Here is a 72,089-nt window from a genome sequence, read left to right as displayed (position 1 = left end):
GCCTGTACGGTTGATAGGTAACACTGTCTGGCCACTCACACATTAAATCACAGCCTGTACGGTTGATAGGTAACACTGTCTGGCCACTCACACATTAAATCACAGCCTGTACGGTTGATAGGTAACACTGTCTGGCCACTCACACATTAAATCACAGCATGCACGGTGGCTAGGTAATATTGTCTGGCCACTCACACATTAAATCACAGCCTGCACGGTTGCTAGGTAACATTGTTTGGCCATCCATCCATACCTTACGTCACAACCTGCACGTTTGCTAGGTAATATTGTTTGGCCATCCATCCATACCTTACGTCACATCCTGCACGGTTCCTAGGTAATATTGTTTGGCCATCCATCCATACCTTACGTCACAGCACGCACGGTTGCTAAGTAGCATTGTCTGGCCGTCCGTCCGTCCGTCCGTCCGTCCGTCCGTCCGTCCGTCCGTCCGTCCATCCATCCATCCATCCATCCATCCATCCATCCATCCATCCATCCATCACAGCCTGCACGGTTGCTAGGGTTACACATCAAGATAACTTCCATAACGTATATTTTCATAAATGATCCCCAGCCATAAAACATTTAAGTCGAAATGAATTGCGGATTTATTTGCTAAAGGTAAACAGCTCTATCTTGAGAAAGAATACATATTACAGTACAATGAATATTATTATTATTATTATTATTATTATTATTATTATTATTATTATTATTATTATTTGGACTTAAGCATTATTGAAATAACCATTAAATAGAATACTATCAAGAAGTAGTTCAAGTCATTGCTGCCCATAACCTTCAAACACGCATCTGAAAGAAATGCCTTAGCTGGATGATGTAGCAAGAACGCTACATGCATATTTTATGACTTTTAGTAACAAAAATTGTATATTTATTATTAGACATTTGGACAAGGCACTATGTTTTGTTAAAGTGCAATCATCACCCAGAATTATATTTCAATAGTACTCGTGGACGTACAGCCGCCACGACACATGTCCAACTGCCTCAGGCAAATATAACGTAGCACAGAGATGGAGAAATGTATTGCTCCTAGCCCCCTGTAGCATCATTGCTGGAAGTACGGGTGTGAGTTAGAAGAAGAACATTATGTAGCGAAAATGCTACACTATGCGGTGTACTTGGTTACACTGCCCCCTGCAATGGAATAACAAGCTTATTGCGGACCATCTGTAGTGTTTACTGAGGTACGGTATGCGCGGTTTGTAGATGTTATTCTCTGCGTAACATAAAGAATTTCATCTTATTTTCTTGACACTGTATTAGCCCTAAGTACGTCCCGTGAAAGCATCAATGGCATCAGATGTTATTCTTTTCAGAATCGACCTCGCTGGCTTGTTTAACGTACACTTGTCTCCTTCCGTAACAAACCGTGATAGTATTTCGTAGATGTTCACTTCCTTCCTACTCTTCACCACCTTCTTCTGATTGACACACTGTAATTTCGAGCGATGAAGGAAATAATCTTTCTTCCTTGGTTTCTCTGGAGGCACAGCGTTCTTGCGTTACAAATCGGGCGATTAAATGTTCAAGTTGTTTGTATTCTACCTCAACGCGTAAAACCTCAGTGAACCCATTCATTTTATTTGGATAATGACTATCGTGAGGGGATACTGGAGCGCCCCTAATTTGGAGTGACAGTTCGTTTTAGAGATGGGGGATCTGATTCATATAGAAGAACCTGTTCATTTGAAACGATTCACCAAAGTGATTCTTTCCCGTGATTCGTTCATTCCATTACCACGTGACTGAGAGCCGAAAGCGAAACCATGTACTCAGATGAACTATTCTGTTATGTTGTTTACAACTGCTACTGCTTTACAAGTTACAAGAAGTGAAATGTTGAAGGTAATCGCTAGCATTTTGACAAGAGCAATATCTTTTTAGAGGTTACAATCGAACAATTCTACATCACTGTCCGAGTAATCGTTTCCAAACTTAAGTTGGTTAGGAACTGCCGATGCTTAACTGTGATTTTAAGAAAGTAACGTTCATTATTCAAAGCTTCCATTGGAAAATATACGACAATCGACTGTGGAATTTGTAGTAGATATGAACATTTTTGTGGCAGTTCGAAAGTGTATACTGACAGCAGCTCACCACCAGTTCTTTACTTTTAATTGAACTATCAAATCGTTGCCAAAAGACCTATCTGTATCGGTGCGACGTAAAGCAAAATTAATACACACATCAGAGTCCCCTTATAAATCTGAAATTCTAACGCTTACATTTAAAATCTGAATACTCAGCTCTGAAAGTTTTACTGAAATTGATTTAGCCTAATAGAGAGCAATATTAACAGCTATTGAGGCACTGTTGAATGAAGAGAATGATGGTCAGATCGTCCCTAGATTTTCATTGGCAATGCAAATAGAAAATCATATATTCCTACTTTTGTACTCTGACCTTATCCATACCGGGTGAGCAGAATAAAGCGGAACCGCTCCATTCTGTGCGCGGGAATTCCTGAGTCAGTGAGTCGGGCGGTGGCGAAATACAGTGCCGGATGTACTCAAGGCCACGTTACCGAACCAGGTTTAACTTTTTGTTGAATGTTTGCAAACGTGGCACGTGTATCGGTGGTGACTTTAATACAGTGTGTGAATTCAGTGAAATGGCTCAGGTGGCTCAAGTCGGGTATCGGTATTCTGCTCCCCAAAGAGTATTCATTTACCATCCGTACGTCTGTATAGAAAGTGCGAGGGCCGCAAGGAGATTATTTCAAGAGAAGTTTCCTCATGTTCAAGTTCGTATACATACATTAGTAAATAAATTACGCAAGACGGGAAGTCATCTTGATAAGAAACGTAATAAACCACGTACAATACTCACACAAGAAACTGTAGGTAACATTGGTAACGTTCTGGGAAGGTCGCCTTCAAAATAACTTTGGTGAATTGCTCAGGAAATGGAAATTTCCTATGGCTCGGTTCGAACGGTTACAAAGTTTCTGAAGTTAAAATTACTGCAGTGCAAGGGCTTAAACCGGGTGACCCTGCACTACGAATGCGTTTTTGTGAATGGGTTTTGAATGCTGTTCATGACTTTTATTTTTCGTGTTTTGTTTTGTTTGTTTGTACGTTAGAAGTAGCTTACGCGACAATGTAATTACCGCGGACTTCCTGCCTCGCACGCACCTCCCGTATGCAGGCTGCGCTGCCGGACTGCGGGACTTCCGCTTTATGTTGCTCAAATTAATACGGAAAATGACACCTCCCCACACTGTTTCATTAGAAATCGTCTCTGATTAGTTGAACTTCGCTTAACGGTAATGTTAACATGAACATAAGTCAAGGAACACCAGAATTAACCTTGTTGACTTGTCTCTCCGCCTGATTGCAGCACTGTCCTTCCGCACTCACCTACACAATAATAGGGTCTCTGCATTCCCAGTTCAAGTAATTTGCCGCCATCACAGTACTGACTGACGTATAGCTTAACTCATTTCCCACCGATAAATATCGCATATATCATAAATACTTCATTAATCTCAAGTTAACAGTCACTTGCTTAGCCTTCGCGGATGACCTCACACTCTTAGCTTCAAGTACCAGCTATCCTCCCTCGAACGCATAGCAGCTAAAGTAGGGCTGAAGATCGCTGTCAATAAGACGGAATTTCTAACCAATATCAGTGAAGCACCAAACTTCATTTCTTTGGGGGACAAAATAATACGAAAGGCCAACTCATTCAGATATGTTGCAGAATGGATAACCCTAAATATCAATGAGGACCTTGCAATGAAGTATAGATGCACTAAATTAGAAAGAGCTTATCATATTTGTAAGAACATATACAAGTCTTAAACCCTATCCTTGAATCTTAGACACTACAACACCGCAGTAAGACTATCCGTACTGTACGCCTCAGAATGCCTAAACATGACCTGGAAAGGACAACTCAGAAAACTGAAACTGAAAGGGTGAAAGATCCTCAGAAGAATTATGGCTCCCATTAAAGAAACAGAATCAGGCACAACAAGGAATTGTACAGTAAAATAGAGAGCATTACAACAGCTATGAGGAGGAGAAAACTAATCTTCTATGGTCACATAGTCAGGATGGACAGCCAGAGATTCACTTCAAGGATCTTCAACACTGTATCTAGAGGGAAAGCAACAAATGCCAAATGAACGAATTTAGTTCGGAAAGACCTACATACATAAAGATTGATCATATTGACATTTACAACCGCAATAAGTTCAGAAAGTTAATCAAGTCATCTGACTCTCCACTCACTAACAGCTAAATCACTGCATCCAGGAGAACGAGGGAAGTGGACTCAAGGGAAAAAAAAGACATCCTAACGCTGGAATGAAGGAATACTGGGCTAAGAAGAAGAAGAAGAAGAAAAACAAGAAGAACAAGAAGAAGGAAAAGCTCACCAGAGTTAAGAACCACGCGGTCCATTGTAGGTCTAAATGAAGGAAAAGAAGAAGAATAAGAAGAAGAAGAAAAGAAGAAGACTTCATCAATGTAAGAGCAGTGGACCTTGTTGACGACTCTGGTAGCTAAGTGGACTGCTCACAACATTAATATGTGTGTTTTGTTACTACGGACCTCTTATATCTTTTATAGTAAGAAACGAACAACAAAACAAGAAAACGGCAAGGAGTGAGTCAAACATGGATGGTTTGCGTTCCTTCGAGTCAAAATTTTGTATAATTAAATTAATTAAAGGTAAATTCACGATGGTATGAAATAAAATACTATACGTAACAGGCACAAAAGTGGTAAGTTTACGTTACTCCTTCTGAAAGTCGCCCTCGTCGCAAACACCTCGTTCGTGACGTTGTGTAGATAACTATTGTGTGTATGTAGAGAAATGCACACCATTCAAGGAAATAAACTGTTATTACTAGTATTATTATAAACATCATATCATTCATAGTTACTGTTAGAGCAGGACTAGTATTCAGCTGTGGTCCCCTGTGTAGTAACCATTACCCCCATTCCTATTTTTTCACCCACACTCATAACATGAAAAGGGGCGGAAATAAATGCACTGAAGCCACTAACTCACTTCTTGCCTGATTATACTGCAGCCTCCCCACGTATCCTGGCATGTCACACATTTCTCATGTCAGAATGTCAGGTGGGTGTCATAACTGGAAGGCTACTGCTCAGGAGTACAGCGAGTTGTATGACGAGTTGTGGTGTGTCTGACACTTAACGCATCTCATCTGATCTCACCACATCATGAGTCCGTCAAACCACGAGAGATTTCAAACTATCGTCAGTGTGAATATTCTAGACTGTTTCAAGTTTATAAACAGTGCGCACATTCCTGAGTAACGCATTCTCTGTTGCACTCGAACACACAAAATATCCAAAATCAACCAGGAGATTGAAATTGTAACTGAATTTCGTGTAGAATTGGAATATTTTGCTAATGTTACATGTTCCAAATAATCCAGGATGAGCACATACAGCAGGTCGTCTGTTCGACTCCTATATCATTCTTATTTCTTTGTGTTTTATAATTATGCTACAGGATATGATCATTTGTATACTTCATGTGTCAATAATAAAATATTACAATAAACAGTACTCTCCCTCCGATCTGTGCTTTCCGAGGTTATGGGAGATGGTTGTTATCTTATCACAAAAACTCATAGGTATACGATTATTTCCCTTACTTTTTTCAACACGGGAAGCTCATAGTGAACTGAGGAAAATGTGTCCAGTTTGCGTGGAAAGCTGTGGGTTCGTTCCCGTCAGGAAGTGAATTACTAGATTTCAACTTCTGGCTAATCCTGGGGACGTGGGTGGCTGAGCATGAGACTAACCATTATACAACACTTTGTATCGACGGTACCTTCCAATTTCTATCAGCCTTCAAGGTCTATAACTTGGTTTGCTTGTTTAACACTGGCATTTTAAAATGATTTCGGTATTCCGAATAATTTTGTAATACGCACTTTAAAATCATTATTAATGCCACACAATGGTGCAAGCGGGCAAACTAATGGCCTTATGATCATCATAATACTGCCCAGTATTATACCTAGTGGCTTGTTACAGTCCCTTGTCACTTCTTCCAACGTCTCTCAATGGTTCTTATGGTTCGTGGTACATGGTGAAAGATTTGCTCTGGTGATCGTGATCTTTACATTCGATGCACATGCTGAAACCAGTCCTTTCTCTAGAGATGTAGTCTAATATCGGAACCATTTTATTGGCTATTATTTAGTTATCCGTTCATTCCTATTGTAAACATGTAAATTGTAGCCTGCAGTTTCCTCAGAAATTTCGTTCCAGGAAGTCTTCTTTCATCCTGTTTCCGAACGGCTCAACCCTCGCTATAACAGGTCAGAATTGGTCTCGTCACGTATATAAATAAAAGAGTAACGACCGTGTGTCTGTATATTGACTATTTGGGCGAAATTTTAATTCAGTTATCCGTTTCAGGTGTAATAATGATCATCTGCATAGTTTTTAGCTTTGGTGTCTGCCTGTTTGTTTGTCTGTTTGTGTGAGTTCTTATAACTTAAAAACTAGTGGATATATTTCTACCAAACTTCATATTAAGAATCCACCTGTCCCTGGGTTGTTTTAGGGCCAATATTATTCCTAAGTCTCTGAAATGACTGGGGGTTTATACGAAACCGCAACCATAATTTTTCACTCCCACAAAATATGCACAACCAAATTTAATGGGAATCTACCTGCCTTAATGGAGACCAATTTCTAAAACATTTTTCTCATGTGGATCATTTCGTTGCAAGGATTAGTACGGGAGATATCATTAACGGACCGTTTTTCAGTCTAACTTCGAGCGGACATTTTTAAAGCTTTTTTGTCGATTTGTCTGTTGGTCCGTTTGTTGAGTTCTTATAACTGGGAAACTATTCTATATTTTTATCTGTCCTTGGTTAGGTATTAGGGTGCATACAATTTCAAAATCCCTGATTGGTACGGGGGTTTATAGGAAGTCGAAACAGTGATTTTACTCTCCCACAAAATATACATGACCAACCATAATGGAGAACTACCAGTCTGAATGGAAATCAATTTCTAAAAATGTTTTTCCCATGCGTACCTTTTCGATAGGAGGAGCATTTTCTTGCGGGCTGTTATGTCATTTCAGTTTGGGTTAAATGGTTTAATTAATGGGCCTCTTTACTCTGTTCAATAGAACAGATATTAAGAGGGGTCATCGTGAGTCTTGAGCCGCAGTGTCGCTCACGGTTGAGAAGTGGGGAGAATTACTCACAGCTTGGGACCGTCCAATAAACTGTGTGATCTACTCCACGTTGTTCATCTTTATCGCACTTCACGTTACAGCCACGTGCTTTCAGTTTAACATGCCGCATTAAACGTTTGAACACAGGCGTGTAACATCGCACAAATTCATGAAGGAATCGTGAAATCGATCACCAATTCCCGTGCGAAGAACGGGCACATATGCTAGTAACGATATAAAAATTAAGTCTTGTGTTCTTTCGTAACTTTGTATCTTAATATGCATATACCATCCTTCTTGGTGGGTCATTCTGTATCCTAAATTTTTAAAAGACTGACTCCTTCCAATGTTATATTCTCAATGCCGAGCCAAAATTTTTGTTTTTTAATTGAAGTATCCATGTTACCATTGTTTTGTTATTAAGTGTAGAAAGTGGTGGTTATTGTTTTAAGAGGAAGTACAACTGGGCAACCATCCTCTATTAACACTAATTAGAGGGAAAAAGTGGAAGGCTACCGATACTTTGAAATATGAAGTTATCGGCCAAACAAAGACAAGGGGCACGAAATGCGAGGGAATTAAGTACTTCCTAGGCCTCGGAAACCTAATACCGTCGGGGTCGCCAAAAGAACACAAGTTGACCACGGGAGTTTGGTTAGGATAGATGAAAGTGGGGAGTTCGGCACAAGTAACTGGAAGTAATTCCAGGACTCAGCCAATGGCCCCGTGGTCGCCAAACCCCGCTCCCAATTTAAGATACCCCGGTTCCCCATTTAGTCACTTCTTAAGGCAGACAGGAGATACCGTGGGTGTAAATGTAGAAAGTGTATTGAATATTGTAATTGACCTTCACGATTATTATTATTATTATTATTATTATTATTATTATTATTATTATTATTATTAATTCAATCTTGAAGGTAGTAGAATACGACGTCCTCGCGTGGGTTGATTTTCCCTGTATCGTAATGAACTCCTCCTAGACAAAGTTCTGACACCTCCGGCGTCTCCGAAAACTCTAAAAGTAGTTGGTGAAATGAAAAAACAATAATATTAATTATTAATCATTTATTCCTACTGATCACCTCTGAAATCAATATAATTACTTTCATATGTGCTATATCTTTAATTAGTAACAATCAAATGTGTAAGACTCTCCGTAAATATTGGCAAGACTTCCAATCAATTAAGCCTAACACGTTTTTATTTTGGTGGTGGTTTGAAATTGCACCAGCACATACAGTGTAGGTCTTGAGGGGTGCTGAGTTACTAAAGGGCCAGGACTTGGAAGGTAACGGCTGTACCCTCTGACTATTTTGTAGGTGTCAAAGTGAAACAAATGTACGAAAACTACCTTAGGGACTGCCACTGGAGGTTTCAACCCCACCATCTGTCGAATTACAGTTTACAGCTGCGTTGCGTAGCCAAATCGCTCGGCAACAATTCCTTGGATGGCTGCGGAATCAATGTACAACCTTACATGGAAGTATGATGGAAGAGAATTGTGAGTGTGCCATAAAGAAGACTTGCGTGGAAGTCGTCCTTGCGTACAATGAAGGGTGGACACTTTGGAGGCAATATTTCAATTCCGCCTCAGAATTTAATTAAAACGTAATGTTAAATTATTGCTTGTTCAGTCCAAATATGCTGCTCTTATCTCTCAGATCTTTTTTCTCTCGTACTATTATGAGTTTGGTGCGGTAAACAAAGAATGATTTACGTGCCACACTTCACAACTTATTACCCACCCTGTATTGTATCAGAATTAGATTCTAATCCCGCACAACGTTATTCTTATTTGTTAGTACACGAAGCCTGTCCGTCCATTTCCTTTGAACACTTCACCAGATGCTATCCTGTTCCTGACCACTTCCAAATATGGCTTTAGAGCAGCTTCAACAGCGCTATAATATCTCGCGTGGTGCGGTCAGGGAATTCATATAATACGTACAGCTCACTGTATGTCACCACCGCCTGGGCCACTTTACGAGCGAACACTTCCCCTATCTCAAGCCAGCAATTTAAAAAGAATATATTAAGAAAGTTATACATATTGCGGGCCTAGCTTAAGGAATGTTGACAGTAAAAATTGAAATTTATGTTGGCTCTTCAGATGTGAGCGCAATATAATTAGGAATTTAGATTCAGTGCGAAGGTGAAGGTCCGGTCTAGATGTTAAATCTGGCACGATGTGATTTATTTTCAGGCGTGTTAATTGGAGGGATGAGTGGCAGAGTGAAAGATCGCTTGCTCAGATCCGGACAGGCGGCAGAAATTCTCAACGGCGCAAAACGTCCATTCGGCACTCCGTACATCGGAATGTACAATAACTCTGATGACTGGAGACCGGACGTTAGGCACGTACAGGGTGTCTGAACGCACAGTGTTTGTACTGTGCACTACGGCAGCTGCCTCAGCGACCGCCCTGCTTTAAGCGTGTATACAATCTTATTTGAAATCTTACCTTGTAGAAGATTCTGGTAGTGTCGCCCTTCCCTGGCTGTATAGTCATCGTATTTGCTAACCACGTTCCTGATTTAATTTATTATGTTATTTTTCAGTTCCTCCAATGTGTGAGGATTTGTTCAATACACTTTTTTCTTTCAGTTTACCGTACAAATAATAATAATAATAATTTCGTGTGGCTATTTTTAGCCGAGTGCAGCCCTTGTAAGGCAGACCTTCCGACGAGGGTGGGCGGCGTCTACCATGTGTGGTGGAGGATAGTGTTGTGTGTGGTGTGTGAGTTGCAGGGATGTTGGGACAGCATAAACACCCAGCCCCCGAGCTATTGGAATTAACCAATGAAGGTTAAAATCCACGACCCGGCCGGGAATCGAACCCGTGACCCTCTGAAACGGAGGCCAGGACGCTGACCATTCAGCCAACGAGTCGGACACCGCACACATTGTTAGATCTGGAGAACGAGGCGGAAATACACCGGCACTGATCTCTCTGTGTGCAAACACTTCCGAGATTGGAAGAAGCTGCATGAGCAGGGGCTGATCTTGTTGAAACCATCCACGCGATTTTTCTTCTTCTATTAACTGCTCTGCATTTACTATCGTCTTGATAAAAATAGGCTCAATTATTCGTTTTGCATTAACAGCACATCAGATACCAATCTTCCTATCATAATGAGGGTCTTCATAAAAACCATTAGGATTTCCTGCACACCAATAACGAAAGTTATGATAGTTCACACTACTATTAAGATGAAACCAGAACTTTAACATACGAAAATACGGCATTGCAATGATAACTATCTGACCATGTTAACAGCTGAGATTCAGACTGGCGACTCATGCTTGCCAGGTCGAACACGTGCAGGCTGCTATGCGCGCGCCTCCCATTCTGCAACTTACGGATGGGAGAGTAAAAGCGCCGCGTGGACGGTCTTAGTGTAAATGCAAGAGTTTGCCTAATTGCATTCCACATACATTCACAAACCCACCTTAAATCTTTGATAGCTGTTCACCAATCGTCTAACTGCGTTTCTGTCATTAACTTATCTGTTCAGGAAACCGAATTGCCTCTCCTTTCCGCATTTCTGGAACCACACAACAGCCTTGTTGTCTTAGGTTTAATTGATTTTGTTAACTGGCCCTCTGCCATCCTGAAAATGTTTCCGTAGAATAGCAGACTTCCCTTCTTAATTAAATTCCATATTTGATACGTTTTAGGGGGCCTTGGTTTGCCATGGCGACTGCTGCCCAGCCATATAGCCTCTACAGATTTTAAGTCCGACTTGGTCAGCGGAAAAAATCCTAAGTTATTTTGCTCGACCTTTGTGACTGGTCTGCTACAGCACTTCATCACTTGGTCTCACATGACTGAATGAACTCCGTTCCAGCATTAGCAAAAGTGACATGAAGGCAGTCCAAATGACCTCAAATCAAACTGCCTACACACGTTAGTTGAGGAAATTCATTAATAATAACTGGGATATTAGGGAGGATTCCACGTAACAGGCGTATAGATGGACAAGTGCGATTGACGTCAAATGAAAACTTGTACCTTAAGGTGGAGCTAATCACAGCATCACATATTCAGGATGGCCGATGGCTGGTTAACAAACAAATACTGAATTCCAATAAAGTCTAAAATAACAAGGCCGAAGTAGTTCCAGGAATGCGAAACGGATAAGAGGCAAATCCGGATCCTGGGCAGAGACTGTGACAAATTTTCACGATTGATGAGCAGCTAACAAGGTTTGAAGATGGCATCAAACTCTAGAAGACGGAAGGCACCTCTGGGCGAAGAAGAGAAAAAAAGCGCTTGTTGATGAGCTCAGAAAACACTGACAGGTAATCAAAGCAGAAATAAGAACAAGACCTCCTTACCAAAGTGAAATTGCTGAGGCTCAACTCTTTAAATAATAATAATAATAATAATAATAATAATAATAATAATAATAATAATAATAATAATAATAACGCCTGTCTGAGTGGCTCATACGGTTGAGACGCTGGGCTTCTGAGTTCAAATTGCAGGGTTCGAATCCGGCACATTTCCGTGGTATTTGAAGGTCCTCAAATAAGTCATCCTCGAGTCGATAGATTTATTGGCACATAAGAAACTCCTTCGGGACAAAATTCCGGCATTTCGGTGCCATCAAAATTGTCAAAAGTAGTTACTGGGACGTAAAATCCGTAACATTATTAATAATGACAATAAGTGTTACACCGAGCTCGATAGGTGCGGCCAGTATTCAGTATTCGGGAGATAGTGGGTTCGAACTCCACTGTCGGAAGTTCTGAACATGGTTTTCCGTGGTTTCCCATTTTCAAGGCAAGGAAATGCTGGGCTGTACCTTTAAGGACACGGCCGCTTTCTTTCCACTTCTAGTGCCTTCCCGTCCCATTGTCACCATAAGACCTAAGTATGTCGGTGGGACGTAAAGCAAATAAAAAAAATAAACAATCATTATTCGGGGAGAAATAGCTCGTATTTTACAACACAAGACATGCTATTCTTAAAATATCTTTGTTATGTTTCGGATGCTTGTGTCTCCAATATCGATGTTACCCTACAGAGGGAAATAGAATCTTTAACTTTGATATAAATAAGTTTCCAAAACCAAGTTACATATCAGAGGTATTTTGACCCTGAACTTCGTTTCTAAGCTTTCATTGGTCGAACGGACCAAGGTTCCACATCAGAATGCCTCTTATTACACTTAAAATTTAACATCTTTACATCACACGAAACTCGCTGCCCTTAATACAGGGGGTAGCAACAACACCAAACATATGATCGGAAGGGTCCAGAAAAGCAGGAGCATAAGCTCATACTACACGGCTGAAAAATGTCTAATGGTCAAAGTTCAATAGTAAAGGACGAGGACAAATGGTGCAGGGATGCTGAACCCACTGAAGCAATCCCGTGGCATGACTATTCATAAAACCTAATGGGTCAGAAGGCCCGGTGACGCAAAGGATAAGCCGTACTACGTTGGTGACTGAGACAAGAAAGGAAATGTTAATGACCGGAACGCAAGATAGAAATTTAGGAAAGTAACCAGAATGCAAAGTGAACAAGGGAAACGAGTTTCTACACTCCTACATCCTCGACAAACTACGTGATACCCAGGAGGAGGGTTACACTCCGTCCGTCCACAACCCGGCACATCCTAATTGTTACATGCCAGGGGAGAACGCTTTACCTTCCCGTCGACATACGCAGTTAAGATCACATATTAGGTCAAATATAGTCGCCTACCTTACATGCTTCCCCAGCCAGTCCGACGTCTCCTGGGAGGACTACCTCAGTTATAGTCGCACAGTTCAAAATACATAACATTCACGTTTACAGTATTTTATAGGGATGGGCTGGGCGATGATTGGTTCGTTTGAATTGAAAAGGCAGTAGTAAAAACTTAGAAACAGATCACATAAGTTCGCTATTGCCAGCCCACAGATAGATATAGTAATCTACTAGTGCTTACACATTCCAAGTCCATAGGTGGCACTCAAAATCAAGAGTAGTGACATCTCTTAACCAAGTAGAAAATTAAGGCATTTCATAAAGTTCTACCTAGAGACTTCACCACCTTCAGGCGTTTCAAGTGTTGCGTACCACTAGGAAAAGGCCGTACTACTGTAATAATAATAATAGTAATAATAATAATAATAATTGGAGGGGCGTGGCTTAGCTGATGAATTGATTTCTGGAAGACTATGTTTAGAATCCCAGTAAATCCTTGGTTGAGATTTCCATCTGAAATTCACGTCGTGTGAGGAAGGGCATACGTGCGCCGTGCGCTTAGGGGCGCACAGCTGTGAGCTCGCATCCAGGAGATAGTGGGTACGAACCCCACTGTCGGCAGCCCTGAAAATGGTTTTCCGTGGTTTCCTCTTTTCACACCAGGCAAATGCTAGGGCCGTAACTTACTTAAGGCACGGCTGCTTCCTTTCTATTCCTAGGCCTTTCCTCTCCCATCGCCGCCATAAGACCTATCTGTGTCGGTGCGATGTAAAGCAAATAGTAGAGAAAAACCAATGTGTGATAAGTTGAGAAAAGAATGTTTAATAATAAGCATTGGTTTCGTTTGTTAAATTAAATCCATTCTCTGCATATTCTTTACAACTTTCTTTTCACCTTGGGAACCTGTGACCCCCGTTGTTATAGTCAATAGCAGCTTAACATTGTGTGATGTGCATGATTTGATTGCTCATTCCGAATACACGCTAGTTAAATGTAATTTTCATGGCAGCATATCGAGTACTCGTTGTGTGAATATAATTATGAAGTTCATGGTTTGAAATGTGTGTAATTCAAGAAAAGTACGTGACATGTATTGCTATAAAATCTGTATGATTTTAGCACATTATAAAAAATTAATTAAATAAATATTAAAATTTGTTCTGTTCTTTATTTTCAAGGTGAGTGTTTGTGCTTCACTGCTAGTGACTGGGGAAAGGTATCACCTGACTGTAAGTATTCCTATACAGGTACATATAATAACAAATACCTGATTTTGAAGGACATACGACTGTAGCATAATATTTGTAACACATTTGGCTGTAGTACTTTTAGCATGGAATAGTTTACAGAAATATTATGTTGAAACGTGTTTGCCTTCATACTTGTCGACTAATACAACTTCCTCATGCATCGACTCTCGTCTCCCGGACGTTGGTGATCACTCTGACATATACTTCCCGTTCGACTGCCTTACGGAATAGCTCTTTAGATCTCTGAATTCCAGTCTATTTATTTATGTTTGGAAGCCGTTTTCTCTTCCTCCACCCGACGCATTCCCGTCCTACACCTTCTTTTGCTGGAAGAGTTACCTCGCATGACACTTCAGTATTTTTAGTCTTTACGGTCCAGGAAATTTGGAGCATTCTTCTGCGAACTTACTATCGAATGTTCTTAAGACGCTTCACGGTCCTTGTGCGATACAACTAGTCCACACAACTTTCGTTTATTATCTGTTTTAACTACAGGTTCAGTTGTCATTGCAGAATCAAGGTCGATTGACATATCTCCGGGACGTGACGGCGCTTTCAGTAACGTGACGGCATCTTCCGTGAAAATAAAATATCGTCACCATGTAAACGAAGGGATGAGTTCCTACACTTCCGTTGACGTCATTCGCCGTGACCTTCAGTGCTTCTCCGTGATCCGTGCCGGCAGAACGTATTCGCTGGCCAACGATATTTTCTTGTTTTCACGGACGTGATTTCTCTCTTCCCGCCTTCCTGCATCTCTGCTTTCTTCGAGTACTGAGGTTATCTGTATATGTTTGAACTGTTCTTTACCTCCGAAAATGAAGGACGAACTGCTGATTGAATTAGTGATGATTATGATGTTGATTCTTTAAATTGGAAGGCACACTCTTTTCTATATAATTTAGCTGATTCGAAATACATGGTGTGCCCTATAATGTTTTCTTATTCCAGTCAGGCAAATGCCGAATTCGAACCAAGAACATCATAGTGACCCATACATCCAAGAAAAGATGTATGTACGGCACATGTCTTACCTTACAGGCGTATCCACAATCCGCAGCTCAGTAGAACATGATTCAGGGTATCTGGGTATAAAAATATGAGGGCATAAAAGATAACTTAGGTGGATACGATATGATGCAATGTAAGAGAAAAATCCTACAAAAAATATCTAACATTCAAAGTTTTACAATCAGGGATTTATTACATAAAATACTATTTACAAATATAAGAGCTTTCAAATGTGACTGGGGTAAAGATAAGGTTGAGCTGATGACTACCAGTTCACTGCCTTCACGAAACAGCTTTGCTGTAACAAGCATGATACAATTGTGTAAGTAATGAAATAAAGAGAAAATGGATATCTGCTAAAAAATACACATCTAACAGTAATTTCCATAAAATTTTACTATACCTCGTACCATCGAACCCCGGTGCAAACAAATATAAACACATAATGTACAGTGCCCTGACCCGGTCTCGAACCCTGGTCCCATGAAGAGCAAGGCGTTGAATATTCATATACAAACAATATAAAAAGGAACACAACCAACTTGTCCAAGGGGTCAATGTCAAACGGGCAAGTGTTAAAATAAAGCAGAACAAACAGAACTAAAATCTCTCCCTGCGTCAAAACATCAAGGTCGTCTTCTCCCCTCTACACACTCGTCCGGCTGCAGTCCACACAATTTATGAGCTCAGCTGACTGACTTGTAGCTAAGTGCTAAGAAAACCTCGCCTTTCAAAGTACCTCGCATAATCTGGCTGCTAAAAGCGCTCTATTAAATACACATGGGCTACACGCCCTCATCTCAATATCACCAGCAATACAACAAATCTTATTTCCGCCTCCCATGGGCTCAACCTTGATAATACAAAGGCACAATTCAGTACGCTATAATCACATAGCCATAATAAGGCACCTCAAATGCATCCAATACACTCTCAATCTGTGCTGGGACTCTCTCATATCAATTCATACAGTCAGCTACATGCATAATGCCCACATCTCAAACATACGGACTCGCTCACCCTGTCAGTAAAGCTAGGTGAGTTACGGGATAAATCCTGATCTCAAATATACAACCTACGTCTGCAGAGACAAATGCCTAAACGCTACACTATAAACAGTGCATGTCTGTCAGACTTACCTACCATGACCAAGGGAGTTCGACCTGACCCAAGAAGATTACACGCACACTAATCTAATACTATCGAAATGAAATATAATCACACCAACAAGGAGTATACAAACTATCATCTACCCTAATGTACGGGGTTCCAGCTTGAGGCCTAGCTCTTTATTCCCAAGAATTTTCCTACCATAAACTAACCTGTTGGCTGACGGCCCCCCTGTTCCTATCTAAATTTAAATGGCATGCTTGAAACAGAATTGGAAAGCTCTGACCTTATATGATTGATGACATGACGGAGCGGCCCTTCCTGTGGGCCACTGAATTTACCACATGATGACAAACTGCGACGCTTGCAGCAGATACTGGTGAACAATTGGAGACATTCTATCTTGCGTGAATCCTTCGTACAGCTCCCTAGATGGTTGGAAGATGTCAACTTCGACGTCGCGCTGATCAGGTACGCCCCACGTTCCTGGATCGATTCCCGATGTCGTGCCGGCTTCAGCTTCCGTTGTGGCTTCCTCGCAATGATGATGTAGAAGCTCGTTCTGGCTTGATGCAGGGGTAACTGAAAACAAATTTACTTATTACAGACTGTCCAGACTCGATGCCTGTTTCCACCAATATCGTGCCTCACACGTTACATTGACCAAGTCTTGTTCTGAATTGTAAAACCTGGTACACTACAGTTTCTTCATCACTCTTAGTAACACTGTTATTATTCTTTCACTCGGACAACATGTCGTGGTATCAGAACTACCCTGAGCCTACATTTATTCTAGCATTACGTCAGTTACAACTTGATCTCACAGAAATATGAAGCTACTAGTTCATCAGTCTATAATATGCAGTACCTCATCTCACCATAGCATATCAACACAGGTAATATCAAGAATTTAGCTGAATATGCAAGTTAATTACTTACTTCCTCGCAGGTTCAGTAGTACTAGTTGTATGTGCAGCTCGAAGATAAAACGTTGTTCGCGGTGCCGACTCGCAGCATGACGACTTCGTTCAAGCAGCCTTACGGTCAAAGAATGAGACTGATGTGCCAGGCGGTCTTGCATTTATAATCAGGTTGGCGTAGCCACGCCGCTTGATCGCGTGCAGGATACGCGCGCCCGCGACTCGAAGTTTTCCCGCACAAAGCACGTCAAGTACCCTACTTAACGAATGCATTTATGATTACAGCCATATTGCATATCAAAATTAGCATAAATTATGCAGGTTGCAATTCTTGTATCAGATCCAATGCATCTCTTTCGTAACCAAAGATATTAATTTAATTCTTTCTTCCCTCCGAAGGTTAGTTTTGCCGGGATCCGGGAAGCGTCCCCAATCTTCATTAAGAGGCTTGGCTTGGGACATAACTCCCTTTAATGAGGTTCTGGAGATTTTCATAATGACGCTCTAGCTCTCTTCCCACGAGAACGCTTCTTCTGGAATCTTTTATGAAATAAACTATAAGACAATGACTTCCTGGGTGGTCTTATGTAATCCCAATATCTAATACTAAAATCTATACTATTGGTCCATGAACTGAATGGTTCATAGAAGCGTGTATGGGACGAAATTGGCGAGAAAATGGAAGCTGAAGGTATTTAACTAACATTTTCTCCTTTTAAGATTAAGGAAATCAGTCTGTCTGTACATAGGCACCGACTTTGGCGCGGCAAGGCACTTTCTGCCCCCAACCTACAAAGTCAGGGGTATTAAAATTAATCAACGATTTCATTTATTTAATTTTTCAAGTAATTAAAAGCAAATGTAGTGTATCCGTGAAATTTTACTTCGTCGTCCTTCAAGCACTTATATAGAGCAGAAAACTCTCCTTCCTAACCCCTGCGTTTCCATATAGGATGAACCCGCTGTTTCTCCCTCTCGTTCTCCTCTTCATCCAAAATTATAGCTATCATTAACAGTTAATCATCACTAAAAAACTCATCATCTAACACTTGATTGCCGACTTATAACTGCGCGGAACTGCGCGGAACTGAAGTGTGAAAACAGACCTGAAATATTCATGTCAGAAAGGACGGATACGGTCACGGAGAGCGCCGTCACGTCCCGGAGATGTGTGAATCGACCTTAATGATTTCATTCTGTTCAACACTCCTCGTGGCCATGATGGTTAAGGCGTCAAGTGTCTATGGTCTGACACCGTGGTTTGCCGGTTCGAGTCCCGCTGGTGGAGATAAAGATCACCATCATAATGTTCGCCGGCAGGGAAGGAGAGGTGGTATACAAATCAACTAGATTCCGTGCCAAAAGCCTGGATTATGTAGTGTTCATGTGGAGTGAGGGCATAAAGCCTTGGTGTTATTCGACAGGAGTAGGCTATGTGCCGGCACCGGGTTTCACCCTCTACCTCTCTCATCGTTGAAGACCAGATGTTCAGGCATCTATACGTTAGGTCGCAAACTTACTGAAACGATTAACAAATATAGTCTAGTCCAGACAACAATTCTCCTCTGAGATTTGCGTAAAGATTAGGGGCTGGCCTATTGGAACTAGCCCAGATAACAGTTCTGCCATGAGATTTGCATAAACGTTATGGGCTGGCCTATAGGAGATAGCCCGGACAACAGTCCTGCTCTCAGATTTGCATAAAGATTAGCGGCTGGCCTATTGGAGCTAGCCCGGACAACAGTTCTGCTCTCAGATTTGCATAGAGATTAGGGGCTGGCCTATTGGAACTAGCCAAACAACAGTTCAGCTATGATATCTGGATATCTGCAGAAGTTTTTCCTTTAATACAAAAGCAAACCATTTAGTTGATGCCAAGAAAGCCCTTGGAGGAGTGGGAGATAAAGGTTTCCACTATTTGTAGCCTCGGCAACAAGCGTTCTAAGCCTGGTACTGATTTTTGGTATAGGTTTCCTTGATCTCAGGTTCACGTGCCTCTTCAGAAATGGAAATATTGTCCTGACGGACAAACGATCCATGTCTTTCCACATGAACCAAGCAAGCCTTTACAGCCTTAAAGTCGGGCTGCGTGGCTCAGACGGTTCAGGCGCTGGCCTTCTGACCCCAACTTGGCAGGTTCGAGCCAGGTTCAGTACGGTGGTATTTGAGGGTAGTCAAATACGACAGCCTCGTGTCAGTAGATTTGTTAGCACGTAAAAACTCCTGCGGGACTAAATTCCGCCACTTCGGCGTCTCCGAAAACCGTAGAAGTAGTAAGTGGGACGTAAAGTAAATAACAGTATTATTACAGCCTCAAGTAGGCAGTGAAGAAAACCAAACCCCATGGCGGTACAGTTCTCTTGGGCCTTGACTGCTCTGCTAGAAGGCCTGCAGACTGTGAGGTGAATTTGCTATTGTTCATTTCTAGACCGCGTCCGGTATCTCACAGTCAGATAGCTCCTCAATTATTTGTTTTCATGTAGGCTGAGTGGACATCAGGACCAGTGGTCAGAGCCTGGTAAAGGTCACTGACCAGGCTGAAAATTCAACCAGATACCTCAGGGTAAGAGTTTGGCTCGCTGTCCTTCGACTGCGGGGCCTGCTCAACTAGGCAACCCTTCCTTTCAGTAGAGAGAGAATGAAAATCATATTTTATTCGAAACATAACAGTTAACATGTGCTCGTACTCGATCCTTCGAACAAGGACATTCAACAGTCCGGTCAGGACGCGACACACACAGAGAATCTCGCTTGCTGGTGAGCTTCCTCCGGACTCTCTTCTTGGGCGGCTGTCTTACGACAAGGTACTCCATAAAGTTATCTAAAAAAAATCTAAGTGCCGGGCTGAGTGGCTCAGGCGGTTAAGGCGCTGGCCTTCTAACTCCAACTTGGCAGGTTCGATCCTGGCTCAGTCCGGTGGTATTTGAAGGTGCTCAAATACGACAGCCTCGTGTCAGTAGATTTATTGGCACGTAAAAGAACTCCTGCGGGACTAAATTCCGGCACCTCGGCGTCCCCGAAGACCGTAAAAGTAGTTAGTGGGACGTAAAGCAAATCACATTATTTATTATTTAAAATTATAAGAATTAACAAGAGCCCTAACATCGCCGCTTTGCAAATAAATTTAAATAAATAAATAAATAAATAAATAAATAAATAAATAAATAAATAAATAAATAAATAAATAAATAAATAAATAAATAAATAAATAATATGCCGAAAATAAACCAGTGGTGAAGATTTTTCACCTTATGCCCCACTAGTAATAAGAAACCAACACCTAAATCCACACCTAAACAGAATCGAATCCCTTATGCTGTAAAGACGCCAATGGAGAAAAGTTACCATCATCTCGCGACCTGTGTACACATTCCCTTAGTTGGCAGCAGTTCCTTCGAACTGAGTACAGAATGCCCCTAATAACAGACGAGCATTGTGCCCCGGTACGTGAAAGTTGTGGGACTAGGATGTGCTTCTGTTAATTTTACCCGCTAGACTAATACTCTATTCTTAAGCAACATTGGGCGTGGTCACGTCTTGGGTAGGTAGTCCACGTACTATTGGCTGACTAGAGGAGGAAAAGCAAAGCACTGTTGAAACTTTTCTCGTAATGTACGTTGTTTCTTTTTATTTTTTACAGTCTGCTTTACGTTGCACCGACACAGATCGGTTTTATGGCGACGATGGGATATGAAAGGGTTTTGAGTGGGAAGGAAGCGGCTATGCCATTAATTAAAGTACAGCCCCAGCATTTTTCCAGGTGTGACAATGGGAAGCAGCGGAAAATCATCTTCAGTGCGGCTGACAGTGGGATTCAAACCCCCTATCTCTCGAATGCAAGGTGATAGCTGCGTGACTCAAAATGTGCGTGTGCGTTTCGAAATCAAGTCTCCAGCGAGCGGTTCTTGTGGCTCTGTTTAAAGTGTGACCGTAACAAGTCAACTACACCATTTAAAACACTCATAGCGTGTGGACTTAATGACTTGCTTCTTAAAGCTAATTTATTTCATTCTGTCACATGAAATTCCATATTATTATTTCACTCTTTATACAAGCACATTGATAGAATTGTAAAGAACGTCTTTTTAAGAGGGTACTAATACCTTGTTCATATTCAAATAAGCTGATATTGCTTTGAAATAATGAACAGGTAGGATAGACAAATCTCTGCGTAGCTTGTCGCCTATAAGTAATGTGTTTTGACTTCACAACTTCTTGTGGCCTATATTTCCAGGTCCATAGCCCGCACTAATCCTCTCCGTAACGGGTGGTCAATTGTACAACCATAATGCGTCTGCGATGACAGATGAATGGAACTGAGGCTCGTGGTCAGGCGGCGCCACAGACCAAAACAACCAAATCTTTTATATTAGTGAGTTTTGATTTAATGTATGTGACAATTTTACGAGCGCACGGAGCCTGGAAGAAAGCTATTGATAGCCCGTTTAAGAAGTGCGTGGCGCCGTGTTATCATTTAAGGAGACGCCCGGACATTCCCGACATGAAGACAGACACAGGCTCACAGGGACGGCGAGAGAACTTGTGCGACCTCACAACGCAGTACTAAGTACCGTGCGGTAAGGGCCGCGCAGCTTTGAACTTGCACCGGAATGTAGTGGGTTCAAACCCCACTGTCGGCAGTGCTGAAGACTGTTTACATTGGTTTTCCATTTTCACACCTGGCGAATGCTGCGGCTGTACCTTCATTAAGATCCCGGTCGCTTCTTTGCCAGTCCTAGCACTTTCCTGTTACATAGTCGCGATAAGACCTCTATGTGTCGGTGCGACGTGAAGCAAATTGTAAAAAAGTACCACACACACACACAAGGCCCTGGTGGTGGTGGTGGTGGTTACTGTTTTAAGAGGAAGTACAATTGGGCAACCATCCTCTACAGTATTAACGCCATTCGGAATGAAGAACTGGAAGGGATCTAACACTTCGAAAAATGAAGGTATCGACCAAGGATGGGGAAGTGCCACCAAGGGAGTGAAAATTAAAAACTCCTTAGACCTCCACACGTAATGCCATCAGGGCGGGCGGATGCAAAGTGGTCACGAGTGGTCCGTGGTCCGACAGCTCTGCAGTCCGATCGAACAAACGAGCAGAGGAGAGGTGGCCACGATTCTACCGAAGGTCTACACCTCTGTATTCTGGAAACGGAGAGGCGTTTGTCTCCCACTGTCGACTGCCCTGAGTATAGTTTTCCATGGTTTTCCATTCTCCTCCACTAAGACGAATGCTGGGACAATTCTTAGCATAGGCCACGGACGCTACCTTCCAACTCCTAGCCCCTTTCCCATTGTTACGTCGCCAATTTGTTAGTGCGACGTTAAGAAGACAACAAAGTGAGAAAAAGAGGTTAGACTCCGAAAATTATGCACGAGGAAATAATCCGAGTGTTAAGGATCCATTTTAGAATCTTAAGTGTTGAATATATGTGGGAAGTAAATTTCTAGTGTTAAGAGTGTTATTAGTTCATCGATGAATGGATGGATACTCCGCCCTTCTCGCCTTATCTTGGATGTCCGTTTTCGATTCTTAGATTATTTAGGCTTGAATCAAGATTCGCCTTACGAGTAGAACTAAGTAGCTGTCTGATATGAGAGGGTGAGAATCTGGTCACTACGGCTTAGAAAGTGTTGTAGTCACGTTGATCACGCACGCATCCCGAACCAGCTTGCTAAAAGCCCCTGTGCTATGAATGGGTTCGGTGTGTGTAATACGTTTCACTTTATTACACAAATAATTTCATTCTCTACCTTTAAGGCAGAAGAATATTTTAGGAATGAGTGGCTCAGACAAGAGAGCGGAGGCTATCTGAGCCGAAGTAGGCGATTTTGATCCAATGGTTTAAAACTGCTCAAATAATATGTAGTTGCCCTAACCCCATGACATTGGCCTACCACGCGACTGCTGCTCAGCTCGAATGCTTCCAGATTACGAGTTAAGGTGTGGTGTGCGCGAAAAGTCCTCTCGGCCGTTATTCTTGGCGTTCTGAACCGGAACCGCTATATCATCGTGAGATAGCACCATAAATATAAACGTGTAATCTGACTTATTGCTCAAATACGTTTAATAACATTAGAATCAGTGGTGGATCTCGACCCAGCCCCAGTATCTGACTAAAAATCACTGACCGGACCGGGAATCGAACCAGAGACCTCTGGGTTACAGGCAGCCCACTATCCTTACACCACGGGGCTGGCTTAAATGTGGTGAAATTATTGTTGTTTGTTCTTTTCCTTTCTTCTGTCTTCGTCTGATGAAATATTTAGAAGTGAAACTTGTTAAATTGTTCTCCTTCTCCTCCTTCATTCTTCGATATTTGCCAGCTGCCTATCACGTGAAGCAACTCCATGATTGTCTTTTATTTTTTACACTTTGCTTTACCTCGCACAAACACAGATGATCTTATGGTAACGATTAGATGGGAAGAGGCTAGGATCGGGAAAGAAGCGACCATGGCTTTCATTATGGAACGGCCTCGGCATTTGCGTGGTGTGAAAATGAGAAGCCACACAAAACCATCTTCAGGCCTGCTGATACTGGGGTTCGAACCCACTATCTCAGCTGCCTGACGCTAACTGCACGGCCGGTCCAGCACTGAATTCGATAGAAAAAATCTCACTATTTGTCCTAAGAAAAATGAAATGGCATATGGTTTTCGAGTTGCGAGTGTCTGAGGACAAGTTCGGTTCGCCAGGTGCAGGTCTTTTGATTTGACACAACGTAGGCGACCTGAACGTCTTGATGAGGGTGACATGATAATGAAGACTACTCATACACTCAGCCCCCGTGCCAGCGAAATTAACCAATGCTGGTTAAAATTCCCTACCCTGCCGGGCCAGCACGCTAACCATTTAGCCACGGAGCAAGACGTGTCTGAAGGAAAGAAACAGGGACACTTTACATAGTTTGCGAACATTAATTTGTGACAAATAAACTTGTTCGTGCAGATGTATTCTGGTCGTGTCAGCAATCAAGTTGCCGAAGAACATGGAAAAATTCTAATGGACCATGTGTGAAAATTTCTCCGTGTTACTGACTGCAAGGGCTGTGATTCATTCCAGCTTCATTTCCAGCTTAAACTCAGTTTTTTGTAAGTATGGATATGTTCTTAAAAAGCAGCTGACTTCTTTGACGTACTTTATTACTGTATAGTGCTGAAGTAAATAAATTAGTTCCTATTTACAACCATATTGCAGTAGCAGTAAACATCTTGAGAATGTCGTCCAGTGACGGGTTCGGACAGCATCATTATAAATCTCCAAATGGACAAAATAAAAGAGTGGCATGTTGTGACAAAACACTCAGTCATTCTTGTGTGTCTGTCCCCAAGTCATTAGTCATGGACTGTTCTGTTACAAGAGGGGGCAGGTTACTGTAATACTCCAGCGTTAAAGTCACCTAGGGAGGTGTCTATTTTCTTTTCACTGGTAAAGGAGTAACTTTCTTAAAAGGAATTCCTTAGAAACCACTTTACAAATAAGTTGTCATTTTCTAGAGAGTAATTGGTGCCACAAAAGTTACAAGATGTGAAGGAATCTCCAGCTAATTTATCTTGAAGCATGCTTTCAAACTTTCACATTAGTGACTATAGAAATGCTGACCAATTTAGATCAGTAGAATTAATCATATATTTATCAAGAATCGTGGGGTATATTTATTTTAAGAAGAGAAAAAACACACGATAAGTCTTGGAAATATTCAGGTTTTGCCGTGATATCTTTCCTTCCGATGGTCTAAGATGATCAGTTAATATAAGTAAGTTGTATATGGCTATGGACATATTTTTCTGATGATCCACTGTGCTTTTTAGGCAGCACAACGCAATGTAAATCGATGTACTTTCGTTCAAAATTCAAACCAATCGGCCACACTTAATGCTGTACCTGAGACCCAAAGCAACGAAAGTCGCATTTTATAAAACGTAGCACAGGATAGGGTGACATGGAGAGCTGTATCAAACCAGTCTATGGACTGATGACTCAAAGAACAACTGCAACAGAGCCATATAAACGTTACGTCCACTGTCATTTTATCTTTATGGCAATAAAATAAGCATTAACCATTTTAGATGTAAATTATATTAGTGAATGTATAATATGTATCAAGGACAATGATTAAAATTTACTGCCTAAGTCAGGGCGCGGCAAAAATACTCTTCAAGTGACGTTTTCCTCTCTTCTGTAAAGTGACTAAATTGTGACTTACGTTGTTTTAGCTCTCAGGTACAGATCTGTACATTCTGGAGCTGAGAGCTAAACCAATATAAGTCACAGTTTAGTCATTTTACACAAGAGACGAAAAACGTCAGTTGTAGAGAGTTTTTGCTGCATTGTGGCTTAGACAATAAATGCCCATCATTGTTCTTGATATACACGAGCGCAAATGGAAAATGTTACACCATGAACACGTTGACTGAAAGCCACCAAACTTATACCCCAGAATATACATGCCTGTGAGATATGATGATTAAAATTTCATCCTCATACGCCTAATTGTTAATACAGGGAAACGCTATTCCGAAAGATGGCGGCTGCTGTGTGTACGTGATGTCTCTTGGGTGTGTCTAACGTTACTGTCTCTTTACAAGTAGACATTGTTACATAGAGAACATGCGCGCGCAGCTTATCGCCATCTTTCGAACTTTTTGAAAGGTTCAATCGTTGGAATGAGGGATATGGTAACATCATACCGAAATACTGCGCAGACAGTTGGCTGTAGTGCAATCACTGCAGAACGAGTAGAGACGAGATGGACTCAGGACAACAGTGTGGCACGAACTGCAGGTACCTGTCCTTCCAGAAGGACTACACCACGAGAAGATGGTAGGATTCGTCGGTTGGCTCTGACGAACAGACGGATAACAACAGTCCGAGCAGAGATTACAGGCAGAGTGTCACCACGAGCCTTCGGGAACAGATTACTGGAACCTGGATTATGATCTCGAGTTAGCATGCGTTATTTGCCGCTGACACCAAACGACAGACAACGGAGACTTGCATGGTGTAGAGCCAGAGTCAACTGGGACATCGAGTGTTTAGTGATGAGTATCGCTTCTGTTTGTGGAGGTCACACGGTCGTGAACATGTCCGTAGACGACCTGGTGAAAAGTAACAGGAAGAAGAGATTATCGAGACGCATACTCTCCAACTCATGGAATCATGGTGTAGGGAGCTATTGGATATGCCCTTGGTACTTACTGAAGGGAGACTAATTGCTTGCCAGTATTTTGCAAGAATTGTAAACCCTGTTGTCATACACTCCATGACGGGATTAACAAATGGCATATTCCTGCTGGATAATGCAAGAGTCAACACTGTAGATCACCGGGCGAGTTGGCCGTGCGCGTAGAGGCGCGCGGCTGTGAGCTTGCATCCGGGAGATAGTAGGTTCGAATCCCACTATCGGCAGCCCTGAAAATGGTTTTCCGTGGTTTCCCATTTTCACACCAGGCAAATGCTGGGGCTGTACCTTAATTAAGGCCACGGCCGCTTCCTTCCAACTCCTAGGCCTTTCCTATCCCATCGTCGCCATAAGACCTATCTGTGTCGGCGCGACGTAAAGCCCCTAGCAAAAAAAAACCACTGTAGATCACACCAGAAACGCCTTTGGGAATTTACGGATCATTGACTAACCTGTCCGTTTCCTGACTTATCATCCATAGAGAATGTCTGGGATGTGATGGGAAGACGTATACGGTCATACCAGCTTCCAGCGAGCAAACTTCATGAACTCACACAGCATGTGTTTCAGCCATGACAAGAAATCTCTCAAATATGATATTCGGGGGCTTTTAGCTTCCATGCCACATCGAATAAAGAAGTGCATTCGTGCCCATGGGGGGTCACACCTCATACTGATGATGATGTACAGTTCCGAATGGGCTTAAAGTTTAATCATTTAATACCTGTTATGTGGTGAACATCTCCACAAAGTTCGATAAATATCGGATTGGTTCCTCATGGTTTAACACTTTCCATTTCCGCTAGTGTGTTTTGTGCAATTTTGATCACTGCACATATTTATAAATAAAATTTACATTTAAAATGGTTAATTATTATTTTATTGACGTAAAAATAAAATGATAGTGGACTTACATTTATATGGCTCTAAGTTTCATATATGACGTACGTTAGTTTAGTTTTCGGCTACAGAATGTATAAATTGGCGAAAAGTTGATTCGGTTTCGTTTCCTTGCTACTGCTTTAATGTCGCACTACCATGTCGAAGGTTTTTCGGCGACGCGAGGATCAGAAGGGCTAGGATTTGGAAGGTACTAGGCATGGCCTTAATTAAGATACAGCACCAGCACTTGCCTGATACAGAAGTGGAACCACCTTCAGGGCTGCCGACGATGGGAATCCAACCTACTATCTCCCGAATGCAAGTTCCAGCAAAGCAATCCTAACCGCACGACTAACTCGCTCAGCAATTGATTTTTATTTGTGCTCTTTGTGTTTCCGAGATAAATCTGCATCTTTCCATTGCAGAAGGAACAAAGTTGCATCATCACGGTATTTGTGTTTATTGCTATATTGTTATACCTATTCTCAAGGAAGATGGTGCTGGGAAGTGTCGAAACTGTCATTACTCTAGTATCTCACGTGTGCAACATTTTAACACATATTACAAACGGAAGAATTTTTTGAATACGGGACGCAATCCTGACTTTAGGTCTGAACTTAAAATACCGATTTAAGTAGGACGTACACTACATGATTTCGTACATATAGAAATTATATTCGACAATGTTGATCGGACCAAGCTGTTACAGAACGTGAAGGTGATTGGGAGGAGATATGGAGAAAGAAGGATAACCTACAATCTGTACGAAAATCAGTCTGCAGTGATAAGAATCGATGGCTATGGAAACGAAGCAGCAATCCTGAAGGGAGTGGGGCAAGGCTGCTGTTTGTCCCCTCTTCTTACATATAACAGGCTGTAAAGGAAATCGAAGAGAAATTTGAAAATGACAATCCCAATCCAAGGAAAGGATATCAAAACTCTTGCCTATGATATTATCTTATCAGAGCCTGCAGAATATCTGGAGAAATTACTGAATGGTGGGCACATTCTTGGAGAAGGAATACATGGTGACAATAAATAAATCCCAAACAAATGTAATGGAGTGATGGAGTGCAATGGACCGAAGTCAGATGATGCATGAAATACTCGTATTAGATTGGGAAATGAAGTCTTAAAGAAAGCAGATGGATATTGTTACCTGCGTAATAGCATAACTAGTGATGGCACAAGTAAGTTGGACATAAAATGCGGACTAGCAAAAGTGAGAAGGGCCTTTGCGAAGAAAAGACGTTTTCCACTTCGAACATTGATATAGAAGTTGTCTGTCTGTCTGTTAGGTCATCAGCCCAGAGGCTGGTTGGATCCTCAAATAGCACCACCAAAGGTTATGCGGTTATAAGGAAACCGCAAAAACCAATGGCAGCACCAAAATGAGGCGTACTAGGCAAGACGAGGAGTGAGGTAGTTTGCCATTGCTTTCCTCACTGGGTCAGCAAGTGCTATGGCAGCACGACTGACCCTATGAGCAACACCTTTCACAGCACTCAGATGCACTAGTCGTGCTCTGAATGTCATTACTCAGCACCACCCATACCCCAGCAGCTTCCATATTGTCACAGCCATGGAATATAGAAGTTAGAAAGATTATTTGAAGAGCTTGGTCTTGTATGGAAGTGAAAAATGGTCGATAACTAGCTCAGAATGAAAAACAATATAAGATTTAGAAATGTGGTATTATAGAAGAATGCTGAAGGCAAAGTGGGTAGATCGAATTACAAATGAGGAGTTTGAACTAAGTTGGTGAAAAGGATTTGGCGAAATTTGAGCAGAAGAAGAGTTAGTATGATATCAGACATCTGAAGACACTCGCGTGAAGTTTAAGCTGTACAAACAATAGGGGGAGATTGAGTCATTAATATGTCACACTGATCGGAGTTGATGCAGTATTTACGTAGTGATAAAAAAGTTGGCAGAGGATAAGGGGGTGTGGTGGTCTGCATCCAAGCAGTCTGTGGACTGATGATCCGAACATCAGCAGCAGCAACAACAACAACAACAACAACGTTTACATTGTAACTTTCTATTGTTTGATGTCGATGATGCTTGTTGTTTAAAGGTCACCGGCATCTTCCTGTCTTCTATGTCGTATACACTTTTATCTACGGCTATGTAGTCAAATACTGCATTGGGGTAACCAGTGTGTTCGAAGCCCACCATCAGCTGTTCTGAAAATGGTTTCCTCTGGTTTTTAACCTCCAGGCAAATGCTGCAACAGTACCTACTCATAGGTCACAGCCGCTTCATTTCACCTCCTTGCATAAGTTCATTCACCATCAATAACTTCATCTTCATCAGCTCTTCAAATTAGACTGGCGTCAAGAAGGGCATCTGGCAGTAAAATTCTTGCCATAAATCTTTGTCTCACACCCTCCCTGACCTTGTACCAGGTAACGGGAATAACGTGTAGATATCCATACACATTAAATGATAACACTTAGCTAATTACAGTTGACTTACAAAAGCCCCCTCTCCTCAGTGCGGGTTATCAGCTGACAGTCCTTAATTGACTGACAGGTTTCACCTTTCAACTTCGCTGCGCACGCCGTAGTCACCTCACATGACACCTACAAGCAGTTAGACTTGAACAAGGGATCTTGACTGACAGGTTTCACCTTTCACTTCGCTGCGCACGCACTACAGTCTCCTCACATAAGACCTACAAGCAGTTAGACTTGAACAAGGGATCTTGACTGACAGGTTTCACCTTTCACTTCGCTGCGCACGCAGTACAGTCTCCTCAGATAACACCTACAAGCAGTTAGGCTTGAGCGAGAGAACTTGACTGACAAGTTTCATCTTTAACTTCGCTGCGTACGCACCAAAGTCACCTCATACCGTTCGCTATCGCTGTGCCTGAAACTGTACACTTGGTTGGAAGCCAAACAATGGCCCTACTTTGCGCCGAGACTACATACAGGGGAAGCCTTTACCGTCCACTCTTCCAATGGTCAGTACTGTATGGATATGGCTCGCTTGCCAGTTCCTTTTAAAGACCGTGCCGTATTCACCAACTAAAGTACAAGGTTTTATCTTTGTGTAACGTTAAGAAAACCGAGATAAGAGTTAAATTTGTATTCGCCTATAAAATTATCTCGGAGAAGAGGTTTATCTCTTTTTAAAATTTTACTGGACTTAGTTTGGCCGGTAGAATTGGATATCTATGAAAATAGTCTTTAAAAATGGCAGCTCGTAGACGGCTGGAGTATGTCACAGCAGCGAATAATATGAGCAGATATGTTTCTATAAAACCTTCTAGGTGAATAAAGAGAACCGACTACATACTTTGAGGACTACGTCAAACAGATTTTAGTTTATCTAAAGCTTCGGCACTGTCAGTGTTTTTCATGATTGAAACTAACCTTCATTTTACAATACATGGATAAGTCTAAATTCATTCTTGATTATATCTTGTATGGTGCATGACTTGATGATTTTGTAATGAAGAACTGAGGAATATTGCCTTACTTTTTTCAGTGAAATATACAATGTGAAGGCGATAATTTTCTTTATTCTGTATGATGTTAATGTTTTCTGCCACCTAATTCAATAACAATTCCTTCTCTTGGAACGTTATATTATACTTGTTCGTTCGTTTCTGGCCAATAGCTGACATAATTTATAATAAATTATTTGCAAGCACCCAATGGAATTAAACACTTGTTTTATTTTCGATCAGGGCAGAAGCACGTAGTCATTTGTTTTGCGTGAGTACAGGAGTGGGCGTTATCGGAGATAATGACATTATCCGAGTTTTGGAAATCTAAGACTACAACAAAAGTAACTGACGTTAATGAATGTGAGCCTAAGACAAAGTGTGCAGGTGAGCAACTCCTATGTACACGAGGACCGTGCCACTTGCCTAGCCCCTGGGGGCACTTTATTAATAAAGTGGTAACTTGTTTGTTGGGCAATACAGTAGTAATTTAACATCTGAAGATATCACGCACTTACTTGTAATATCCCGAGAATTACACTCATAAACCTGCGATTCTACGGAAATTACTTGCGGAAATGTGAGGCTTCAGCTGTATCATTACAGTCATTTTGAGACATCCTCCTGCAGCCATATTCTGATGGCTCCATTGCAATGCTCTCCACAGCTACAAGAAAAACCTGAATCACCCTGCTGAAAATCTAGTGAATATTTATTAGATTTGCGAGAAAATCTCTATAATGCTGTAAATCAATATTATCTCTTGTGAAATGTGTTAATGATCGGAATTTTACATTAAGTTAAATACTTTATACTGAATTGCATTTCAAATTCCGTTAAATTACGTGTTATTACATTCTTCTTTCAACTGATTGTATAAACACTCAATGATAGAACCTCAAGAGTTAAGTTTCTAGATGAACTTTCAGAGCCCTTCAAAATCAAGACTGAAGTTCGACAAGGTGATGGACTTCCACCAGTTCTCTTTAATTTGGCGTTAAACAATATTGTCAGGGAATGGGCAAATGTATTACATGAATCAAACAGCAAGGGATCAATTTGGGGTAAGGAAAAGGAAGATTTGAGGTGAAATGTCTTGCTGATGATATGGCAGTAATTTCAGAGAAAGAAATACAAGCAAAAATAATTGTGCAAACCCTTCAGGACATACCTAGACTTCAATTTTCATATGAGAAAGCTAAATATATTGAACATAGACAAAACAGAGCCAAGTATCTAGCACCACAACATGCACATATTCAAAAAGTTGATACATTTAAATATCTGGTAGAATGGATCCAGTCAAACAACCTGCTAAAACGGAGTGAAGAAATTGACATGTCTATAAAATTCACTCCACACCGTGGAAACAAACGATAGATATCGTCCCAGGTGAACCTCGGGCACTACACAACTCTAATTGAAGCAGACGTATGGATCAGAGTGTTTAGCGTTGAACAAGTGGAACTGGGAAAGAAAGGAAAATGGGAAACTTTTGCGACCCCAAAAGAATAAAGATATTTGGATCAAGAGGAAAAATGAAGACCTCTACCGCAATATAGAGAAAATACAAGAAGACCAAACTGATGTCAGTAGGTAGAGAATTTAGTGTCAGATTGGTGGTACAAAGCAGGAACAGGTAGATAATTTCAAGTATTTAGGATGTGTGTTTCTCCAGATTGGTAATATAGTAAGTGAGATTGAATCAAGGTGCACCGAGCTCGATAGCTGCAGTCGCTTAAGTGTGGCCAGTATCCAGCAATCGGGAGATAGTGGGTTCGAATCCCACTGTCGCCAGCCCTGAATATGGTCTTCTGTGGTTTCCCATTTTCACACCAAGCTGTACCTTAGTTAAGGCCACGGCCATTTCCTTCCCACTCCTAGCCCCTTCATATCCCATCGTCGCCATAAGACCTATCTGTGTCGGTGCGACGTAAAGCAACTTGTAAGGAAAGAATCAAGATGCAGTAAAGCTAATGCAGTGAGCTGGCAGTTGCGATCGACAGTATTCAGCTCCCGGACCAAACTATCTTTACACCGGTCTGCTTTCAAACCAACTTTGCCTTACGGTAGCGAAAGCTGGGTGGACTCAGCATATCATAAGTTATGAGTAATAGACATGAAAGTAGCGAAAATGATTGCTGGTACAAACAGGTGGGAACAATTGCAGGAGGGTGCTCGGAATGAGAAGATAAAGGCTAAGTTATAAATGAACTCGATGGCTGAAGCTGTACGCATAAAGCGGCTTCAGTGGTGAGGTCATGTGAGGCGAATGGAGGAGGATAGGTTACCTAGGAGAATAATGGACTCTGTTAAGGAGGTTAAGAGAAGTAGAGAGGGAGAGAGAGACCAAGACGACGATGGTTAGACTCATTTTCTAACGATTTAAAGCTAAGAGGTATAGAACTAAATGAAGCCACAGCACTAGTTGCAAATAGAGGATTGTGGCGACGTTTAGTAAATTCAAAGAGGCTTGCATACTGAACGCTGGAAGGTATAATGGTCTACAATGATGATGTATGTATGCACAAAATTAAAAGACGAAGACTATATTTTTATGGTGACCTTCACAGAATGAACAATGACAGGCTAACTACGGAGAATTTTAATTATATCTCTAAATTAAAACACAGCACCGGATGTCTGGAAGAGATAGGATGGGATCTACAAAGAGGGAAGTTCGCAGATGACGTCGTATATGACAGGGTGGCTGACAGATCATTTCTGCGGATTTTGCTCTTTTGCAAATTCGACGTGCACCTCGGGGAGTGTTATCGGAGGAACCGAGGCAGGCAATCATCCAACGCATGAAGAAGTTCTGGTAAGAACAATACTGTACTAAGCGCTGTAGAACGGGCCAAATTCTTTAATATAACATATTCTTCTTTCTTAGCCTCTTCGCAATAGTTTGGAGTAGGCTAGATGTAATGCTGGAGCCCATTTCGCAAGTGAGTGCCTTTCCTCACGCCAGTCCTATGTTAAAAGGGTAGTTTCACTAGAGCGTGTTTTATGTAGGTGTTGTGTGTAAGGAAAGACATGTTAAGATGAATAAAGACACTCGTTCAGAGGAGTTAACGTGATGCTGGTAAAATCCCCAGCTTCAATTCCCGTTTGACTCGTTAATTCAGATCGAGAACCAGGGTTCAGTATTCTGATTTTGAAAATTAGAAACGATTTGCATTTTTGATGCCATCATTGCGAATAACTTCATCGTTCATAGAAGATTGAATCTACCTGTAATAGTACCCTTTCAGATTGGAGAACTTGTGCCCCGAAATATTTTTAGTTATACAGAGAATCAATATCGTTTTTTGTTGGGACCAAGTAATTAACTTCTCAATACAATAGCTTAAAATGAACCAACACCGTCAGCTTGTACCTTGTGATACTTGTTTCTGGATTCCTAGTGAGCGTAAAATGGAAATCTTCAAATAAGGGCATAATTATTTGTACCGGTAAACATCATCATTATCAGGGATAAACGATGTAATTGGAACAACTTAATTTTCCATTTCCAATCACAGGACAGTTTTTCACTTTTGTTACATTGTTATGCGACAAATTGTGTAGACTATTATAATACGGCATGAAAGGTTTCGTAGCGTAACGGTTAGTGTAATTAGCTGCCGTCCTCGGATGCCCGGGTTCGATTCCCGGTACTTCCAGAAATGTAAGAATGTGAGGGGGGCTGGTATGTGGTTGAAATGGTACATGCAGCTCACCTCCATTGGGGGTGTACCTGAAACGAGCTACGCCACCTCAGGTCGAGGATACGAGTTAACCGTTTCATCGACTCACACGTTGAATTTCACGAATGAAACTGCGATTCTTCATATAAGGATTGTACTAGGTAAGCTTGAAGTTTGTTACGAATAACGAAAAGAATGGTAAGAACATGCAGGTGTTTCTTCTGGAGGAAGCAGGATATGTTCAAATTGGCCCTAACAAACAAGTTATGAAGTGTTGCTATACGAGGTTGGGAGACAAAGAACGATCTAATAATAATAATGTTATTCGTTTTACGTCCCACTAACTACTTTTTAAGGTCTTCGGAGACGCCAAAGAACGATCTAGAACAATATCCACTAATATTCATCAATTATTTATCATCCAACTTACACGTATTTAATAACAGATTGGCCACCAAATTCGCATTCCACGGTGATAAGGAGCAATTATCGGCAATGAGGTCTGTGGTGAGAAATTTTCTCCACATTTTATTCAACGTCTGAAGAAATGCGTGTGAAGGCAGTGCGTAAGAGTAGGCAAGAATTATAAATAATTCTACTGTATATTCGGTATGTATTATACGGCACACTATGCAAGGTTAGGAAACATTGGTTACTTCATTAATACTGAAGATTTGCGTCTTACCCGGCAATTAAGTAAATGGTTGATCTACCATCGATTTTCCCATAGTTCACACAGAGAGCTCATTTTTGTTGCATACCTTGAACGGGCCTTGCTGTGCACGTGCCTCAATTTGAAGCCTGCATCAGTCCACTCCCACTTCGCGTTCGTTGCGTAGAACTCTAATATTTCCTCTTTCTTACTTATCCTTTCCTCCAGCTAATAGTTCTCTGTGCGGTATAGTAACAGTTCTGTTTTGAGATCTACTAGAAAGAAAGTCTACCTCACGACAACGTCCACCGCACCTGAAGGAGTATGTATTTCCATATTTCTGTAAGGAAAACGGTCCGATAGCTAGAGTCTTGTCCAGATTGTACAGTTTTGCGGAAGAGTCATAATTTCACTATCGAGACAGATGTCTTACGACTGTGGGTCATCTGAAATTAACAATACAAAGTATGTGACTCTATGTTATCTAGCAACCGTGCTGGCTGTGATGTGAAATATTGATGGATAGGTTTACTGAGGAGATATATAGCGGGCTATTTTAATAAAAGAGGCCTTGTCTAATCATACTACAGAGTACTTACTGCTTTATTCTTGGGATTGCGTCTGTTTCCACCTTTCAATCCTCTGAATCCTACACTTATCAACTGAAAATTCCGTACCGATGACTCTCTAAAACAACTCATTAGATGAAAATAAATGAATCGTTATCAACTTGAGTTTCATTGCTGAACGGCACATATGTACCCACTATCTTCTTATCAACTGTAATCCAGGATTAGGGAATCATTTAGTTTTCTTCAGATTACGCTGTGCATCCGAGGTTCAGATTTTGTTTGGTGCATCTCGCATTGATTCGTCACACTTCAGAGCAGGTGTAGACATTTTAAGGCCTGGCGAGTCCCTGTTAAACTACCAAAATTCATTAAGCATTGTTACCTTATTGCCTCAGTTGCGTAAAATCCATAATTAAAATGAACAATGACCAGTTCTGAAACCTACACGTTAGTAATAATATTGTTGTTGATTTAACATCCCACTAACTACTTTTAGGGTTTTCAGAGACGCTTACATATTAGTGATGATGTAAACATCAGTGTCGTGTTCTTAACGTGAAAATGCTTCATCTGTTTGTACATTTAATTACCGGTATACACTGATCAGCCAGAACATTATGACCACCTACCTAATAGCCGGCATGTCCACATTTGGCATGGGTTACAATGGTGACGCGTCTTGGAATGGAAGCAATGAGGCCTTGGTAGGTCACTGCAGGGAGTTAGCACCACATCTGCACACACAAGTCACATAAATCCCGTAAATTGCGGGGAGGGGGACGATGAGCTCTGAGGCCACGTTCAATCACATCCCAGATGTGTTCGATCCGGATAAGATCTGGCGAGTTGGGGGCCAGCACATCAATTGCAACTCGCCACTGTGTTCCTCGAACCACTAAATCATACTCCTGGCCTTGTGACATGGCGCATTATCTTGTTGAAAATGCCACTGCCGTTGGGACACATGATCGTCATGAAGGGATGTACATAGTCTGCAACCAGTGCACGTCATAGCGTCTTGCACGAGCTCCACTGTACCTATGGATACCCATGTGAATGTTCCTTAGAGCATAATTGACGCGCCGCCAGGTTGTCTCCGTCCCCCGGTACATGGGTCAAGGAGCTGTTGCACTGGAAGACGATGGATTCGCACACTCCCGTCGGCATGATGTAGAAGGTATTAGGATTCATCAGACCAGGCAATGCTCTGCCACTGCGCCTACGTCTAGTGAAGATGGTCACGTGCGCATTTCGGTGGTAGTTGTCGATGTCGTGGTGTTAACGTAGGCACATGCATGGGTCCTCGACTGCGGAGGTTCATTCTTAGGAGTATTCGGTGCACTTTGTGTTCAGGCACACTTGTACTCTGTCCTGCATTAAAGTCTGATGTTAGTTCCGCCACAGTTCGCCGCTTATCCTGTTTTACCAGTCTGCCCAGCCTACGACGTCCGACATCTGTAATGAGGGGTGGCCGCCCAACCCCTCGATGTTTGGACGTGGTTTCCCCTTGGTTTCGCCACTTGTTGACGACACTCACCACAGCACTTCTCGAACACGCGACAAGTCGTGCAGTTTCCGAAATGCTAGTGGCAAGCCTCCGGGCCATCACATGTTACAAGATAGATCGCGCGCTTTCCCCATTCTACACACGGACAGCACGCTGTACAGTGCGTGTCTGACTAGCAGTCATTCCTCGCCAGGTGACGCTGCTATCGCCTGGACGGGTTTATATCGATAGTAGGTAGGTGGTCATAATGGTCTGGCTGATTAGTGTATCTCCCTATGATAAGCACCTCAGAAGAACTGAATTTAACTGATCTGGGGGAAATCGCGCTCAGATGGACGCTGTCCACAGTAATTCCCTGGATAATCACTGGAATTGTATTCTTTTCGAAACGAACAGGATATTGTATCAGAGGTCCTTCAAATTTGTCCACGAGACTGTTCTGTCCTTTCTACTTGTTGATTAGTTTATTCGACTCCTCGAATAGACTTCTCTGTGCACGGTGTAGCCAATATCTCTTAATGCCTGAGCAATACCAGATTTTATTGCTTGGTAGCTTGATAGACGCAGTAGAAAGAGATTCTCTCTCATTGCAAGACCGACAACAGTTACCGCCTGGTTACGGAAACATCACACCATTCTTTAGGATATTATGATGAAGCTAACACTGAAAAATGGGACAAATTATCAGTCATACTTAGAGGTATGTAGCATAAATTACTGGGATTTCCTGTATGCTACCCGAGAGGCTGTAGAACTTTTAAATAATTTATGTATCATGTGAAATATATAGCAATATTTTGTTTACAATTTTATTCGTTGTTTAGTATGATGGATATGAATTTCACTCGCACTGAATTGAATGTTATATTTTCTCGAGTAAGAAAGGGTATTTTCCGTCTCCGTCGTTCAGTGATTATTGTTATTAGTTGCCATCCCCGTAGACCCCGGTTCGATTCCCGGCTCTGCCACGAAATTTGAAAAGTGGTAAGAGGACTGGAATGGGATACACTCAGCCTCGGGAGGTCAGCTGAGTAGAAGGAGTTCGATTCCCACCTCTGCCATCCTCCAAGTGGTTTTCCGTGGTTTCACACTTCTTCTTCAGGCAAATACCGGGATTATACCTAACATAAGGCCACGGCCACTTCCTTTTCTATCCCTTCCAATCTTCCCCCATGAGGCCCCTGTTCAGCATAGCAGGTGAGGCCGCCTGGGTGAGGTACTCGTCCTGCTCCCCATTGTATTCCCGGCCATATGTCTTACGCTCCAGGACACTGCCCTTGAGGCGGTAGAGGTGGGATCCCTTGCTGAGTACGAGAGAAAAACCAACCCTGGAGGGCAAACGGATTAAATACATAGTTAAATTAATTAACGAACTAATGAATAAATAAGAAAGGTTACTATGACATGAGATTCTGTATGAAGTCAAGAAGTGTAGCACACGAATCGTTATTACACTTGTAACTGTTCCATATTTTATGTAAACCGAACGAGTTGGCTACATGCCTTGGGTCAGGTACCTTTGAGCTTGCATTCGGGAGATAATGGGTTCAAACCCCATTGTCGGCATCTCTGAAGATGGTCGTCTATGATTTTTCTTTATAAACACTAGGTAAATGCTGGTACTGTGTCTTAAATAAGGCACGGTCACATCTTTCCCAGTGTAGCCTTTTCCATATCCATCGTCGCGATAAGACCTGTCTGTGTCGGGGCGACCTAACACAAATAGAGGAAGATGTATACACATACTTGGAGATTTACGGTCTTCTACGTGTGCTTTCAAACTCTCCTCTTCAGTTTTTTTTATGCGTGTTGCGAGAAACATCACACTTATGTCATCGACCACTAGACGCTGGAGAGGTTTTCCGCAATCAGCCTGACAAGTAAAGGAGTCAGTGTTTACAGACACTTAGCAAACCTGTTTTCATGTAGGCTGCGAACCTCTGGCATGATCGTCTGAAAAGTGGGCGTGATAGCCGAGCTCCTCAGCAAGAGAGCTGCGGTTTGATTTCAGGGCAATCCATGTGCGAATTACAAAATAAAATAAAATGTAAAGTCACATCAATATAGTTCAGTTTCCACGTAAGGTTTTTTAAAAAGCAATTTACTGTATGTCGCACAGACGCAGATAGGTCCTATTGCGACGATGGGGTAGGAAATGGCTAAAAGTGGGAAGGAAGCGGCCGTCGCCTTAATTAAGGTACAGCCCCAGCATTTGCTTGATTTGAAAAAGGAAAACCACGGAAAGACATTTTCAAGGCGGCCGATTGTGGGGTTTGAACCCTCTACTTCCCGAAAGAAAGCTCACAGCTGCGCGGCCCTAACCGCACGCCCAGCTCGCTCGGTATTTATGATTGTTAGTCAGTTATGATATGTTTAAGTCATTTAAAGGCTGAATCATTTTTCTTACGTTGTCCTGTACCCACGTTCTTGTTCCTCTCTTGAACTTCTAGCCGAGAGTTTCAGTAGCGTCTCAAATCGCACCACAAGTAATTGTTTGTATTGCATTTCAAATTATAGTTAGTTCATAGCGAACTCATAAATCAATTAAGCTCTCGTTCGTGCAGGATTAAGTGAACAATGAACAGATATAAGCCTACATTCCTCTAGCCCAACCATCCGCCTTAACACACAGTAAAACCCAGTAGGGTCAGGCTGAGTGGCTCAGACGGTTGAGGCGCTGGCCTTCTGACCCCAACTTGGCAGGTTCGTACGTGACTCAGTCCGGTGGTATTTGAAAGTGCTTAAATACGTCAGCCTCCTGTCGGTAGATTTACTGGCACGTAAAATAACTCGTGTGGGACTAAATTGCGGCACCTCGGCGTCTCCGAAAACCGTAAAAGTAGTTAGTGGATCGTAAATCGTATAACATTAAAACTTGTAGTTGTCACTGGTGAGGTAGGTATGATGTATACATAGCAGTTGAACGTCTCATTTCAAGATATTACGAACCACAGTTCTTTCGTTCTTCAGTAGCGCGGAGAGTGTTCAAGGTAGATAGGATGTAGAAAACTTTGGTTCCTAAAGTAAAGGATTGTTAGATGGTGCAAATACAGGTGTTGTAAACATAGGAACCACACATCTGTCGTGAGTAGTGTGGGCTGCCTAGCTACCAGACGCTCGAGCACCTGCGAGGTAGGCAGCCTAGCTACCAGACGGCCGAGCACCTACGAGGTAGGCAGCCTAGCTACCAGACGCCCGAGCACCTGCGAGGTAGGCAGCCTAGCTACCAGACGTTCGAGCACCTGCGAGGTAGGCAGCCTAGCTACAAGACGCTCGAGCACCTGTGAGGTAGGCAGCCTAGCTACCAGATGCTCGAGCACCTGCGAGGTAGGCAGCCTACACTAATCACGACATTTTCTTTCATTTTCAAACAAAGCTTTTCTGCACTATGTATACAGTTTGATTCAGCTGAGTTGTCCACCTCAAATGCCTTCTAATTTGTTAAAGGTATAGACATTGTGTTTTCAAATTCCTAAATTGTATTAAGGGACTGATAAACCGTCCTACTCCTCTGGGTCACGTAAGGTAATTACCCTGTAAACGGTAGAAACTTTGTTTTTTAAATTTCACTCAATGGAACAATTAATAATGGAGCGACAAATTCATTGATGTGGTTATTTTGCAAATCCGCGTACTTTTGGAGATATGAAAGGGATTTCATACGTGTGGACATTAGAGAGAAAGTGATGCGCCACTCGCTGTGATGACCAGTGCATTGTCCTCCTGCATGACTCACGCTTTGCTGATAAACACACATCAAACGTATGCCATACGTAGCATATTGTGATGCTATTGTGCATTGTCAAAATGTTTGATGGTCAGCTACACTCATAAGAATAAAATTAGATGAAATGTTCACAAGAAAGTAAATGGGCGAGGTTGGTTTCATTTTAAATTTTATTGTGTAAATTAATTCAATTTTCTTAGGTTCGCCAGTACTGAAAGAGTACAGTATTTATTATTTCAACTCGACAACTGCCTGTTGCTAACGTACTTACTACGATCTAACATGTTGGCTTGAAGGAGGACCAAAGAGGCCAACAATAACGTTGTCCGTCAAGTTATCATCCATTCTTCGCAATGACCATACCATTCATTGCATTTTGAAGTTGTTGATTTCATCTCTTGGACTATGTACTCATGAGAAGACAACAAAGCACTTAAATGATTACAATTTCACTGTGTTATCTGGTCTTTATCTGATTCAACGATAATGCAAGGAAAGCTTTGTAACTCCGAAATCCTGTGGAGCTACATCATACCGTTCGTTTTCTCCGTTCCTCCTCAAGATATTGGCGATGCATGTGTTTCTATCAACAAGGTGTGAGTCAAGCACGAGAACTACGTGCCAGACATCAGGCGAGTGGCTTATCCCTTTCTGTCTAATGCCTGCACATTTGCAACCCTTTCTTCTAGATTCGTTATGCCCAACTAAGGAGTGCGTTTGAACTTATTAGAACGTTTTTGGTTTTTCTTCTTTCCTTCCAAATATTTCTTCATCCGCTTACTGTGTTACTTTTTTATGTTGTTCAGTCCATCCTGTATTTACCCGGGTGGGATTTATAGAAAATTCGTGTTCGTAAATTAAGATTCTGAATTTTATTCTATCTTGAATGGTATCTTCATTGATGCCAATTTCATTTAGGTCTTCACTGATTTCTTTTAGATAATTATTGTCTTTTTTCACTGATAAGGCTATGTTTGACTAACGCCTTGTTGATAGATACACATACGTCGGCATTATCTCGAGCAGGGACGGAGAAAAAGAACGGTATGATGTAGTTCTACAGGATTTCTATATAAGGGACCATAAAATTGTAATTGTCCTTTCCTGATTGTATCTGTGATTTTCCTGTAACTTGATAGATTTCATGTGAGTTCTTATCCCTCCAAATTCCATTTTCGCACTTTGGTAGTAGGATTTTCCTGAGGATTTTACTTTCTTGCTTTCTGATCATCTTTATTCGAGATCTGCCACCAATTATAGTAGTTTCACATGCATATATTCCTCTGTTTTAACTACTGTGTTATAATGTCGTAATTTTGCCTTTTTCATATAGTTCTTTTATTGTATCTGTTCCAAGTAATTCTGCTCGCTCTTTGATGTTTTACAGTTCTTTCTTTGTCAGCTTGCTGATTTAATCCTGTTCGTACAATAATTTCACCTAGATACTTAAATTTGTCTACACGAGCAATATTTCCATATTTGGTGATGAATGGTTGATTGTTGAAACCTGATCTAGTCCCTTCCATATACTGTACTTTGTCTTTTCATAAGAAATTTGGAGTCCTGCTTTGCTGCTATTTCATGGAGTTTTTCTGCCGAATGAATTGCTTCCTGCCTGTCGTTGGATAGGATACAACCCTTTCATATCTGCAAAAGTACTCCTAGGATTTGCAAAATAACCACATCACTGAATTTGTCGCTCGATTATTAATTATTCTATTGGTTGAAATTAGTACAAGTCCCATTTAAAAACACAAAGTTGCTACCTGTTTCTCGGTAATTACACATGTGATTCAGAGGAATAGATAAGCATTTTATGGGCCTCGTGATACAAATTAAGTATTTGAAAACAGAATGTCTATATCCTTTACGGATCGGAAGATATTTGAGATGGAAAACTTAGCTGAATCACGCAATGTATCGCTCAAACATATTTTTTGGGCTTCGTGCAGTAAATAAAAAGGGGCATTGCGAAGTGAGATTTTTATACAGGTAAGTAGCGTAGAATTATTCTGAAAGTGACTGAGGTATGAGCGATGCTAGTAATGCCATTCTTTATGCAACCAGACCCTGTTATAAATGGTGTAAGCATGTTGCTCACAGGGTCAGTCGGTGTATGCATTTCAGTGAGCTTCGCGTATTGTTACGTAATAGCAACTTGTGGATCTGTGAAGAAATCAACGGGGAACTACCTCACTCCTCATTTCCCTAGTACGCCTCTTCAGTGATGGCTAGGACATCTATAACAGCTGATAGCGCAGCTGTTGAGGATCCAAACAGCCTTCGGGCTGAGAACTGAACATACAAGCAGTGGAGTAAAATTCTCAGTATTACATGCATTCCTTCTTTTTCCACCACTTCTTTCTGCTCCCTAGTGGAGTCCTCACGTGTGGACTTGGTGCTGTTTTACAGCCGGATGCCCTTCCTGACGCCAACCCTGTGTACAAGGATGTACTCACTATTGCGTGTTTCTAGTGTGGTGTGTTGAGACAACACAAACCTAGACTCTGATTCAGAGGAATTAATCAGTTGCGGCTGTAATCTCTACTATGCCCGCGGTCAGGAATACCGATTTTTACCTGGAGGTACCGGGTTCGATTCCCGACCAGGTCAGTGATGTTTTACGTGGATCTGAGGGCTAGTTTGAGGTACTTTCAACCTACATGAGAACAACTGAGGTGCTATCTGCCATTAAAGATAAAGGCACCGGTCAAGAAGGTGGTGGTGGTGGTGATTAATGTTTTAAGGGAAAGCACAACAATTGGCCGACCATCTTCTATTAACACCAATCAAAGGGAAGATTTTAAGGGATCCAAGACTTCGAAAAAGTAAGGTATCGGGCAAAGAAGAACAAGGGGCGCGAAAGGCGTGAGAATGATAGACTCTCTAGGCCTCGTAACCTAACACCATTGGGGTAAGAAAAGAACAAGTGTTGACCAAGGGTGGTTGGACAGGATGGACGAGAGTGAGGATACTTACACTTGTAGGTCGAAGCCATGCGAGGACTCAGCTAAGGGATCCGTGGTTGCCAACCGACGCTCCTAAGTTAAGTTCCCTTGGCATTCCCCGGTCTAGAACGCCACAGGATACTTCGCGCTGATCCCTCGTCACCTCGCAATCAGTCGGCTGTTGGGATGAGCAGCAATAGGTTGGAAGTCCAGGGTCTATCAGGGCTGTCACACAATGGGGTTTGGTTTGGTTAAAATATTTGACTCCACCAGGAATCGAACACAGGACCCTTTCAACCATGGTGCTTGGCGCTGACCATTCAGCCAAGGAGCCTGTACCTATTAGATTCTCCCATGTTCCAGGTCGAGTATTCTATTCTCTCCACTTCCCTTCTTTTTGTGTGTCGCGAGTACATCTCATTATGTCGTAGACAACCTAGATCAGCTGATGCTTATTTCAAATGAACAAACATTTTTAAGCACCTGTCACACGGATATGAACCACCACTGCCATAAATGGAACACAGTTTGACCTTGTTCCATTTCTTTACAACAATGACCTTACACCCCGTTACCCTGTGTGTGAGTAAAGGAATGCCTAAGTGGCTTCAGTCGAGAAAGAAAACGTATGCAATAAAAAGGAGAACACTAAACACACCGGCTGCTTAAGGGCTTAAATCTGAAATTTAACGTGACGTGTTACAAGAGCACCGCTACTGGTCCTTTTCTTAATACTTCCAGCCTTTTAACTTCAAGAGCTTTTCGCGATGCTGTTATATAATGGAGGGAGAAGTGATCTTATCTTAAAGCGACCCTCCGCCGGCAAGTTCTAGCAGGCGTCGTGCTTCAAAAAAGGACAAAGCCATACTTAAAACCGTGCTGACATCATATCCACAATTAACAACATATCAGTACCGCATTGTATGGACAGGGTTCGCTTAAAACTGACATCCCCTGGGGGAGAGACTTCGATACTCGTCGCCAGATAACTTAGAAATAGTGTGATTACATACATGGATAAATAAATGCATATGCTACCCTAATCTAGAATTAAATGTGTAGCTTCCACTTCGGATTGGCCGCAATTCCATCACCGGTTGTCTCACGAATTTGAGGCTGGTTTGAAGGTGGAGTTTGTGTTGGGGGTCGGAGAGTAGACTGTATAAGATGAAATGAGAGTGGGTAAGACCAAAAATATGATAACTGGAGGAAGAGGTAGAAAATGTCGTATTAATATAGGGGGTGAAGAAGTGGAACAAGCCAGTAACTTTAAATATTTGGGAAATATGATCAGGAAAATATGTACTGCACAACAGAAATTCAGAAAAGAATTGCCATGGCAGGAGAAGGTTTCAAGAGAATATTGAAGTTACTTTGCACTAAAATAGGATTTAAGGAAAATAATTGCTAAGTGGAGCATTGCGCTGTGTGGTACAGAGACTTGGACAGCACGGAAGAAAGACGAAAAAAGATTGAGGGCACTAGAGATGTGGATGTGGAGCGGAAGAGAACAGGTGAAATGGGAAGACCGGGTAAATAATGAAGAGTTGGAGAAGAACGAACTGTGTTGCACTGTTTCAGGAGGAACTGTTTACTGAAAGAAGGGACAGAAGGAATGGTGAAAGGCAAAAGAAAAAGAGGAAGGGAAGTATATCAAGTGCTGGACAACATCAAAAGAAAGAAATATTCGGACATGAAGAACTTGGCCATGGACCGGCAGAAGTGACAAGATCTGCCATAGGGTAGAATACTTGCTGCCGATTTTTTAAAGTGGAATATTGCGATATATTTCTACATGAAATCCTCTCTCTTGTTGGATGAACTAATCTACTTGAATTTATTCGTTGCTGGGATATCCATTCCAACTGTCATCACACCTACTTTAAGTCCCTCTGACTCATGAACTCTACCTTAGTTCTGCTTATTCTGATTTCTCCACTTCCCAGTCTTCCAGCCATTTCCCTGCTAGATTCTCTGTACAGAGCAGCACATCATCAGGGAACAACTCCCTCTATCCACCTCTAAGAGCTGTAAACTGAGAAGAGAACACTGATGCACTCTACTCATCGCTCTACTATTCTTGTACATAACTGATATCAGACGGTCATACGCAATTAACTCCTTCGTCATAAGCATCTCTCTGTTTATGATATTCTGTTATATGCCTTCTCAATGTTAGTAAAGAGAGAATAGATAAATCCTTTTTTCCTTTCATGTTCCTTTCTGCTGGTTGTCTCAGGGTAAATGGGGTAAACCTTGGTAATTTCGTGATAAGTTTTTAAAATTCCCTCTCGAAGTAATCCGTCTTAGAAGTACAAATGTTCGCTCACAGGTAGCGCTTTATGGCTTGTTTCTGGAAACATCTCCTTAAGCTTTCTACTTTCACCAAGCTTGAGTCATAGGGAATTATTACCACATGGGGAAGTTTATGTTGTCTTTTGTGCTATGAAATGATTGCGTTATTTTAATAACAGATATCTACAAAGATAAGAAATGTAAGAAATTATAATTTACCAAATGGGTGCATTCAACATTATCGTAGTTTTTGAACGCATTTAAAGGATATTAAATACAAACCGATGTTCACAATAATTTGTTTTACGGAAAGGTTTTAATCGCTATGGCGTTGATGAAATGTTCTTCGGTTTCTTGCATACTTAATACCATAATTTGGCCATGTTTGACTGTTACATAAACAATGGTGTTAATATACTATGTTCTAAACTTAATATATATTTAAATTAACATATCACGAACTTACCACACCTTTAGTTTTCTCTTCCTTGTTGGATGCCTCCGAAGTACCTCCAATACAAACACGAAAACTTTTTTAATTCAGTAAATCTGGTAAAGGAGCAAAACTATTCCTTTTATAAAGCTTCGAAAGAGCGTGAGGTGCCATGGTCCACTATAAAATATTTTTTTAAGCGGGCTGAAGTTGAAGGCAATGTCGGACACTGCGGACGTTTGCCTTGTCGGTGAAGATAGAAAAACGAATATATAAATACGTCCGCACTATGCAGGAACTAGGATTCTGTTGGACAGCTTTTTTGCAAATATGGAAGTTTTCTATTGTGTATTTTGATGAACTGAATGATACTGTGATATCATGTGATTTGAGACGTGTGTTTGTTTTATCCCTCCGCCTCCCCCCCCCCACTGCCGACGATTATTAAATTTTCTTTGTAATGGTTGTTTGATAAAATTCAACATTACTGTTTATAGAATTATTATTTATATAATAAATAACGATGTTAATAGTATTTTATTGAAGTTATTTAAGCATGACGAACTTACAAAAGTGCTATCACGAAATTACCAATGGCAGTCAGTTGTGAAAAGAGGCGTAACTTCCTTAGAACAGGCCCTTTATTGGACATTATAAATTTTCTAGCTAACTCATTCCTGGTTGCCAGCATTTCGCCCTAGTGTGTTAAGTTGGGCTCATCAGTTGGTACATAGCACACCTGCCAAGACGCATGGCTAGTGAATACCGTGGAGGCTCGCTCGGACGCTTTCATTCCCCACCCTGAAGGGGGTGGTGCGGGCCACCTAGAGGGTGTCGCCCTCTTCCTGGCCAGGGGATTGGACGGGGTTGTTTTGAATGGGGGGGGGAGAGGGAGATGGGGAAGAAAAGGATTAGTGCTTTTGAGGATATGTTGAAGTGCAGGAATGACTGGAGGCGTGGGTAGGATTACTCTTTATTAACTACTGTAGGGCGGGCATAGGGGGGATAGATGTTGTATTTGTTGGTTTAGTTTGGTTCCAGTTTTTGGTTTGTTGCAGGGGTAATATAGGGCACCGGGACATTCTGTGAGCGTTTTCTTTCTCTTTCTCTTTTAGTTTTTCCTTCTTTTTTCTTTTTTCCTTCTCCTTTTTTCTTTTTTCTTTTTTATATACAGACATTATGGATAGCTGGATACAACAAACATGGGTGACATAAACTGAGAAACAAACACAACTTGATTAACACCGTAAATACATGTTGCAAAGTTTGAAACAGATGAAAAAATTTTAAGCGTGCATAATGCCGTGGAGGCCACTGCGTAGGCTACTTGGAGCCACTGGCAGTGCCAATGCACTACGAGAGACTTTGTCTCATTACCAAAAATTGATACCTGTCTGGCGATCAGATGATACAGATTTCTATTCCCATAGGGAACCTGAAGCATTTGTCCCGAATAAGTAAATTTATAATACCAATACAGTTGGTCATTATTAGATATAAATGATGAATGATACATTACATGCGTCTTGGTAGGTGTTCTATTTACCAACTGATGAGCCCAACTTAGCACACCGGGGCGAAACACTGGAATGAGTCAGCTGGAAAATGTATAATGTCCAATAACGGACCATTGTACTCATTCGGGACAAATATTTCAGGTTCCCTATGGGAATCAACATCTGTATCATAGTACATGTAAGTTAAACTATTGTTTCATTTACAAGTAATAACTACCGACATGTCAGTCTAAAGAAATACAAATTGCTAATTTGTAAATATTGCCACGATTTTACGGTATTTAAATACATTCCAAATTATCACGAAATTACCAAGTTTACTCTACATTGCCTGTGGTTCCTCTGTCATGCACGATACAAAACTGCTCCTCACTAATTTCCACTTGCTATTTCAAATGTAGATACGGGCATTGCTTTACATGAGGATGAAGTAACTACGTACTCTGCGTTCCTTATATCCTCGCTCACGCTTGAATTATTAACTTATTCCACGTTAAATGTCTTTCCTTCTCCACTTATCCTCAGGTTATACCTCATAAATATTTAACGCAGTATATGCTGATCGTTCCTTCTGGAGGGCGAAATTGAGGTGCGTTAACGCGTTTCATGTGTGATAATTCAGCGAGTCTTGTTTATAGCTAGAAGCTGCATGATTGATGCTGCCAGGTTGATTTAAATAGTGCGCAGGAATGGCAGAGAGTCAGAGTTTCACTTAATATGTACAAGAAGTCATTGACCCCAATTACAAGGCAATGGATGCATCGCACAAATTTGACGAGTCGAATTACATTATAAACGGTGTAATTTTTACTTAATATCTTCACTCTACAAGTAATTTATTTAAGCTCTTTACTGCCAATTTATTTTTACCACGTAATCCTTAGCTGTTTCAATAAAGATTATGAGAATATTCTATATATTTTACATAAACACGCGTAGGAATACAGGTATGGTCAAGTACGGGAGTGCTGCGCTGGGATTTTTTTAAAATTAATAAAACGAAATCACACGCCATGGCGCAACAGCTCTGAAGGTCTAAGGACTACCAAGCGACTGCTGCTCAGCCTGAAGGCCTTACAGATTGAGCGGTGTCGTGTGGTCAGCACGACGGAGCCTCACGGCCATTATTATTGGCTTTCTAGACCGAAGCCGTCATCTCACCGTCAGATAGGTCCTCAATTGTAATAATGTAGGCTGAGTGGACCTACAACCAGCCCTCAAATGCAGGTAAAAATCCCTGACCTGACCGGAAATCGAAGGCAGGCACGTTACCCCTACACCACCTCGCGGCCGGTTTTTATATTAATACTATATTGAAATTGTTTAAGGAAATAATCAGTGCCATTAGGGTATTTTCTACGAAGTCATCCTCTGAAAGTGTTGATCGACTCCTATTTAATGAGTCATAATTGAAATATCTTTCGTTTGAGTGAATACTTAATTGTCATAAGATTAATTACGACTAGCCGTCAATAGAACCATCCGACATACCTCATCCGGCACGTATCACCACTGGAGTACGCCAGGAAAGAAATGTTCATATTGACAGTATAATACTGAGCGGGGAGAAAGTATTGACTTTCCATTCTTCTCTTATTTTAAGAGTGGGATTCTGTGTAAACGCAGTTCAAAGAATTATTGATACTGTACAACATGGCTAATTCCATTTTTAAATTCGAATTCAAGAATAAATGAGACTTTTCTTGTGGTGCTTTGACATACCAGTAGGAATGTTAGGAAGTCGTGTTTTATTCGAATAGCATATTGTGGGAGTTTACGTGTAATGTGAGAGACTGATGGCTAAGTCTTGCCGTCTGCCCGGGTATGAAGGTTACGTATCTGCGCTTGTAGCGGTAAATACATATGGACCAAGGCTGCATTTTATGGCGCAGTAAAGTAGAATATAGTCATTATAACTTGTATTATTGCCGTTGCTTGCTTTGAAGCCTACTGTGGATGGAGCAGTCATCCCTGGCACTGTACCGCCGCGGGACGTAGAGGCCACTTCTCTTCCTTTTTTCTGTAGATTTGATTAAAGTTGTGGTTTTAACATGTCATCATTAGTGTACATTAGTTCTATTACACCTGCTGTTTTAGAATTGCTGGTTTTAATAATAATAAGCTGTCTATAATATTTTACACTAGCAAGCGCTCGCGGCTTCGCCCGCGTTTACTAATTTAAACGCATTTGATTTTTCTAAACCGTTTAATTCAATGCAAAATATTAAATAACATACATCGTTTTAACTGTTAATATTTGTCGTTTTCTATTATTTTAATATTTCAAACCCTTTCAACCCCCGCCCATAGGGGTGTCTACCCCACAGTTTTCTTCCTCAAACAGTAAGTCAGACGAGTGTCGTGTTTGGTTGAGAGCTATGCTGAAACGTACAAACACATTCACACGTAATCTCTGTCATTTTCCACATTTTCTTTCTTCACTCCTCTCACCCCCTATGCCTAAACTTGATCTTTTCATTTTATATACCGTTTATAGAAGAAGAAAAAGAAGAAAAGAAGAAGATGAATGTTTTAAGAAACACAACATAATCTTTACATACTGTTGGTCAGGCAACCCGCTGATGAGATCTGTCATGCGGTTTTCTTATCTTCCCTTATTTTCTTTTTCCACCCTTCTCACCCCCTATGCCGAACAACCCATCAGATTTCGTTCAAACGACTTCCTAAACCTTCCCAGGGGTAATAAGAACAAAATGTGAAATACATACAAACAAACATTTATATATTTATATACATAGAAGGGAAAATCAATCGAGTACCACACTTCAAGTACTTGAGATAAATACTTGAACCAACGGGAGGCGAGAAGGCTGCCCAGAAAATTCGCTTGCAAAAATTTCGGAAAGCCTACGGTAGGGTTCAAAACATATACAATAAAAAGTGCTTGTCCCGCCATGCAAAGATCAGACACTATAATATAGTAATCAAGCCCGATGTCTTTTATGCCCGCGAGACCCTTACACTGAATGGGAAAGGTGACCTAGAAAACATTTTAAAAGAAGAAAGAAGAATCCTGAGGAAAATTCTCGGCCCCCGAAAAACAGAAGATGGATATAGACTGAGGTCACGCAAAGTGACAGAAGAGCTTTCCAGCATTGCAGCAGACATCCGCAAAAGACTTCTGAAATTTTATGGGCACGTTCGCAGACTGCCGGCAAGAAGATTGACACACAAGATTATCACCTACATAGAACATCTAAAAAATATTCCATGGGTACTGGAAGTGAAGAAGGATCTGGATAAAGCCCAGATGAACTCAACTGACACCGCGGACGGAAACCTCTACAGGAAAAAATTAATAGATGGAAAATGCAACCAGAGAACGAAGTGAAAAAGAAGACTGGAGCAAAGTGGACAGAAGAACGAAAAAGGATCCACGGAGAAAGGGTGAGAGCTGTTTGGCAACTCAGAAAACAGAATCGTTAGAGCTTTGCGTGATCCATTGGGCCCATACGCACGTAATAATAATAATAATAATAATAATAATAATAATAATAATAATAATAATAATAATAATAATAATAATAATAATAATAATAATAATAATATAAAGATAGATTATAAGTTAGATTCATCTGTGTTATATCGCCCTATTTCTAAATAAAGTAGGGGTGGGGTCATTCTGACCAAGCATTTTCGCTAATCCTCCAGTGAAATAAGGACCATATGTATTAGATTTGCTGAAGTTAGCCAAAATGACTAAATATCGACAGCAAATGTATAATAAATTTTTCTGACCTGAGTCACAGTGGTCGTCTCAGGTAATTTTAGTCTAATGTACAATTGTCTTGTAGACTATTGTAAGGGCTCTCTTACAGGATGAACACTACTCGGGACACACATTGGCTACTTGGAAGCGTTTGAAATGTAGTGTAGGATAACGATACATCTCCTGGAAATATCTCTAGCTCCAAAGTCTTTGAGATGGTAAACCAACGGAGATCTTTAGTACACCTCATACGCAAGCGGCTTTTGTCCTCTTGAGGACCTAAAGTGCCCTAAGAATTTTTACGACATTTGCACAAGCTTTTAGTGAGGGTAAGGCACCTCGTCGAGACAGAGATGTAGCTTCATCAGACATTAAATAGTGCATGACGTGGGTGGACAGCTGTGTGCCTATGATGATGATTGCGAAGGGACGCTCAGCACGATGAAACTTCACGAGAAGTGACGAGTCCTACGACTGATGAGTGCCTCCGATTTGCCGGTCTATAATAAAAGCATCGTCAATTTTGTGAACAACTAATTACAATTTTCTTTACGTCACACCGACACAAATAGGTCTTACGGCGACGATAGGATAGGAAAGGCCAAGAAGTGTGAAAGAAACGGTCGTGGCCTTAATTAAAGTAGAGCCCCAGCATTTGTCTGGTGTGAAAATGGGAAAACACGGAAAACCATGTTCAGGGCTGCCAAACCCACAACTCGCCCGGTTAATTACGACTCTGAAAGAACATCACACGCCGTACTGAGGTCATTCTTTTATGACGATAATCTAAACCCCAAACTCAGGCAAAACCTGTTGAGATGTAACACTGCTTTATGGAGTAGAAACCTGGACTGTCAAAGCTTCCTTCATCAACCGAATAGAAGCCTTTGAAATGTGGTTGCATAGGGAAATGCTCACATTAGCCTGGACAAATTTTCTAACCAATGATGAAGTGTTCCATTTCCGATCCCTCAGGCGTTGGTGATCACCCTGGAGAAAACACCCCCTTTCTTTAGCTAACTTGAAGAGTTATTCGGTGTTGATGATACAAGTCCAGTCTATAACATCTCAGTGGTCTACCAGCTCCTACTTGCCTTCTACTTTCGTTGTAATATGAGGTGTATGTTCTACCTCGTAGAACACGGCCTAAATAAGCTGTTTTCCTGACTTTGCTGATTTTTGCCAACTCCGCTCAGCTCTAGCTCTGCTTAATAATAATAATAATAATAATAATAATAATAATAATAATAATAATAATAATATATCTTACTGGGTCATTAATAAATTGAAAAAGTGGGTCACAGAGTGAGAAGGCACATCTTAACAAATTATTCCTGTCCACTTCTTACCTGGCTAGTCAAAGGCGAGCCCGCGGACGTTCGATAACTTGACCGTATGAACATCAATATAAAAATATTATGAAAACTAAAGTCAGTCAGTCCGGCCATTTTATCCGGTCGATTTCCTTCATTCCTTTTTTAACTGAAAGGTATTCATGCACAGGTTTGTCATCAGGTACTATAAATCACCTATCTTCCGCCTTCCTCAAATTATTTTATTTTTCAATTTTTTGTCTCTTTGAAGCAATCATATCTTTGGTTATAATTGGGATATGGACTTCATTTTGGCATAAGAACACTCAGTTGATCAAGCTCTTTCATGTCAGATCTTAACTATTCAAATCGGGTGATTCTAAGAAAAGTTATGACTACATCTGTCTCCATGATGAAGATCTTTGAAGGACTTTTTTAACAGTTCGGCGCGTAGTGTTGTTCCAAGGAACGTTTAATTCAATTTCCTTGTGTGATATATTTTCAAGTGTTTTGTTGACATAATATTACATTCTATTACCACAGCAGATCATGTGCTTATTTCATTAACTCGAAACTTCGCAAATACATCCGTGAGGATAGTAACGAACAACACCATACTTTGTACATTGCGGGCGGAACCAGCAGGAAACTGCTAGTAATAATCTTAAAGGTATAATGGGACAGGAATCGCTGTTGTGTGAGTAAATGAGGATCCAATTTCCACAAACCAGACTTTAATAATTGAAAGCATAAGAAAAATAACTGTATACAACATAAACAAATACAAAGAAGTTAATATACACGAAGAAACAAATCATATCTACAGCCATGACGTGGCCATATGAACAAAAATAATTTTCACAGAATCCGTAACACTTCATTTAAATGACGATAAGTTGAACAGGTTTCCCACGATATAACTGCAGCTAAACATCTGGACTAATGAGATTAGGAACAGAAACTCTTCGCATAAAATTAATTTATCCTAACATTAATTACCTTCAATGCGGGACACAAACATTCATACATATAAACACAGGACTATCTGTTGCCCCTCAAAACACTGAAGCTACGATGAACCCGTGTTCATCTGCAAGGATGGGAATTGAACCCACAACCATTCGGTAGCAAACGTACTACAGCAGTAACACAAAGATAAATCATGGAACAAACAACAAAAAATATAGCCCAAATGAAACACACACAGCAGCACCTGAAATAAATTTACAAGTGTAGATACACATCTCGTGGTCATACAGAAGGGTGCGCCTCTCTTCCTTGGCCTGCTGACTGCGTCATGGCAATGACCGGCCCTGACGGGACATCATCCCCTCAATATGGGGATTCTATAAGCGCTCTGAGCATTCCAATATTATAACAACATTATTCTTACATCAGGGTCACTTCCCTCAAATTCATAACTAGGCATACAAGCCGGACCTCACACCAGGTCATTCAAATTAATGGAATGTCATCCGTGCATCATATCTCTGCATCCAGCAGTCCGCGGTTGATGCCTCATGCACAAGTGTGAGAAAACCCGCCGATACAATTAGATAACCTTTACTATTTCAACGCTGAAGATATGTGATCCTCAGCATCGCCATTTCCTGTAAAACTCGTGCACATTTCAGATATGCTGGCCCTAACCTTAGGTTGCCTGGTACAGTGACGATCTTCCACTCAACATTACTAGGCCGCGTATCCTTATGTTTGAAGACCCCGATGACGGAAACTATTCTCCACTAAACAAAAAAGAAGTGAAATAACCTATCTGACTTAACATCACCTAATATTCAACCTAGCTCCTTCGTTACCATAAACAAAGTGAAACAAAGCTAATACGCTTAATTCTCATGCATAAGTCCTGATTAAAAGATTAATTGACTGTCAAAAGCGCTTAATAAATTTTACAGTAAAATAAACTATCTGCGAAGGTAACTGTCTCTAACTCATGCTAATAAATCTGTTCAACTTATCTTATCATGTTGACGTCATGGCCTTTCCATGCGCACTCAGCGTCTGGTGACTAGCCCACTATCACGCCGTCGTCATCCTGGGTTTGGTAGTCCTTGGTTCCGCTCCTTGCATAGGTCCATGGCGTTGCCGTCTACTTGAATAAATGCGGGAAGGTCTCGTGCTTTGGGCAGCTCTTGTCGTAGTTTCCTCTCCGCACTCACTGCAATTAGACAATCAGTTAACGTCAGCTGGCGCACTCCGATCACTTCTACTCCTCCTTCCTCTCTGTTAGGACTGAAATGAAGACCTAACTGGTCGAAATGTACTTGGTTAAACCCTAGTGCTCAATCGCACACGAACTTCTGTTTGAAAGTTCACTTTCTCTTCCTTTCTAGTTCCGGTACTAGCTATTACTCCTATCTAGGACTACTAACTGTCTGCCTCTCCATCTTATATCAGAAAGGATTTATGCGGTTTCTGAAGTTCACAACGCAGCCTCATACACGGCTGACCGCACGAAAGGGAATGATAGAATGAAGCTCTCCCCTGCTGCTCGTTCTACTTGTTAGTTCAGACAGGGACGCCAAGCCGGGGAATTCACCGCGATACGCACTTGAGTTCTTTGTGGCGAGAATCGCTGGGTTCCCATAGTCTTCGCGCGAAGATTGTATCGCAGATCATTAACAGCACAAACCAGCCCATGCCATTCAGGAAATTACGATGAATATAACTGTTATTCAATTTTCTCTGATTTCCTTCGAGAAGAGCAGATATGATCCTTACTTCCAACTTGCCAGGCCTGCTTCTTGCCGCGTTTTTCTTTATCAGGGTGGTAGACGGAATTCCCCAAACAACATTTGGGTATCTCCATCCTTCATCTGTGATTTTCTTGCTCGCTCTCTCTGAATGCCATGCCCGACTCGACGCTTTCTGCTCCTCTAGTGCACTCACAACCGCTTCGCGCCTTTTCTGAATTCGATTCCCTGACACAATATTTCTATTGCGTTAAATATATATATTTCTTTCGTCATGAACGATATGCTTCAATAATAATAATAATAATAATAATAATAATAATAATAATAATAATAATAATAATAATAATAATAATAATCATAATAAATGATCTACAACAACAAATGCACCTCATGCAATGTCAAAATAAGGCGTTACAACACTGTAGTGTAATAAAAACAGAATACCTCTCGATGAATCACAAGTTGGAGAAGCTGAAGATTCTGGAAAGGAGAATACTACGGAAAATCTTGCGCCAAATCCAGACTGAAACCAAATGGAAACTTTGGAACAACAATGAAGTCTTCAAGAATGTGGAGAGAATTTGAGATACCACCAAAAATAGGAGGTTATCATTACTCGGACATTTGTACAGAATGGACAAAACCAGACTAACCCAAAAGTTATTCGACTACCTGTGGAACAGGAAGACAACGACGGTCTGGATTAAGAAAGTTCGTAAAGATCTAGAGAAGTCCAATATGCGGGAAGTTCAGATGTTAGACAGGAAAACATTTCGGACCATGATTCAAAAAATTGGAAGGGTTCAAATCCAAATAAATGCAAAGATGGGAAGAGCCTGGGCGAATGAACAGAAGAAACAGCGTAGCGCCCATATGAAGTAGTACAGGAGGAAGAGGAAACTTCACACAAAGAAAAACTGAAATTGTAGCGTCATCCTAAGTGGTCAATTCGCAAATTTAAGAATAATAAAAAACGATTTCGGAGAGGCTGACGTACCGGGATAACTTTCCAAAGGAATTTTTCTACGTGTCACTTAGTCTACCTACGTTAGGGCGGTGTATTTGAGTACCTTGAAGTATCTCTGGACCGAGCCGCGATCTACCAACTAAGGCGTACAAGGGCAAAGCTTCTACAGTTTGAACTACCTGTTATGTTTATAGTCAGCGAATTATGACGGCTTTACACAGCCCACAAATGACCCGTGTTTGATCGAACAAAGGCATGAAGAATGATCAAATGTCCTTATAAACCAAGAATCAGTGACACGCAATGCAAATTATACTCTTGAAAGATGAACCAACCAACAGGTAGAATATTTTGCATATTAAAATTGAAGTTCCCCTCGGATTAAGGATGCAACGAACGAATTTTTAGAAAGTGAGATTTCGGTGGAAATAGTGTGTGTTCACTCCTCTATGCTGTGGTGTGATCTTATTTGAACTTCAAGCTGGTTTACAGCCAGCAGAACTTTGTCCTTCGTCGTGTGAGGATGGAACATCACTGCTTGTGTTGGTTCATCACCAAATGTAATAGATCATTTAAAAAAGGCCATATATTACATCACTTCTATATTTTCCTGATATTTTCTTCTTCTCCTTTGCAATGAAGCCTACTAAGGACCACGTACCAATTTCAATTCAATTTTTCATACTTTGTTGTTTTCTCTTCCGTTCCTTCCACTAAGCTGTTTCTTTCTGTCCTCGGACCACTTCGCACCAGGTTCCTTGTTAAATTTTCCTAGGAATCCTTCCATCTGTTGTTTTCACATGGCCTATACCTCAAGTTTATCTCATTTATAGTTTAGTACCAGGCATTCACTTGCATATAGGCATTCTGGGTTCACCACTGTAGTGTAGTGCCTTAAGAGCTTTAGATAGACACTTTTTGTTATAAACATTCTTTGTGATACCATATGCTCTTTCCACCTTGTGTACCCTTCCTTCTACTGCAGATTTGTCTAAACAATTTTCTTGAATTTATTCCAAGGGATTGATTTGTGTTTTTTCACTTATTAGGTTTCCTGAGAGTATAGCAAAATCGTCTGAAAATGCTAGGCAATTTATTTCAGTGGTTTTTTTATTGTTGTTGCTTTTATGATTACACTGATATTATTTGTTATCATTTGTGTTCCAACTTCATGCGCAGGATTTCTCTTCTGTTATATACTAACGTAAGACATTCTTGCAGATTATTTTCCACTGTTTCACTTCCTTGTTCATACAGTGTATCTGAAACCTTAAGTTATAACAATAAAATATTGTTTTTAATAGATTAACGGATTTGTATTCTTACATACGTGATAGCTTCAAGTAATGTATACCATGTAATAAACCCCAAAAATAATTTTCGCTCGGCTGAATGGCTCAGGCGGTTGAGGCGCTGGCCTTCCGATCCCAACTTGGCAGGTTCGATCTTGGCTCAGTCCGGTAGTATTTGAAGGATCTCAAATACGCCAGGCTCGTGTCGGTAGATTTACTGGCACATAAAAGAACTCTAAATTCCGGTTTCTCGACGTCTCCAAAAACCGTAAAAGTAGTTAGTCCGATGTAAAGCAAATAACATTTTAAAAAATATTTAAATAATTTTCCTCTTTCCTGAAAAAATACTGATTTGTTTATTACGTCCTAATATTTGGGAGGCCTTCAATTGTAAGTAATCGAACAAATTGGATGTGCGGTTAGGGGCCCACAGCTGTCAGTTTGGATTTGGGAGATAGTGAGTTCGAACCCTATTGTCGGCAGATCTAAAGATGATATTCCGTGGTTTCCCATTTTTACACCACGCAAATGCGGGGGCTGTACGTTAATTAAGACCACGGCTGCTTCCCTCCCGCTCTTAGCTCTATCCCATCATCACCCTAAAGCCTATCTTTGTCGTGGCGACGCGAAGCAATTTGTAAAAGAATTAAAAACGATAATAATAATTTGTAAGTATAGGCTTGCACTTCAGTAATTGGACGAAGTTTCAATAATTTTGTACTGCGTTATGCTGATGCATTGCTTAACTCGTTCGTTGAACTATTAGAGAGAGATTCTAATTAATAATTAATTTTACTGCGTTTTACGTCACACTAACTACATACCCAGTTATCAGAGACTCCTAGGTGTTGGAATTTTCTCCCTAAGAAGTTCTTTTACGTGCCAATAAGTCCACCGACACAAGACAGGCGTATTTTGACACCTTCAAATACCATAGGACTGAGCCAGGATTGAACGTGCCAAGTTGGGTTCAGAAGGCCAGTCGCCTTACCGTCCGAGCTACTCATCTCGGCAAAAGAGATTCTAACGATGGTTACTTTAACCGAAACGTCATGAAAAACAAATTCCACAATGTGATTTCATTGACCCTGAAATTTTGAATGTGATGACTACTCTACGAACTATGTGCCTGTTGGGTGGAGTAAATCTAGGGTAAAATTTCGGAAATTTTCGACGTTTCAAAACACTTGTTTGGTTTTATTAAACGTTACAAAAACTCGAAAGTTGAAACTTTAGAGTTTTACGTGCCATTTGATATCGTGTTCGTAGCCAGAGTACATGCGGTTTTATGTGGAAATCAAAACCATAACACAATAGTACAGCATTACAGACAAGTGAATCTTCAAATGGAGTTTCTGATTAGGTGTTGTAATTCTGTTCCCAAGATAACTGTCTCAATCCCACTTGGGGATTTTGGTAGGCTTGCCAGCACGTAAAATTACTCCTGCGGGACAAAATTTCGGTACCTTGGCATCACCGAAAACGTAGAAAATTTTGGTGCGACATAAAACATACAGAATGCATATTGATGAGAAGACAAAAGGCCTACCTTGGTGGACATGGTTGGTTTACTAAGCAAACAGGATTTAATAGCCTTTGCTAGTTCACGGATTTCACCGTCCATACCCTTCCAGATGAACATTTCACGAATCTTCTCACGAGTTTTAAAGATGCCTAGATGCCCTCCTAATGGGGTTTCATGATAATACTTGAAGATCATAGGTACAAGAACCGCTGGAACGACAACCTTCATCATCTTATCATGCCTTGATGGGCAACATAAAACACCATTCCTCAGAACATAAGGGACGACATGTTCACCAGAAGAAAGGGTTTCCATTATCGGAGCCAGCGTCGGATCTTCACGTTGGTATTTCTCGATATCCCTAAAGAGCATGGGAGCATCTGTTAAGATGGCATTAACATCAGATAGTATGGACTCGGGAGGTGATGAACTGTCGACCGGTTCATGGGTCTCGACGTCGTTTGAAAACATACGGCTGAGTCCATCAGCGACAACATTTTCGGTACCTCGGATATGCCTGACATCGAATTGGAAGGCAGAAATACGGATGGCCCAACGGGCTATACGACCAGTACGACGCGGCCTACCTAAGACCCAGCTTAAGGCTTGATTATCTGTCTCCAGGTCGAATTTGACATGTTCCAGATAGAGACGGAACTTTTCTAAGGCAAATAAAACTGCCAAACCTTCGAGCTCATAGATGGAATACTTGGCTTCTTGAGCCGACAAGGTCTTAGATGCATAGGCGACGGGTCGCCTGCCTAGTTCAGTCTCTTGAAGAAGGACTGCAGCTACTGCTGACGACGACGCGTCGGTTTGGACGATGAATTTCTTTGAGAAATCAGGATAGCAAGGACAGGGGCATTACAGAGAGCTAATTTAAGATCTTCAAAAGCGGCTTGTTGAGAAGGTCCCCACTCGAATTTGATGCCTTTCCTACGGAGAAGGTTCAAGGGCGCCGCTCTATTAGCGAAGTTAGGAATGAACTTCCTGAAGAAATTCACCATACCAATGAACCTGGCGATACCTTTAATGTCCTTGGGAGGTTTAAAATCACGGATGGCCTGTGTTCTAGAATGAGCGACTGCAACACCATCAGGTGACACAATATGCCCTAGGAATGACATGGAGGGCTTAGCGAAGGCGACCTTGGACAACTTAACAGTTAACCCACCCTTACGAAGGCGATTGAGAACTTCTCGCACATGATCTAGATGTTCTTCAAAGGTCTCCGAAAATACGACGACATCATCCAAGTAGTGATACAAGTACTCAAATTTGATGTCGGAGAAGACTCTATCTAGCAGCCTAGTGAGTACAGCTGCTCCCGTGGGAAGCACGAAAGGCACACGGTTGTATTCATACAAATTCCAATCCGTGGCAAACGCTGTAAGATGTTTAGACTCTTCCGCTAGGGGAATTTGATTGTAGGCCTGATTCAGGTCCAAGATAGTAAAGAACTTGGCCTTATGAAACCATGAAAAACAAGAATGCAGGTCAGGAAGGGGCACAGATTGTAACATCACCTTCCGATTGAGAGCCCTATAATCAATGACAGGCCTGAAGCCACCTTGGGGTTTCGGGACTAGAAAAATAGGCGAAGAATACGCCGACTTCGAGGGCCTAATAATACCATCCTTCAACATCTGATCGATGATTTCTTTCAGAGCCTTCATTTTAGATGGAGATAGCCTATATGGTGGAAAACGGACAGGAATCGAATCCGTGACCTCAATTTTGTATTCAATAAGGTCAGTAACACGAAGAGTATCAGAGAACACCTCTGGAAACGACTGACACAACTTACGAATACTATCAGCCTGCTCCTCAGGTAAATGTCTAAGGTCTAACAACATCTCATCCTGGGTAGGCGAAATAGATGAACATGATGCAGAACTACATTTTAACAAGGGGATTTTACAATTGGAAGCAAATTTGAATGTGCACGACTTACTCTGAAGATCGAGCACAAGACCAGTGTGAGAAATGAAATCAGCTCCCAATATAATGGGGCAAGACAAGTGCTTAGCCACAAACAATTTGATTTTCCATGTAAATTTAAAAATACGAATTTTGACCTGTAAAGAACCTAGAATTTCTAATGGAGATGAATTAGCCGAAACATATTGAACAGGAGATGAGCCATAGTCAGGTAGTTTACAAACAGATTTCAATTTTGATTACCATTGGTCCGAAATAATTGAACAAACACTGCCTGAATCTAATAGAGCTGTTATAGGCTCGTTATTTAACTCAATCTTAAGAAAAGGAACAGGTGCGGGGGAATCCGCCGCGATCCTAAGACACTCTTTGGGGCATTCAAAAGATGGATTTGCAGATTGAACGTTCCCTGAATTTTCGACCAGTTTACCAGAGGCTGAGCCTCGGGAAGGGGGATAAGTCGACTCAGCCGAAGCTCCTAGTCACATTTTATTATTGGCATTGGTGGAATTTGCACCAGAAGTTGAGCAGGAGGGGGTGCTATTTGAATTTGAGCAATTCTTGGCGATATGTGAGAAAGCCCCACATTTAAAACAGCCTTGTGATGAGCCAGCTCCATTATTTGCCCTACTAGATTTGATCAATGGACACTTGTTCCGAAGATGGTCAGGCGACCCGCAAGCGTAACATTTACGAGGTGTGACTGATCGGCGAGGTGGAGGCCGAGTATTACTAAAAGAAGGCGGGGGTTCTTTCGTGACACGCAAGGAATCGGCGTATCTAACTCCTTCCGCTGAGACGGCCAATGCTTCAAGTTCAGAGAAGGTTTGCGGGCACGCCGCGAAGCACAAATATGACCTATAGGATGGTGAAATTCCTTCTACAATAGCCTGTACAATCTGATCTTCAGGAAAATGAAGAGCAAACACCCTAGTATAAAACTTAATGTCTTGTATGAAATCCGCCAGATTTTCGTCCAATCTCTGTACTCGATAATAGTACTTCTGAATCCGAGATGACCTCGCGCGGGCAGGAATAAAATTTGCAAGCAAGTGTGCATGAAAATCTTCAATAGATGACTGTTCAGCTATGGCTCTTACTATTTTGTCAGAGAGAATACCGATTGCATAAGGATAGATGATTTGCAAAATTTGACATAGAGAAAGAGAAAAAACAAGGGCATGATCCTGAAATTCAACTAAAAACCTTAAGAAAGAAATAACTTCACTGGTAGTGTTAACCGTAAACTTCGAGATACCTCTGAGCAACATTGCCAATGGATGAGGCAAGCTGCTGAACCCAGGTGAAATAGTAGGTAAAGGTTTCTGTGGCAAAGAAGTTAATTCAGAACGTACATTATTCAACGATGCACGGCGTTCAGACCCGTTGTCCAATGGGGCAGAGATCGTTTGAGCTCCAACGGTTATCCTATTGACTTCTCCCTTAGGAGGCTCTTCCTCGCTACCTACATTCATCGTGGTGGGTTGATCGATTTTGGGAGGAACTTCCCCAGTTAACAATTGGGTAACGTTACTGGATAATTCAGAAATACTTTCAAGCAACGTACTAGCTTCCTTCCTCTGAACGTCATTCAACTTCAGAGACAACAGATCGTTAACTCTATTTGAAAAATGAAACAGCCTGGCTTGCACACGCTTAATTTGATTAGGAGAAGGATCATTTTCGTCAAAAAAACTAACTACAGATGCTAGCCCAGTAGTATTCTCGGTGATCGTGGAAAGAGAGTCGTCAATTTCTTTCTCTCCAAAAGTGGGGATGGAAATGGGCAAATCAAGGGACTCTCTAAGCTTGTTTGTGTCTACCGCAACCGTGCCTCCAGATTGCACATTTCTGACAGTTAACTCATAGATCAACTCCTCTTTGCGCAAATAGTTAAGATGGAGAACATCGCGAGGGCCGGGCATGATGACAGAACAATTTTGAAAAAGAAAAAATCAAAATTTCCAGCAACAGAGAAAATTGTTAGAGTTCGAATCAAGGCAATGTTTAGCCGTCAAAAGGGGCTAAATTGAGACCCATTCAACCACGCTCTGCTACCACTTGTTACGGAGTTTTCCGTGGTAGTTAGAGGTGAAAGAAGGTGCGGGCTTGAACGGGTCTCAAACTACGAAATTAAAGTTAATGTAAAATTTAACAAGGTTATATTTTCTTTTCAAAATTAGAAAATAACAAGCATGCCAGGTACAAAGTAGCAAGGCAACAAAAGTATAGTTACAATATTTACCGGATTTGGGCTTCGCGCCCCGACTTCACAATTCTTGGGCAATCAGCCCAACCTTACTCCAAAATAAGTTTTAAAAGAGGGGCAGAAAACCCCATTCATGCTCAGGAGCACTTGCTCCAAATTACACAGAAAAGCTTCCTCGAGGCATACAACACTCAATTTTCAAGAAAGAGCCACTCGCTCTCAAACTTTAAGCCTCTCAAAGGCCACACCAATCTCCACCTTCAAGCTGTCCTCTAAGGACGTAAACACAGGGGTAAAATACCCAACCTACTGAGGTCTGTTAAGTGAGAAAAGGATTAATTACATGACCTCTAAAATAACAATTTGAGAGGAGGCGATCCGCACTCCTAATATCCTTTATTAAAAACCTAACCTGGTTCTAGGCCGCTAAAGCAAGGGCTAATCCCCTACTAAAGAGGTGACTTAGGAAGGAAACAATTTACATTACATAAGGGAAGAATTGGTTGTGAAAAAAAATAAGTTCACCTTAAAACAATATGAGTGGGAGCTCGAGAGGGTTAAGCACTCTCTATACCAATATAAGGCTTGAAAGAGAATAAATACAAGGTATCTTTACATTTTAGGGAAGTTACATGGTGGAAACGCTTCGCACCCGCCCCGAGAGTTAAACTGCTGAGCTAGCAAGAAAAGAAGTTATTAACTGGCCATTACCTGGTTGTTGAACAGCTGCCCGAAGAAAGAGGCGCTTCCCGCCCCCTGCTATGTACTTTACACACTGAAAGATGGTACTGAAGTGGCGCAGAGACCCTAAAATCAGCAGTTTATATACTCTCGCGGAAAGTTCGAGGCGTTTCAGGTAAGAAAACACCCGCCCACAATCGCTTTATTGGTGGATAAAGAAAACCCCTACACAAGATGAAGAAGAAACACATAATTGGTGGAAAATTAATTAAAGAAATTCGGGATTGACTAGATTCAAAACAAGGGGAAAGAAAGGGTTAATATTGCCACCTTAAACAATGACTGAAAGAAATTTAGCAAAGAACAAACTTTTGAAATTAAATTTTCTCCCAAAAAGAACCAGTTCTTTCACTTCGCACTAGGGTGCACCGTAGTAGTTCTTCAATAGTGTCCTCTAGAAGAGAAAGTTCAAACTTCTTACTACAAGCAAAACAAAATTACATCGAAAACAACACAGTTCAGAAACTTCAAAATTTCCCAGTAGTGGCATCTTCAGGGCAACTTGAAAATTAACACATAAGACAAAGTTCAGACTTCTTCCAGTAGAGGAGTTTCAATTGGCGCAAATTTTAAATAAGCGGAGTGGAGGTGTACCACCCGGTACAATTATTATTATTATTATTTTATTATTATTATTATTATTATTATTATTATTAACATATCTTGGATATTTAAGCCGTACTTATTCAGTACCTCTATAACCATTTATGTTTGTTGCTGCAAGACTAAAGCTCGGCTATTTTCTCTGAATTCACTTTTACAGGGAAAGTAGACGTTGGAGCTCTGTTAACTACTTTAATTTACGCTCTTTCTGATGAATATTTATGGTGGTGTGGCTGTGAATCAATGACTATTACACGTAGAGTGTAATGACCGTGAATGATATTCATGGGTAATATACATACCATTACATCATATCGACTGCTGTCGGCTGATCTCAACACGTCATGCAATAAATTATTCAGCGGATTAAACAAAATGTTGTGACTAAATTAAGTGTAATATAATAAGCAAACTCCTGATACGTTCATAAGTTTAAACCGAGGAACGATGGCACCGGTCGTAAAGGAAAATACATTTTACTGTAGTATGTATGAAGCACTTGGTGAGTTCACAGTCCTATCAACAAAATTATATTCTGAGTAAGTAGGTTAATACTTTGTAATTCGTAAGCATAAACTCGAACTCATATTTTCTGCATATGGACCATCAAATAGTACTCATCAGCGAGAGAACTGAGCGGGTTCACTACGCCTTATGGTTTGTGTACCCGTAAGCTTGTACTGTACTCGGAAGATACTGGATTAGAACACCCTTCGGCGGTAACCTTGACGATAGTTTCAGTTTCTTGCTACTTGCTTTACGTCACACCAACACAGAGAGGTCTTTGGCGACGACGGGATAGAAAAGGGCTAGGACTGTAAATGAAGCCAACGTGCGAAAATGGGAAACCACGGAAAACCGTCCTCAGGGGTACCGAATGTAAATTCACAGCTACGTTACCCAAACAGTGTAGCCACGTTTCGCGGCCTTTCACGATAGTTTATTAGACGTGGGGTCTCCGCATTCTAAGTCTGTGCCTGCGTGACAATAACCTCTTCACACAACTGGTATTCAGATCTGCACCTCCACGTTGCAAATCACGAGGGGCGTTCGATATATAATGCACCATATTTTTGGCTTAAAAATTGTTTGGTACATATTTGAACATTCCCGCTTCGTCTCGTAGAGTTTCATTAATTTCCGATAGGTGGCAGCGCTATAAATAGCATTCAAAATGGGGTCTGTAATGGAGATGCAGACCAAGCAGAGAGCAGTTACTGAGTTTCTTTTGGCGTAAAACCAGAGCATCACAGATTTTCATAGGCGCTTGTGGAATGTCTACGGAGAACTGGCAATGGACAGAACGGTGAGTCGTTGGGCGAGGCGTGTTTCATCGTCACAACAGGGTCGAGCAAACGTGTCTGATCTGGACTGTTCTTCATCCACTCTAGATCCCGGATCTCGCGCCTTCTGACTTCCATCTGTTTAGCGCAATGCAGGATGCACTACGCGACTGATGCAGCAAGACGTTGGCTCCCATGTCGACCAGTCAAGTGGTACCATGCACACATACAGGCCCTCACATTATGGTGGCGTAAGGCCGTAGCATTGAGCGGAGATTATCTTGTAAAATGGGGTGTTGTAGCTAAAGGATTGGGGAATAACGTAGTGTATTTGAATTCTCAATAAAACCAAGCTGCTTCTAGAAAAAAAAAATCTTGTATTATATTTTGAACTCCCTTGTATTTGATCAGTGACTCTATGTGTTACGTCAATTGTAACTACAGCAACACATTTGTAAACTCCTAATTTAATTAAATCTATACTAATAGCATCTTTCACCAGAGCAAGGCTATACGGGTGGAAAATATTCAGTCGTATTTTTAATCGTTGTCAGCTTCAAATATTTTCCCACCGTTCTCTTTGTCGGGTGCATTTATTAAGCGATAGCGTTAATATATCCCCAAATATTTAGAAATATGCATAAAAATAGGGTAACCAGAGCTCACATGGAGAAAATTTCTTTTTCACGCAGATATAAGGCTACACAGTAGTTGTCCAAGCACTTGTTTGAACAGTACACCAAGGTATCGATGCTGGTATGGAAGAATCTGCGTCCAGTACATAAAGACACATCATGGTGGCATGCTTAAAGGGGCCCATTCACAGTCGAGCGGGTTGGCGAGCCCGTTCGTGACCTTGGTCGCACTGACCGGCTCGAAGGTGTATGGGGGGTTGTTGAGGGTTGGCCTCGAGGTTGGGTCCGTGTTGGCGGTTCGACTGCTAAACCAGCGAACCCGACCGGTTCGCCAACCCGTCAGTGTGTGTATGGCCACTACCTGACCGGCTCACTGCGGTTTCGTCTGTAGCTTAATTTGGTTTCTGTGCAAGTTAATTAGGCCTACCTCAAATAACAATGACTTTTGAGACGAATAAGTAGTTCCGGGAAGAATTTATTGAAATGTACCGGGCGAGTCCTGGAGCTTTCCCAGCCTTCCGTCACGCAATGCCTTCCATGTGTTAGTGCGACATTCGAACACTAATAATAATAATAACAATAACAACAACAATAATAATAGTAATAATAGTAATTTGAAGAAGAAGAATCCATGGTCTCCCAATACTCTCGTACAAATATTATTAGTCTATAGACCATTGTGCTATGACATATATGACTCTCGCGCCTCTGCACTTAACTTGTTAATACTGTAAGTATGTATCATACATTACTACAGTAGTGGCATTTTCTGTATTACATAATTAGTAGTGAAATAACATTTCCCAAACTAATCACTTTCAAAAGAATATTACGTTTGTTTTATAAAAACGATCTTATAATACATCACAATCCAAATTGCGTAGGCCCACTTACGTGCAAATATTCCGACTGCAACGTATCGAAGATTGCCCAACACGTCTCAGGAATGATTTTTCCAAGTAGCTGAGGAGATATTACACTGCTAAATTTCAGATCTTCATAGCTTCTCCCTGTCGCTAGAAATCGCAATGTTACAATTAACCTCTCTTCAGCACAGATGGTATCTCTCATGTGTGTCTCTTGTTTCTCTATGTTTGGCCGAATCAACTCCAACAAGTTTTCGCAAAAACTGTCGCTATCCATACGCAGAAAGTTCTTATAATCTGCAGGCTCTTGTACGCACAGAGTTCTTAATAGGCTAACGTGTGAAAATCCTAGTTTATCTCTCAACCATTCCTTCATTCACACACGTTCCTTCTTCTTTACATCATTGCACAAATTCTGCAAAAGCTACAGCCACTTTGGAATGTTTTCGTTGGGCCATAACAAAAACACTTTTTTGCTAGTGGCTTTACATCGCACCGACACAGATAGGTCTTATGGCGACGATGGGATAGGAAAGGCCTAGGAGTTGGAAGGAAGCGGCCGTGGCCTTAATTAAGGTTCAGTCCCAGCATTTGCCTCGTGTGAAAATGGAAAACCAAGGGAAAACCATCTTCAGGGCTGCCGACAGTGGGATTCGAACCCACTTTCTCTATAACAAAAACTAGGCAATGCACATACTATTTGCAATACAGACTGGCAGACTGGTCCGCCAACGGGTTCGCCAGTGTATGGTCACCGTCGAGCCAGTCGGGTTCGGGGTGTGGATTTTATACATGGACGGGCTCGCCAACCGGCTCGACTGTGAATGGGCCCCTTAAGGGCCATAGCGTAGCTGAATCACTTAACGCCAACGTGCTTCTTGTCAGAAGGGATGGAAATTACTAGGTGACGGGTCGTGACTCCCTCCCACTGGAAGTGCCGTATCAATTCACGCAAGTTGTAGGCTGCTAGTGCTCTTCCATAGTCATGCAGGAATATGACGCCTGTTGAGAGAAGTCTAGATTGTATTTTGCGAATTGCAGCATTCACTGTCACTGCCCTCCCTGGACCCTCGGAACCGTCCTCCCTGCAGACCTGACTTGGCACCAAGGGATTTTCATATCTTCAGCCTGTAAAATAAGTTAATCAACCCAAGTCTTACACTTAGCCACTTCGCTTGGTAATTTCTCTACCATGGAGGATGAAAGTGGACAAACCTTAACAATTGGCCACGCCTGTGATACGAACTCAAGTTATCATCTTAGGTGTTACCAAGCTATTGAGATATTTCAGTTCACTCGATCTCTTTACAAATTCATCGATAGAATTGGAGTATTGTACTGAGACGAGCCAATGTTTTAGGAAATTACTCAGAAGCTCACATATCCTTTTAAAATGAAAAGAAATGGCGTGTGGCTTTTAGCGCCGGAAGTGTCCGAAGACAAGTTCGGCTCGCCAGATGCAGGTCTTTTGATTTGACTCCCACAGGTGACCTGCGCGTCCTGATGATGATGAAATGATGATGAAGAAAACACATACACCCAGCTCCCGTGTCAGCGAAATTAACCAATTATGGTTAAAATTCCTGACCCCGCCGGGAATCGAACCCGGGACTCCTGTGACCAAAGGCCAGCGCGCTAACCATTTAGCCATAGAGCCGGACATCCTTTTTAAAGAAAATAGCCAATACATTTTGTTTAGAACTGTGTAAGTTATGAACACGTTTATACGTACCAGTAAGAACAGTACTGACCAAATATGTCAAGAACAATACCAAATATTACCTACCCTCTCCAGAAATCAGATCCCTAAACGGCCTTGGCCTTCCAAGCGACCGCTGCCCAGCCTGAAAGCCTTCAGACTACAAGGTGAGTTCTGGTCAGCGCGACGAGTCCTCTTAGCATTTTTAAACAGTTTAGATTGGGGCGCTATATTTCAGCCAGATAGTTCCTCAATTGTAAAACGGATTGGATATCGAACCACATTTACATTTACACACATTTACATGCAGGTGAAAAGTTCCTGAACTGGCCGGGAATCGATTCCAGGGTCTGCGGGTGACAGGAATGCACACTATCTCTGCTCTGCACAATTCATTAATGAAGTAAATTCTTGAACACTTTTGGACGTTCCGAGATAGTATCGAGTGTACTAGAAGCCCTATCGGATAGTACTACATTCTCTCTGCCTATTACGGTTTAAAATTGTTCGTTGTAGAAAATTAGTATGGAAAGGAAATACGCAGGAAGTACATGACAACATGGAAGATTTTTTTTTTGTCGCAATCTCCTTTGAACACGAGATCTAAATTTCCAAACAGATAAATACTACTCGACAGGATCAAGAATTGAACCCTTCAGACTTCGAACATGAAGTATTCCGTAACTCGTATATAATTTATCATTGTTACGATATTAATGCATGGAGTGCCAATATACACTGACTGACAGAGCAAATGCAACATCAAGAAGGAGTGGTCAGAACTTTATGCCAATTGCAGGGTAGACTGACGTCACTGAGGTATGCTCATGATGTGAAATGCGCCGCTGTGCTGCGCACGTAGCGAACGATAAATGGGACACGGCGTTGGCGAATGGCCTACTTCGTACCGTGATTTCTCAGCCGACAGTCATTGTAGAACGTGTTGTCGTGTGCCACAGGACACGTGTATAGCTAAGAATGCCAGGCCGCCGTCAACGGAGGCATTTCCAGCAGACAGACGACTTTACGGGGGGTATGGTGATCGGGCTGAGAAAGGCAGGTTGGTCGCTTCGTCAAATCGCAGCCGATACCCATAGGGATGTGTCCACGGTGCAGCGCCTGTGGCGAAGATGGTTGGCGCAGGGACATGTGGCACGTGCGAGGGGTCCAGGCGCAGCCCGAGTGACGTCAGCACGCGAGGATCGGCGCATCCGCCGCCAAGCGGTGGCAGCCCCGCACGCCACGTCAACCGCCATTCTTCAGCATGTGCAAGACACCCTGGCTGTTCCAATATCGACCAGAACAATTTCCCGTCGATTGGTTGAAGGAGGCCTGCACTCCCGGCGTTCGCTCAGAAGACTACCATTGACTCCACAGCATAGACGTGCACGCCTGGCATGGTGCCGGGCTAGAGCGACTTGGATGAGGGAATGGCGGAACGTCGTGTTCTCCGATGAGTCACGCTTCTGTTCTGTCAGTGATAGTCACCGCAGACGAGTGTGGCGTCGGCGTGGAGAAAGGTCAAATCCGGCAGTGACTGTGGAGCGCCCTACCGCTAGACAACGCGGCATCATGGTTTGGGGCGCTATTGCGTATGATTCCACGTCACCTCTAGTGCGTATTCAAGGCACGTTAAATGCCCACCGCTACGTGCAGCATGTGCTGCGGCCGGTGGCACTCCCGTACCTGCAGGGGCTGCCCAATGCTCTGTTTCAGCAGGATAATGCCCGCCCACACACTGCTCGCATCTCCCAACAGGCTCTACGAGGTGTACAGATGCTTCCGTGGCCAGCGTACTCTCCGGATCTCTCACCAATCGAACACGTGTGGGATCTCATTGGACCCCGTTTGCAAACTCTGCCCCAGCCTCGTACGGACGACCAACTGTGGCAAATGGTTGACAGAGAATGGAGAACCATCCCTCAGGACACCATCCGCACTCTTATTGACTCTGTACCTCGACGTGTTTCTGCGTGCATCGCCGCTCGCGGTGGTCCTACATCCTACTGAGTCGATGCCGTGCGCATTGTGTAACCTGCATATCGGTTTGAAATAAACATCAATTATTCGTCCGTGCCGTCTCGGTTTTTTTTTCCAACTTTCATCCCTTTCGAACCACTCCTTCTTGGTGTTGCATTTGCTCTGTCAGTCAGTGTATTCAATTCTCTTTCAAACATCGACTACCTTCGGCGGGATGAAATCTGCGATCTAGGGATCGAGTGTCGGTCAGTGTAATTACAATGTTATTTATCAAGGATAAATCATTCTTAGAGCTAAGAGGGTGATGTAGAAGTACATTAAACAATTCTTCAAAAAATGACTACACTCTTCACATAGGAATTGCATTACTTGTAGGTATGAATCATGGCAGTATCCTGTGAACACAACTTGAACTTAAAGAACTGTACGGTAGCCGCGACTAACCCACTTAATATTACTAGTCTATTGTATAGAGCTTGTGAAGCTGTAGTATTTATTCTTACCTAAGTGATT

This window comes from Anabrus simplex, chromosome 6 (assembly GCF_040414725.1).
Source record: "Anabrus simplex isolate iqAnaSimp1 chromosome 6, ASM4041472v1, whole genome shotgun sequence".
Classification (NCBI taxonomy): Eukaryota; Metazoa; Arthropoda; class Insecta; order Orthoptera; family Tettigoniidae; genus Anabrus; species Anabrus simplex.
Note: the sequence above shows the minus strand (reverse complement) of the source record.